The sequence below is a fragment of the Hibiscus syriacus genome, unplaced genomic scaffold, assembly GCF_006381635.1.
Source record: "Hibiscus syriacus cultivar Baekdansim isolate YM2019G1 unplaced genomic scaffold, ASM638163v2 tig00111772_pilon, whole genome shotgun sequence".
Lineage (NCBI taxonomy): Eukaryota > Viridiplantae > Streptophyta > Magnoliopsida > Malvales > Malvaceae > Hibiscus > Hibiscus syriacus.
This window is the reverse complement of record NW_024063173.1, coordinates 2032574-2088817: the sequence shown is the minus strand read 5'-3', so window position 1 is coordinate 2088817 and position 56244 is coordinate 2032574. Positions and strand designations below refer to the sequence as shown.

Here is a 56244-nt window from a genome sequence, read left to right as displayed (position 1 = left end):
GTAAAAGAAGTCACTCTACTGACACACTAATACTAAAGCTGGAAACCCAATACGCAAAGACAGGTTCCAACCACCCCATGCTTGCACCAGTGTCGAGAAGAGAGATGCCATCACTATGTGCACACTACACAACCAACGCATTACCTCAGAAATCAACACCCCCATTCCACCTCAATCCCACGTGCACCCTACAAGCCTGACTCCAAAGCACTCTCAACTCACTCCTTCAACAAAGACAATCATGATCAGTATCCCCATAAGGCCATAACTCACTATCTGGGAAACATCAAACAAAATGCCTGGCTCCAAGACATCAAGTACTAAAACCTTTAGAACAGCATCAAAAACTTCGAGCAGAAGAACCACCATAACATCACAGAAGCCAAGATGTCAAAACTAATAAACCATGCACATTCCAAAGCAAAAACTCTTCCACCGGCCATCACTTCAAATGAAACCTAAAAAACAAATCTTGACTCATACCTTAACAACCCCTACAGAAATCGAACTGCCCCCAACACCCTTCAAACGACAGTAACTCCTATATACCCTTATTTACAGGACTTCCAAACAGAAATCCAAGTTGCTTATCGAACGATGTTGCCTCCTGCGCCTCCAAATAAGCTTCAGCCCACCTTTGTTTTAATACAGTCAGAAATTGAAGTACCAGATAATTTAGAGAAGAGCAGATCCGACTGCTCCAAGTTAAAACTCTTCAGCACTCGATCTCTTATTCTCCTCTCAGCTTTTGAGAGTACTTTGCCCTGAATATCCAACATAGAGCCGAATTTCTTAATCCTAAAAGATTTGCTAAAAGACCTATATGGAACGACCTCCGTCTCCACGACATCACGCTCAACATATTCATTTCTTCCATTCAACGAAATAAAAGAAGTGCCTTTAGCACTTGAAGACACCGGACCTACAAGTAATTCCTTACTATTCCTTCCTGCTGGCATGAGAATATCTTTGTTAATAACCACCAACTCATCAGCCGAAGTGCCCAACCCTCGTGGAAGCCCACTATTCGAAGAATCTTCAACAACCCCTACAACCATACCACTAACCTCCTTCCTTGAAGCCTCTTCAAAAAGAAACTTTCCAATATTAATTCCTTCACCCTTTAACACGTCCCCATCAGCATCCAATCTATGAAGCCCCACGTGAAGAGAGTGTTTAGGAGTTTGAAAATCAACACGCTCACTATCTGCTACGACTCTACAACCACCCAAAGTCGGCTTCACGACAACATCTTTCAAACAGTCTCCAAGACTGTCACTAATGCACGCTTCCACGAGAGCACCGCCAGTGGAAAAGGGAAACCCATTCTTGTCGACAGAACTTTTCGACGAAGAAGATTTCTCCAATGGATCGACAGAACGCTTTGTCGATGGGACAACCTCATGAACAGACCCTACTCCATCCTTTACATCCGCAATCACTAATTTCTTAGGATCATTAAGGATGGACGAATGAACAAACAACTGATCTTTCATTCCTAACTCAAGAACTCGAAACCACTCCGTCAATCCGAGTAGCTATCGAAGTAGATATCAACAAACGAACTTTTTCACAATCTAATTGATGATTAACGTTTTCTCCAAAAGCCTCAAATCTACCCCACAATCCTGCTAATTTTTTTAACGTGATTGCATTCCAACACTGCAAAGGTAATCCATCGATTTCAATCCATACAACTCTATCTTTTTGACAAAACGACTCAGACCAAGGATACACCTCCACGAAAATCTCCTTCAAATAAGACCACTGGAGGTCTTCTAGCATGGAAAACAACTGTTCATCTTCAATGGAAAGAAGGAAGGAGGTACCACGAAGTCTTTGAACTTTAATATCCCCTAAGCCCCAGTTATGCAATCTATCTGCGATACTCCCAACACTACAAACCCCAGCCATTACTCCCACCAAACATCTCCTCAACTTGCTAACTTTGAGTTCATCAACATGACCCATAACGTCCTTTCTGGAAACTCCCTCATGACCAGCCTCCGAGCAATGAGGTTGACCAAGAGATGAAGAACTCCCCAGTTTTGGTTTCCATGACTTCATGTTTTGCTCACCTATAACTCTTGGAACCTCCAACATATACTTGGCTAAACTCACAGTAATATGACTACCATACACCCAGATACCGTTCAGGCGATCCCTAACTTTTACCGCTTCTGCCATATTACAAACTTTAACGAAACCAAACCTAGTGCCAGCTCGACTCCTTTTCTTTGGAATAAACACCCCAGTACCTCTCCATAACGACCCACAATCTGCCACAGACCTTTCCAGTGAATAGAGTTTGGAAGATAATCCACAAATAAAGAAATAAAGTCCGGCGTATCCATCCGATGAGACTATTGTCTCAGAATACATTACATAGATAATAACTAGAGGTTCTAAACAAAAGTACCTTGCAACTCCCCTATACTTGGATACACCTCTTGAAAACCCACTGCTCTTTCTTCTTAATGATGCCAAGTACTCTTCTTTTGTCACAGTCGGTGGATTATTATAGAATTAATTAATTACACTACAAAGTCTTGGAAGTTTCTATACGTTTCATTTTCCTGTATGTTGATTTTAGACAAATGACTGAACTTGCTTGTCTTTTAGGCTTTTTAAGTTTTTAGCAAACAAATTGGAACCATGTAAGAGGTTGTTGGGATCAAATAATGTAAGATGTTAAAATAACGTTTTCTTGATTTTAGGCGAATGATTGAACATGTTTTGAGGATGTTTGTGTTCACTCGATCGATCAGCTGAAACTGAAAAATTATTAAGAGGGAATAAATTAATTTTTAGAAAATTTGGTAAGAGTTTGAATAAAAAAGTAAAACTTTTGGCACAATAAATAATTTAGGGTCTATTTGTTTTTTTAAATTGGTTTTCCAAAAAATGTGACACAATAATTTAAGGTTTGTTTCTATTTTTGTAATTAGTTATTCGAAAAATATTTTCTTTATTTTTCAATATTTGGTCGGTGAAAAACAGATAATCAACATTATTTATTTTATTGGTCAACAGAATTCTTTACATTTTTTTGAAAAATGATTTACATATTGGTATTCTCAAAACTTCTGTCACTCGATCTCCGCAGGGACAGAGAACCCCTTACCGTCTCGACTGTGCTACCAGAGGCTCAGGGGAAGTTGGAATAGGAGAGACTCATCTTGGGGTGGGCTGAGGTTATCGACAAAAAAGATTTGTCTAAGCTACTTCATTTCTTTTGTCCAAGTTACTTCTCTTTTTGTTCACTTCAAAGTATAAATATTAAAAATAATATTATTTTAAAATTTTAATATTAATATACTATTTTAATACCATTTTAATAAAAATATTAATTATTAAAATATATTATTAATAATATAATATTATATTATATAGTATTATAATAATATATTAAATTATATTATAAAGGCTAGATTTCACTTACACAATAAAATGTAATACTCTTTACAAATTTAGGATCGTTATATGAATGAAAATAGATAATTGAGATTAATTACTTAATTTTCTTTTTCCAATAAAATATCTTCTCATTTCTATTGTTAATCTCAACCATTTATTTTAACTCATCCAACGATTTTGAATCTGTATAAAACTAAAAGAATATATTTAATAATATATAATATACTATTATATTTTTATTTTAATTATATATAATAAATTATTAATAAAATTAATTTTATTTATCAATATTATATTATAATATTATTAATTAAATGTAAATTACATTTATTAATAATTTTTAGAATATAATGTAATATTCTTACTTTAATAAATAATTAAAATAATTTATAAAACTTTTATTTTAATAAAAAATCTTATATTTGATATTTTTATTAATAAAATACAATATTTATAATATTTTAAATATAATAAAATATTATTTTTATTAATAAATATTATATTATTTTCAATAATTAAATAAATTATTTAAATAATTTAAAAATAATAAAGTTAATTATTTTTATGATAAATAGTATTCTCTATTGTACTTGATATTTATAATAAATAATTTCTAAAAAATTTATCAACCAATTAAAAATGATTTACATGTATCACCCAAACACCATAAAATGATTTTTAAAATTTTATTTTTGAAAAAATATAATTTATTTTACAAAATTTTTTTTTTAGAATTTGGTTTTCGTAAAACAACGAAACTGACCCCAAATGAAACATATTCTTTTTATGTTTCCACTTTCTACCTCTAATTTTTTATCCTTCCAATTTACTTTTTACTCAACCGAGAGAAAGGAAAACCTACGATAGACATGCAGCCACCCTGGTAACATGTCTCTCGGTCTTCAATCAATAACATACAAGATTTCCTTTTCATTATATCAATTTTTTTTGGTGAAAATAATCAAGAAATGGTCTCGGAAATTGATTGAAAGCATAAGATAAGTCTTGGTGGTAAGACTGGTATATTTCCACGACTCAAGAACAAGCTAGAATGGGTTATCCAAAGTCTTAATCCTCTCCCAGAATATCTTTACAATGACCATAGTCAAATTGTAAGTCTGCAATGAATGAGTGTGGTGCGCTCAATACCGTCATAGAAAGACGGAGATCATGGGCAACGCTCGCAGTTGAGCAAGGTGATGTCTAGAGGCTTTCGGAGACCAGAACTATAACCGAGTCGCTGACAGAGGTGGCGGAAGACAAGAAAACCAGCTACATTGTATTGTAAATGTAGGGCCAGAAACACAATCTAGAAACAATAAAAATCATGCGATCTGGTTGATGCTAGTAGTTTGGATAATCTTCAGTTCCCCCAATCACCAAGGTTGTAAACCTGAAAGAGGAAAGGATTTCAACTCAAACATCACAGCCATACAATAAATATACTCTACCACTAATTAAACACTAAGTCAAGATATTGTCTCAAACCTGAACTTGTTGAGAACTTGTCAGCCAGTGCTTTGATCACCTTGATAACATGGTTAGATTCCTCAAACAGTTTAAAAAGCAATTTCAGAACTAAATTAGAAATCTAGCATTTGGGAAATACAAGGACCAAAAAAGGATCATAACCAAAAAAGTAGCAATTGCAAGCAAAATGTAGGAAGACAAGCAAAACAATCACCATGAATTATGTTTATGCAAAGCACAATGAATGAGCATGGTCTGGATGAGCATTTTCTTATAATGAGCTCACTAATTAAGTGAACTATTGAGTACAAATTTCTTTGACAAACACCCAAAACATAATCCCATAATTAAGTTGATTCAACATTATGCAATCCTTTCATAGTCCTTTCTTCCAAGAGATGCTGGCGGAATATTTGAGAAAGGATGGTCGGCCCTACGCCCTACATTAACAATGCCAGGATCAAGTAAAATGGAATCAGTTTACTAAATTATCCAATAATACTCACATAGTTAGTAGATAAAAGTAGCACTGACATTACTGAGGAATAGGAGGTAACTAAAAGTATGATGGCATAAAGTTAGGAAGTATACCCCATGGCATGCCATTACTTAATGAACTATTCCCAGGAGAACGTTGTCCCCCTGAATTAAAGCCAGGAGGAGGGAGCTGTAATTTCATCTGATTCCATTCGTTACCCCGAGGACCAGTGGATCTCCCATGATTGAATCGTGGAAGGGTTTGCTGCCCCAACCGGCTCGGAGAATTTTGTGTCATATGTGGCATGAAGTGAGATTGCTTTGAAATAAAACGAGGATATCCAGTGTGCCAATCATTAGCTGAAGGAGGACTACCCATTTCTACATGTGAAAATCCTATAGGACCATTTTGTCTGCACTCAAACAATATAGAAGTCAAGGACAGTGAAGAAACATTCCAGCAAAAAACCAAATCTCTGCTCTTGTATGTTTGACATATTTGAACATTATGGTACATATCATTCTCTATGATGAACAAAATCATCTTGGGCTCAATTATACGGAACAGAAATGCAAACCACAACCTTCAATAAGTAAATAAAAAAATGGTATAAGCACAAGAAGACATGATATTGAAAGCTAAACAAAATATTGCAATAAAATATTAATTTAACAGATTATTGCAACTAAGTCAACTGAGGAAAAGGATATCTGTTTCCTATGTCAACATTGCCCCACCCCCTTTCTCCCAAAGCATAACCAAAAGGACTAAACCTCCATAAGCCATTCACTAAGAAGGATTTGCAGTAATTACCTTTGAATTGGTAAATTTGAGCTTGTGGCTAAGGCAGGGTTGAATCTTCCAACTCCAACAAATGAATCAGCCGAACCAATATGCATTCCTCTGTTAAAGTCAGCCGAACCAATACGCATTCCTCTTGCAGAAGTAGTTCATCACTGGTGACGGCAAATGCAAGCAATATAAGCAGCTAAAAGATAGTAGAATAAAAATCACAGAAATAATTCTCAGGTTTATGAGCATTCTCAATTCCTGATGCAGCACATATGGTTTTTGGGGGACAACAAACCTAACAGGAGCCAGCCACCCCAGAGGATAAAGAACTGTAACGACAATTAGTTGTGGTTGTCTCCATGTCCAAAACACAATTATATATATTTATATTAACAGAAATAAAATAACAAATACACCAAAGCGAAGACATAAATATATCTTAAATATTTGATAGGTATGAATTTGGTTGCAATCAAGTTTTTTAGCCACCTATAATTTGGATCCCAATCTCCAGGATCAGGTAATGGCATGCTGGCCTCCGACTTATCTTGAGTTGCTCTTGAGCTATACTGGAGTTGCACATTAGAACCAAGTCCTATGGAGTTCGGTATATTCTGAACAGCGGGGTAACTCGTAGCCATTCCAATGCCACCTCGCTGTTGCTTCCGGTTGGCTGTGTTAGAATTTTATTGTACATTCAAGGATAGACCACCAACTACTTGAGATTTCCCTCAGCCTGGCTAGAAATGGTGCCATCAGTTACTTGTAATTGCCAATTTGAAGATGATGAATTCTCTTGAGACTGGGAATTTCCAGAATATCCCCAACCTTTTCTTCTATTAAACTGCCCAGCTGCAGCCATCTTACTTAAAGGTGATCCTTGACAACTGTTTCTTGCGGGAGAAGTAGGACCATAGTGTCCAGGAGAGCCACCTGAAACTTGACCATAGGAGCTTGGCGAGTGAATTGCGAGGGACTAGTGCCAAGGGGAAGTGCTGCAAAGTTTCCACCTGATGGACTCGCACCAAGTCCATTCCCATGAGAGTACGTCATAATTCTCCGTCTAGCATCAGGGCTACTTCCAAGCATTGATGCGCTGCTCTGTGGATGCATGTTCATTGCTGATGGACCAACAGGTGAATAATATGCAAACATATTACTACTATCTCCAAACTCCCGTAGCTTCTCCCAAGCCCGGTATTGTCATTGTAGCTACCATGACTTCCTATACTGCCATATCTATTAGCATGACCGTATGACAGCATTGAGAAGTGTGGGCTATTATGAAAGGAAACTCTGTTCCTGTTTGGAATCTACACAATGGAAAATATACATCAGTATAACACTGATACTAAAAAATATTGCTTCAACTCTATATCAGCTTACATTAGGAGAAAGACCAGCTGCAAACCAATGTCCTCCACCAGGGTGATGATCCACCTTTATTTTTAGAGCAACAGGCTATCAAAAAACGACCACCACCAGATGTTAGGTGTATCATTTATTTTATTTCTCATCCAGAAAATAACAGATAAGTATTATCTTAAATAAATCTTGCAATCAAACAAATACATACTGCTCTGACAGAAAACAAGCTCAACCCAAGAGAAGATCAATAAAGCCAAAATTTTCACAACAGCCAAAAGAATTTCATGCTAGCAGAAATGCCATAAAGAGAAATACCATAAAAGGGAAATTGAATCTCCATCAAAACATTGCTTACTTCCATGTTTCAGATAAGTACAGAACTCCAGTATAAGATTTCATGTGAGAAATTATTTTCAACAACCTCGAACTTTCATTACAACTTTCTATAATAAGAGAAAACTGATAATATAGCATATGATTATACCAATGTTTAGAAAAATAAATAAATCACCAATCATCTAAGAACAAATAGCAATCACTATGGAAATCAGGAGAGGACTAGGAAATCCTCCGTATGCATGGTTTCAAGCCAATCTCTGCCTTTCTTTCTTTTTTTGGGTCGTACTAAATTTATGATTTAGACATCTATATTTGTACTGGAAAATTAAAATAAAACCCAAATAGTTGATATAAATTCATGACATAAGGTTCAAGCTTCTTCAATTGCACATTTACTTGCACAGTTCCCTTACCAAGCGAGGTGTCTCAGGGGGAGGTCTGTACGGGCAAGTGAAAGGTTCCAACAGTAACAAAAGGGTGTTTTGAAGCCTGCACAACCCAGTTGAATCTCTAAATATTGCTTCATATAAATTGGAATAGAACGATAAAGAAGCATCCAAGGGAAACTTTAACTACCTGGAGGGGTGACCACCGTTTTGCAGGATCAAACTCAACCAAACCCCTCAAGAAATCAATCAAAGCTAATCGTATTTGACTATGTTGGAAATGTCTCTAGTGGCCGCAACTTATCCTAGTTTTTAGGAGTTTGTTATACATTTTACTTAATCAAGTTTATTTGCTGTTTTTTATCTAAGTAGTTACCATGTTTTATGTTAGTGGCAGTATATGGAAACATGGGTAGAAGTTTCAACTTATTAGTTATTTGTGATGTATTTAAGCAGGTTTTTACTTGAATGAAAATTATGGTCTTTCATCTCTTTCGGTTTTTTATTACAGACTCTCTGTGATAGGTTCATTATGAAAAAAACATTAGTAGGTCCTTAACAGATGGTAGTCAAACACAACATTTTCCCACCATGCCGAGCTGTAAATTCAATGACGAACTTAGATGCTAACCTTTAATGATATCTTCTTTAGGCAAGTTCTTTCTGTAAGGATAGTTTGTAACAATTGCTTCCAGGTTCTTATGACTGAAATACTCTTTTCCAATCAACGGTTTCTTTAGTTCCCTCTGAACAGAGACTACCATCAAACCCAACTTGTTAGGAAATATAATATTCACAAAATGCAATCTGAAATTTCTTTTTCAGCTGTAGCACCTCCAGTGTTTGAAGGTGAAAACTACTAAGTTTGGGCAATTAAAATGGAGTCTTATTTAGAACCAAACGACCTTTGGGAAGTTGTTGAGGAGGATTATGAAATTACTCCTCTTCCAACAAATCCAATGGTTGCTCAAATAAAGAACCACAAGGAGAAGAGGCAAAGAAAATCAAAGGCTAAGTTCTACTTGTTCAACGCTGTTTCTGCAAAAGTTTTTACCATAATTATGACCTTGAAATCAGCCAAGGAAATCTTGGATTTTCTCAAGAAGGAGTACGAAGGCAATGAGAAGATCAAAGGGATGTGTGTGTTGAATCTAATAAGGGAATATGAAATGCAAAGAATGAAGGAATCAAAGACTATCAAAGAATACTCCGATAGACTTCTGAGCATTGTAAATCAGGTAAGATTGCTTGGCAAAGAGTTTTCTGATTCTAGGATTGTTCAAAAGATTTTGGTTACTATTCCAGAAAGATTTGAATCCACAGTTTCTTTGTTGGAAAACTCTAAGGATGTGTCAAGCATTACGTTGGCAGAATTATTAAATGCTTTGCAAGCTCAAGAGCAAATAAGGCTGATGAGACTTGAAGGCACTGTTGAAGGAGCTCTTGTTGCAAAGTTGCACATCAACCACAATAATAAGGGGAAGAAGAGAAATGGAAAAAAGAGTGCAGACGATCAAGCTTACAACAAGGGGAAGGAAGTGATAAGCCAGACTATCCATCATGTCAACGCTGTGGAAAGAAGGGTCACCCACCTCACAAATGTTGGAGGAGGCGAAATGTTAGATGCAACAAGTGCAAACTCTTGGGGTATATTGCAAAGATATGCAAGTCCAAAGAGCAATATCAGCAAAGTGAGGCTCAGGTTGTCGAGCAAAAGGAGGATCAACTATTTGTTGCTTCTTGTTTTGCAACTAGCATTGCAAATGAGAGTTGGTTGATTGATAGAGGCTGCACCAATCATATGACACATGATATTGAGCTTTTCAAATAGCTTAATAAGGCAGTTGTGTCACAAGTCAGAATTGGAAATGGAGATTTCATTGCTATTAAAGGTAAATGTAGTATTGTCATTGAAAGTAGTCTTGGTACTAAGTTAATTCAAGATGTTCTTTATGTTCCTGAAATTAATCAGAACTGTTAAGTGTGGGTTAGCTGCTTGAAAAAGGCTACAAAGTTATGTTTGAAGACAGGATGTGTTCGATAAAAGATTCAAGTGGGTCTGACATGTTCAAGGTCAAGATGAAGGGAAAACGTTTCTCTTTAAATATGATGGAGACAGAGCGGGTTGCTATGATGAGTTCGGTTACTACAACTGAGCTTTGGTACAAGAGGATGGGACATTTCAACCACGTTGCTCTATTGTATATGAGGAGAAAGGATTTTGCAAGAAGAATTCCTCCTCTGGATGATCACTTAATAAGTTGTAAAGCATGCAGATTTGGAAAGCAAACTAGGCTCCCGTTTTTTAATGCAACGAGCAGGGCTAGAACAAAGCTACAACTAATACACACAGATATTGGAGGGGCTCTACCTGAATTATCTTTAAAGGGAAGTAAATATTATATTCTCTTTATTGATGATTTTAGTAGAATGTGTTGGATTTATTTCTTGAAAATCAAGTCTGAAGTGGCAGGAGTTTGTTATGATCCTAGGTGATTAGAGAAGGAAATTAGACGAAGAATTAAGAGAATAAAGATTAAGGAGAGAAAAGAAGAGATTCAAAGAAGTTTAGAATTCATTCATTCAAAGCATGCTTTCTCCTCCTTTAGTACATGGTTTTATATAATTACAATGTACTCATAGTTACCCTACAGCTAACAGTCCTTGTTGTACTGAGTATAACAACCTGCACAAATAAGAAAGTTGTTTCCTATCCTTAGTGGGTTGTAGAACATGTCAGATCCATTCCCAATTCCAATTCCAAATCCCTAACACTTTCTCTGATTTCCCCAATTCTTTTGCTCCGAGTCTTATCTCTTCTCCTCTGTGCATGACAATACCCTCTCCACGAAAGGATCCTTGTCCCCAAGGATCAAAACTTGGGATTAGTGCTTTAAGCACAATATAGTTTTCCCCAGTGATGTTTTCTGGCCTTAAGTTCGTCCATTGCAGCAACAATTGAGTGATAGCCTGATTGTGCTTCTTGAGGTTAATTACACCTTCATCCAGAAAACTCAAGTTGCCAAACACCTTTCACCCAAAAACTATAGATAGCAGTACCATAGACCCTTGCTGCCAGCCTTAATCCTTTTCGAAGAGCAAGTGAGGTTTGATGGTAAGACCGAAACTTCAGGTAAATTTTGTCCCTTGCTTGAGTCTTCTAAAAAAATTTCAGATTCAAAAGTTGTTTTAGTAACTGATTCCTGCTGCTTTCTTTGTTGACTTCTCATATAGTTATGACATTCCCCTTCCCTTGAAATGATCCTTGTCCCCAATGATCAAACAATTTCTTCCTTACAATGATGTGCATCCCATTTTGTTCAGTCTTTGTGAAAAAAATGTGCATACAAAACTCACCTTTCTCGAGCAATGCCCTTGCCAGTGTAAGCACCCACTTGGTAACAATTTGATTTACTGCCCCGGATTCTAAAGATAAACCACTTGGCTCTTTGAAACCATTATTGTCAGTATCAATATTCACAGTCCCAAATCTTCATTAATAACTTGTTCGAGAAGATTCCCTAAACTCACTTTTGTAAGTCCAAAAACTCGTTCTGCCTCAAGTAATTGCTCAGAAAAAGAGGCAAGAGAAAGCAAGGTAGTCTCCCTTAGATTCCACCAAAGTACATAACCACCAACATTTTCTTGTTAAAATTCACTAGATCTTTTCCTCGCAACACTAATAGCATTAATACATTCTTCCTCACAACAAATAACCACCTCTTTTAGTAAAAATGCACCAGCCACATGGTATCTATTATTGACTTCGTCCTCATCCATTACCATTTGGTTTGCATCCGTCGACCACATATGGACCTGTAGTTCTGTAACTTGCGGGAAAGCAATAGTGTAGTATACTAATTCCACAATATTATTTGCAACGATTTTTATTGTAAGTGGTAGGGCTGTAAATGAGATGAGATAGATCGCGAGCTACTCGAGATCGACTCGATCAAGGCTCGATAAATACTCGGATCGAATGGACTCGACTCGATTTCTTAACGAGACAAAACGAGCTACTCGATATTCGACTCGAAAAGCTCGTGAGCAGCTCGAAAAAAATGTTATATTATAATTTTAGATTTTTTAAAATTACATTATTAAAAATACATTATTGATAATTATAAAATTTTAAAAATATATTAAAAATTCTATAATACAACTAAGATCCCTTATAATTATGTGATAGGGTTTATGGTTTATGCTTTAGGGTTTATGCTTTAGGGTTTAGGATTTAGTGTTTATGGTTTTAGTGTTTATGGTTTATGGTTTAGGGTTTTAGTTATACACATGAAGGTAACATACAAATTATGCAAAATGATATTATGTGACTCCTAAACTATTACCTAAACTAAAATGTACTTACACGATACATGCATGCATATGAATGAAATGCAAATGCACATACATTAAGATGAAACAATATAAGATTAAACCTACTATTAATAACTTAAACTCATATTTTAAAAATTCCATGAAGGACCAAAACAATATAAAACTGAAAATAGGCATATAAAGTAGAAATTACTCATTAAATTAAACAAGCCAACTAAGGGATTATAATGTCAAATAATTAAAATTACAAGAAATAATTAAAAACAAGCACAAATTGAAGGAACACATAAAGTAGAATATCTAGGGTAAAAACTCTTACCCTAATTCATTTCCCCTCAAACTTTCCCTGGCTAAAACTTTCCCTCGCCGTTCTCCTCTCAAACCTCGTCCACTCGTAGCCCCAGAAGAAACCCACAATTATTGTGGCTTAAACGCTCCCCCAAGACTCCGGGCGACAAAGGCAAGCTCCTATCGGGGAAGAATAGAAATGTGTCAGTTCGGCTGGAGGGTTATTGGCGATGCTTAACGAGAGCAATCCTCAGTTGAAATATCACGCACTTTCTAATTTAATTAGTTTCGTTGATCAATTTTGGCCTGAGATCTCCACTAGCGTTCCTATCATGTAAGCATGAGTTTTTTTCTTTGGCATTTTTCTTTTATTTAGTTTGGGTTTAGGTGTCGGTTGTTTTGATCTGATTCGTAGGTGAGGAAATTGGATGAAACGAAGTGAAGAAAGTTATTCTTGATGTTTTGATTTAGTTACACTAGAAAAATGACAATTTAGTTTGACATTCATTACGTTAAGTGGGTAAATTTCAAATTTTGGTAAGCTTGGGCTGTTTTACTTGTTCTTGGAGATTTATCATGGTTCAACTTTTCCGTTTTTGATTTTTTATTTGGCTGGAAGAGGGTGAAAATTTGGATTCAACAGTTATATTGTGTCTATTTTTGGCTTGTGATAATTGATTACTTTAGTTAAACTATATGTACTGCATAAGTTTCAGATTGGAAAGAACTAAAAGCAATTATTTTGTAATGTAGTTAATAGTTTGTTCACTTAGGAAATTGAACTTTACAGTGAATAAAAACAATGGGGATTGGAGTGAAATAGGGATGGGGATATTAGGTTTATCTTCACTTATCTGCTTTCAGCTTATTTAAATTTATTATGGCCAGATCTGTTTCTTTCATGGATAGTTTGTATAGGTTAGTGGGCCTATAAATGGGAGCGATTCTAATTCAAAGTAGAGTACTTAATGAGTTTTGGGTGGGTATATTGATCTTATGCTTGCTTTTTTCAGAGAAAGCTTGTATGAAGATGAGGAGTTTGGCCAGCATCAGAGACAACTTGCTGCTTTGCTTGTCTCGAAGGTCATTCTCTCTTGTTCACCTCAGCCTGCATTCATGTGCATATGCATGTTCATAACCAAATGCTTGTAACTTGCATAGTTTCTGGAAAGTGGAAACTGAACCAATGTGTTTCTTTAGTAAAGGGAAAAAATCTGCACTCCTTGATCTGCATCTTTTGATTTTTCTGGACAAGTTTTCCTAATTGAAGTTACCGATTTAGCAAATGTTTGTAACCCAACAAAGTAGTCCACTTCCGGAAGACTAACGAAAAAAACCCAGGTTTAGTATAATTTATTATAGATCATATATATCTATGTATGTATATATGTTGGTAAACATATGTATGTAATATTTATAATTGTTATCAGATTCCATCACGTTAAAAGATTCTTATGTGTTTAGAACCTGTTCTACATCCATAACTACTCTTGTATGCATCCTATAAAGTTTCTGAAATGAGTTCATGTTATCATAAAAAAATGTATCGTGATGGTTGATTAAAGGGAAAATTATTTATATATTTTAAATGTAATATAAGATTTTTGTAGGTTCAAATTCGAGTTTGAGTTCGAGTTTGAATTCGAGTTTGAGTTCGAGCTTGAATCGAGTTCGAGCTTGAATCGAGCTCAAATTCGAGTTTGAGTTCGAGCTTGAATCGAGATCAAAATCGAGCTTCAATCGAGCTCGAGTCTCGAGCTTCAATCGAGCTCCTGAATTTTTTTGAGTTCGAGCCTTTTCCAGTTCGAGTCGAGTTTCAATATTATATTTCGAGTTCGAGTCGAGCTTGAAAATTTTAGGCTCGCGAGTTTTCGAGTCGAGTCGAGCCTACATTTAAAGTTTTTGAGTTCGAGTCGAGCTCGGTAATACTTGAGCTCGACTCGACTCATTTACACTCCTAGTAAGTGGTCCATAAAATTCAGATGCAACAACATTCATTCCAATAATAATTTTGTATGTGTAACCTGTTTTAGCAAAGGCATTTCGTAACAACTCAAGCCCTTCCTTGTTTTCCTGAATATTAGGAGCAGCAAAATCACCCTTATTGCAGACATTTGTTGCATTTTGACCATACTTCTTCTCGATAACAGTCTGCAAGTGATGGTAGACTTCCACATCCCTCTTCTTGACCCCCTTAAAGGATGATGCTCCAACAGGGAGAATCATGAACTCCAACATAGCAAGTTTGTTTCTTGGATGTGAACCACCCTTGATGACATTGAAAGCAGGGACTGACAGGATCAACTTCTGGTTACTAGCAAAGTTAGTAATGTGTTTATAAGGAGTAATGTTCTTGAATTTAGCTCCAACTTGGTAAATAATAAGGGAAACCACAAAAATAACATTTACGCCAAGCTTTTGTTTACACCAACCCCAGTCATTTTGAGTTTCATCTAGTTGTTGAAGCATGAAATTGTCAAAGACAGTCTGTTCGATTAGGTCATTTTCGATCAATGCGGGGCCTATGATTTTGTTAACATTAGCAACAACATTCTTCAACTGATAATGGTTCATCCTCCATCCGGACTCATAATAAGTGAATGTTCTCCGTATAAACTCTTATGGAAACTTCATTTGATTTTGAAGAGGTCTCTATTTCATATTAAACTCCTCCCAAATTTTTGTTCTATTCATGTAGAGGTAAGACTTCGGACTTTGGTATTGATTTAACCATTGGATGCGTACCCCTTTAGACTCAATTTGCTAAATTTTTCATCACAACGACTGAGAAGTTTGTCACCACTGCTATGGTTTACGCAATGCTGAACCCCTAATGTTTTCTCAAACATTTTATGCCCTCTGCAGTGAAGTATCATAACACCATTGTTGGGGCTACTCTTTGTAGTTTCAGCATAACATTTAAGTGGTGGTTCAGTGCTTTCTAGCTTAGTTTTGGGCATAAAGCAAGCTTCTTCAAGTGTATAGACAGGGTAAATGTTCTTACCATAAGCATCATCCATTATAGTAGCCTTTATATCGTTTTCCATTGCATATTTTTTGCTCAGCTTCTGTTTCTGCAGGATCTTGACCATCAAAGAGGCTGGATGATTCAATGATGAATGGCTCAGCTTCTTTTGCTTGCATTTTGTCGAACACCTGTGATACATTACCACATCCCCTCCGCTTTTGTTTTTGCTCACTCATTGTACTAGCTAGAATCTGGAAGATCTGCTCACCGATCTCTGGTTGTGTCCATTTTCATCTCCAAATCAGTTATGCGAGCATTATGTGCTTCCCACCATTTTGGAGGAGTTGATTTAGCCGTTGTATGCTTTATCATCTTGGTGAGATCGTCAAGCTGCCTCTGAATCGCAGAAAGATTAATGGAGTCTGCCATGCCTTGGTTCTTTGCTTCAAGCTGCCAGGAAATGATTGCTCTGAATACCAATTGTTATGTGATTAGAGAAGGAAATTAGACAAATAATTAAGAGAATAAAGATTAAGGAAAGAAAAGAAGAGATTCAAAGAAGTTTAGAATTCATTCAATCAAAGCATGCTTTCTCCTCCTCTAGTACATGGTTTTATATAGTTACAATGTACCCATAGTTACCCTACAGCTGACAGTCCTTGTTGTACTGAGTATAACAACCTGCACAAATAAGCAAGCTGTTTCCTATCCTTAGTGGGCTGTAGAACATGTCAGGTCCATTCCCAATTCTAAATCCCTAACCCTTTCTCTGATTTCCCCAATTCTCTTGCTCCGAGTCTTATTTCATCTCCTCTGTGCATGAGAGAGTTTTTTGGAAAATTTAAAGTTTGGGTTGAGAATCAAGGTGGCTGCAAAATTCAGGTTATAAGATCTGATAACGGCAAGGAATACACCTCAGAACAATTCAATATGTTTTGCGAAGATGCTGGAATTGAGCACCAACTCATTGCTCCGTATACTCCGCAACAAAATGGAGTGAGAGGAAGAACAGAACTGTAATGGAGATGGTACGGTGTATGCTACATGAGAAATGGTTGTCGAAGAAGTTTTGGGCAGAAGCTGCAAATACAGCTGTGTTCCTATTGAATAGGCTTCCTACGAAGGCAGTGCAAGGGAAAACTCCATTTGAAGCATGGTATAGTTATAAACCTTTTATCCAGAATCTTAAAGTTTTTGGTTGTGTTTGTTTCACTGATGTACCTAGTGTGAAATGAGATAAATTGGATAAAAAGGCAAATTTTGGAATTTTTATTGGTTATAGCATAGCTTCAAAGGCTTATAGAGTCTACCAGCCCGAAACTGGTAATATTCTAATAAGTCGAGATGTTCATTTTGTTGAAGATCAACAATGGAATTGGGAAGATGAAGAAGTGAATCTAGTTCCTAATACCGAATCATTTGAGGATGAGAATATTGATGATCCTCCAGTTAGGGGAACTAGATTGCTTTCTGACATCTATGAAAGGTGTAATGTTGGTGTTTTAGAACCGACAGATTTTTATATAGCTAAGGATGATCCAAGATGGATATAAAAAATGCAAGAGGAGCTCCGTATGATTGAAGGGAATCAAACATGGGAGTTGGTTCCTAGACCTTGTCACAAGAAGGTCATTGGAGTAAAGTGGGTGTTTAGAACCAAGTTAAATGCAGATGGTTCTATTAACAAGCACAAAGCCAGACTTGTGGTGAAAGGATTTGCTCAAGTGTTTGGAGTAGATTTTTCAGAGACTTTTGCTCCTGTTGCTCGACTTGATACAGTCAGATTGCTTCTTGCATTGGCCGCACAAAAGGGATGGAAGGTATTTCAACTAGATGTGAAATTTGCCTTTCTTAATGGCTATTTGCAGGAGGAAATTTACGTTGAACAGTCTGAAGGTTTTGTGGTGGATGGAGAGGAGAATAAGGTGTACTTGCTTAAAAAGGCCTTGTATGGCTTAATGCAGGCTCTACGGACATGGTACGCTAGAATCGATGAGCATCTCCTTTCTCTTGGTTTCGGAAAAAGTCCAAGTGAGCCAACACTATATGTCAAGCATTCAACTGTTGATATTTTAATCGTTTCCGTTTATGTAGATGATATCTTAGTGACTGGAAATAATGATGTGCTGGTTCGAAACTTTAAGGAAGAGATGATGAAAGTATTTGAAATGATAGACTTGGGGACCATGGCATACTTTCTTGGAATAGAGGTAAGACAAGATCATCAAGGAGTCTTTATTTGTCAAAGAAAGTATGCTAAAGAGATCTTGAAGAAGTTTCACATGGAGAATTGCAAGTCAGTAAGTACTCCAATGAATCAAAAAGAGAGACTTTACAAAGAAGATGGTGCAAAAAAGGTTGAAGAGGTTGTCTATCGGAGTCTTATAGGCTGTCTAGTGTATCTCACAACAACAAGACCTGACATTTTGCAAGCTGTAAGTGTCCTCGCCAGATTCTCCCAAGCTGCTAGTGAAAAACATTTTATTGCTGCTAAACGACTGCTGAGATATGTCAAAGGAACTATTGACTATGGAGTCCTGTTCAAACATGGTCAAGAATTCAATTTTCATGGATTCTCTGATAGTGATTGGGGAGGATCCTTAGATGACATGAAAAGCACTTCAGGATATTGTTTCACGATTGGTTCATGAATGTTCTCTTGGAGTTCAAAGAAGCAAGCTATAATGGCTCAATCCACGGCTGAAGCGGAGTTTATAGCTGCTAAGCAGCTATAAATCAAGCCCTATGGTTGAGGAAGATTTTGAATGATTTATGCTTGGAGCAAAGGAGGAGCACAAAAGTGTTTGTGGATAACCAAGCTGCCATTGCAATCTCCAATAATCCAATCTTTCAAGGAAAGACCAGACACTTCAACATTAAACTTTATTTTCTTAGAGAAGTCCAGAAGAATGGTGAAGTTTCTTTGCTCTACTGCAGCACAAATGACCAGCTGGCTGATATATTTACTAAGGCTCTTCCAAGGAGCAGGTTTGAATCATTGAGAAAAGCTTTAGGAGTTTGCAACTACTGATTCAAGGAGGAGTGTTGGAAATGTCTCTAGTGGCTGCAACTTATCCTAGTTTTTAGGAGTTTGTTATGCATTTTACTTAATCAAGTTTAGTTGTTGTTTTTTAGCTAAGTAGTTGCCATGTTTTATGTTAGTGGCAGTACATGGAAACATGGGTAGAAGTTTCAACTTATTAGTTATTTGTGATGTATTTAAGCAGGTTTTTACTTAAATGAAAATTATGGTCTTTCATCTCTTTCTGTTTTTTACTACAGACTCTCTGTGATAGGTTCATTATGAAAAAAACATTAGTAGGTCCTTAACAGATGGTAGTCAAACACAACATTTTCCCACCATGCCGAGCTGTAAATTCAATGACGAACTTAGATGCTAACCTTTAATGATATCTTCTTTAGGCAAGTTCTTTCTGTAAGGATAGTTTGTAACAATTGCTTCCAGGTTCTTATGACTGAAATACTCTTTTCCAATCAACGGTTTCTTTAGCTCCCTCTGAACAGGGACAAGCAATAATGACTATCGGATGAATAAAATTACACTGGCAAGTAAATGCATAGAATTCCTATTCTTATACTATTTTTCAAGAAGCTTTCCTCAAAAAAGCAAATATGAACACCTACAGCTTCATATTCTTCCTCTGTTAATGCTTGGTAAGCAGTTCTTCCACCACTGGAGATCTCACCATTCTCTATATTGTGGATACTTCCAATGCACGAACTTGTATTTTTTGTCTCCTTTAAAACATAATCAGGGGGCTGCCTTCTACAAAATGACAACCATATATAAAAAGGTGTTCACATTAAGCGCAAAAATACAATTGAATAGGTAATGAGTGAAAAAAAAACTTTTCAATTTAAAGCTATCTGGTTGTAACCATGTTTATCTGGGAAAAGGAGAAATAAGTTGGAAACAGGAGACTGAAAACAATCAGAAAACGATAAGCAGCAAATGGCTTTTACTGAATGAAAGAAAAAAAAATAACAGAATGACTATGAACATCAACTGATTAAAAATAGTTCAAGGAAAATCAAGTAGGAAGTGTTCTAAAATTCTAAAGATGGAACACACAATATCATGTAATATTCTGAATTTCAATGAATTAAGTCGGCTAGATGACCAAGTTCTTGTACAAAGTTCTTATGTAACTTAAGTGCAGGGTGTTCAAGGGGTACTTACAATTACTTGTTTTAGGGTTCAAGAACTAATTATTTAGACTGATCTCATAGGCCAATCAAATTATAACACCAAATCACTGAACGGGAGTGCTACAACACATGCATGTGTCTTCCTCTTTTCACTTTTGACATATACATAAACCAGGTATTAAAGTCAGTTAAATAAGCAGAAAATATAGTATGAACCATTTTTTTTATGTGATCACAAGTAGTCAATCTTAGAACCACCAAAAGGGGACTCATAGAATACAATCCAAGATGCAGAGTTCCAGAGCATCCTTCAGAGGCTCTTATATGACAAGTCAAATTAATCACATTGATGAGAAAGTTATGAATATCCTAAACTGCAAGATTAGCTCATCTCTTATGAAGCACATACATCTCCCTCAGAAGTATTGGCTATGGTGCAAGTGTAAAAGGTGAATGGCCATAGGGATCTGCTTTTCATGATGATACTTTAAGATTAAATAAAAGGAATCAGAGAAAGAGAGGAACGTGGCACTTCAAATTTGCAATGTTCAAAACATATTTGCAATTAAGAAATATTAGATCAAAACTTTGCTCTCATTCCTTGTACGGTATTTTTTAATCAAGGAAAACTACAAATTTCTGTAAACTTCTTCCATTTAGATCAAAAACCTACCTGCTTGATTATACTCTCTTATTAATCAACATAAGAAAAGCTATTCCTAAATCTGTTAGATGAAACTGATGCCTTGAATAGAGAGTAGAGAGTAATTGTTAGCAAGATGTAACCACCAAAGCAGGAGGCATACCCAAGTATTCCAATCATTCGCCTTAGAAGATCAAATTCTGAAGCACCTGGGAATAACGGCAGCCCTAAAAAGAGTTCGGCAACTATGCAGCCAAAGGACCACATGTCTATATCTGTCATATATCTGAACAAGGATCAAGGTTAAAACTAGAATAATCATATGACAGAAGCCATGGAAATAAGACCATTTTTTTCTATATCATTATTACTTCCAAAGACTAATCATACTGTGATAAGTACAAAAGATATATAGGTTGAAACATGCTAAAGAAAATAGAAGATAAAATAACACCATTTTTTTCTATATCATTATTTCAAAGAGATCTTATAGAAATAGAAAGATCTTAGTTATATTGCAGCAAGATTTAGATAGAGTTCCATACATTATATTTTGATTATTATCTTCAAGGAGATAGAGTTGAATACCTTAAAGGTGATATGAGATGTTACAATGAATGCAAACCTACCTTTACATCATTCCTTTCCAGTTCATGTATTGTTGCTCAGTAATAAATGAAATAACTCAATGTGTAAAATAAGAACAAAGGAAGTCGAGCCAAAATCATTTTGAACAATCTATTTGAGGTTTAATATTTTGTATGTTATGCCCTTCCTATAGCAGATCATGTAAATACGTTAGATGAAAGAAAAAAGGATCTCATTATGGTCAGTAGTAATAAAATATTTATTATTTAATGTGGTCATTAAACACAAATTGCAACAGTACGATGTTATATCAGCAGGGAACAAGTTCAAAAAATTCACAACCATATGAAGTAAAGATCAATTTTAGCACCAATAATGAACCTAAGCACCAAGGGCGCAAGTTGGGTTCAGCTTCTTTGCTTGATAAAACCTGAACTCCGATGATTATTTCGGACCTGAAGATTGGTAAGGCCAAATAAGTTCTGCTGAAGTTTATTCCACCAAAGTCCGAGTTCAGCAAGTCATTGAAGATGAGAAGAGACATTACAGTGAAAGAAACAACACCATGACCCACCAAAATACAGAAGCAGTATGCAAGAAGAAGAGATAGAAAAGAATAAGCCTATAAAACTATATCAAAAGGATACTGATACCCAAGAAGAACTTTGGGAGACCTATAATACCGACTCTGCAGAAGAAAAGAAGAAAACACAAGCATAAGACCATACTGAACATGATGACAATGATCAGTATAACAAGTTGTAGCTATGGATGTAACAACCCGGAAATTTCAAAATAATAGTTAATTGAAATTTGAGTTTTTAATTGTGAAAATTGATAAATTTTGGGGACTAAATTGAAAGATTTTAAAACTTGTAGCTTGTTTTAGAGTTAAAGAATATTCAGGGGCCAAACCTTGAATTTACCCAAGAAAAGTTTTGAAACCACCATTGTGTTCGTTATCGAGTCATGAACAATTCCCTTAAATTAATTGACGTGAAACGCTGCTAAACGCCGGGAATTTCCAGTCAAAGTCTCGACTTTTTTTAGCACAATCGCCGAGAAAATCTTAAATTTATCGCCGATCGTTGCTCCGTTTACGACACCTCCTGCACCATCGTGTTCCTTGTGCCGTTCCGAGTCCGCCGGTGTCATCCTTGGTCTCCGTAGACGGCAGCGCGTGGGGAGGTGAAGCGGTCAAAGTTTCCGATTCGTTGAAATCGAGCTCTCCGCCGTTCAAAAATTTGAACCAAGCTTTGTAAGTATCTCGAAATCGCTCAAAATAATTTTTAGAAATTTTACCGTGAATTATAGGACACCGTAGGACGTCACACGCGCCCCCACACGCCGCCACTGCACGTGGGGAAGCTTCGGCAGCAGCTTGAAATCGGTTTGACGGGTCCGAACTGGTTCGACCCGACCCGACCCGTTGACCCTTGACCTCCTTTGACCAGAACTTTGACCGGGCATTAAACGACCTTTGATTTTGGCCGAGTATACCTATCCTGACATTTTTCGATGTTCCAAATCCGAATCCGAAGTCCGTTTTACCAAATTTGAACCCGAAAGTCTCCAAATTGTCAGTCAAACCCTTTGACTTTGACCAAGAATTTAAATATCTGGAAGGTCATACTTTATGTTTTTCGACGTCCTGAATCTGATTCCGAAGTCCGTTTTGTCAAATTCTGACCCGAAATTTCCAAATCGAGCATGTGAACCCAGAAAGGCTTAGTATTTTAATATTTTGATTATTTAATTGAGTTTTGGTTAAGGAATTGATTAAATAAAATATTGTATGAAGGTACTGGTGTTTCAACTGAGAGAATATCAGTTAGGTTCGGAATTGTTCGTTCGTCAGATCAGCCCGAACCACGTACTACTAGACTTACCTGAAAGTTTCCGTATATTATTTAAATAAAGATTAAGATTATTTATATTAGGATTCCAATATGGATTTTTTTCAATTCGTAGGATCTAGCGCTGCAGCAGAGCGTGATCGACAAAACCAGTAATAGACTTCCCTATCTGATTTCTCAGACTGTTACAGGTGTGTTTCCTGATAGTGTTATATTATTGTTTTAAAGTATATAAATATCTGAATACTGTGTATCTGATTTCTGATTTACTGCATATTTCTGATATGATTTCTGGTTACGGTATTTTATACCGTTTTCTGAATACTGATTACCTAACATCTGAATTACCATACATTACTGATTTGATTTTTGATTTCTGTATTTCCTGTTTATGGTTTTCAAGCTTGAAACATTCTTATGTTTTTAAAGAATTATTCATCGTTTTACGCGAATACATTCATATTCATTACTATCATTGGGGGGAATATTATTGGAGGAAGATTATCTGCAGGCTCCTCGGCTGTGTGCTCAGGGTCTTACCGGTTGTGCGGGGTGTATGGTTCTGGGGAACCTACACAAACAAATTGTGAAAGGGTGGGGGTAGTGTTCATGTTTTCAAAACATGTTGCATAAACAAATTTTATTAAAATATTTTGTTAATATGTTTTTATACATTGTATGGAGCACACTGAGCTTTTTAGCTCATTCTGTAGTTTTTACCTTTTTCAGAGAACAGCAGACCGTAAGCTAGCAGATTTGGCATCAGAAGAGATCAACTACTTATTTTGTACGAACATATATCTCTATATGTTTTTCGGTTATATTTGGTGACATGTATTTGCTATCGTTTTGGATATATATCTGTATTATTAATATTTTATTCTATATTATATTTAATGTTCTATAAGTTGTTAAGAAAAAAAAAATTTCTGAATGAGACATGTGACCACTTATGTTTTGGTCTAACTTACAGACCGGGTCTGGGGGTTACAATGGATGGAAACCTGAATGTAGGAATAAACGGTCCGGCCCTCCATGCAAGCGGGTTCAAAGTCGATTATTTTAATTTCTGCTGGCTTCACACTGTTATTTCCAGTACAGAAATATAAACTTCACGGAGAAATATGAAAATTCTATTATAAGTTTGTAATCCATACCAACACTGAAAAAGTAACTCACCTCGTACACAGAAGAATATTTTCTGGTTTTAGATCACAATGAATTATTCCAGCATCTTTTAATAAAGCAAGTCCACGTAAAATCTATACAGAATAAAAGAGGAGCAAGTCAAAAGACAATTGGAAAGTGATGTCTACAGCTTATTTTAGAGTTAAAGAAAATTCAGGGACCAAACTCTGAATTTACCCAAGAAAAATTGGTGAGGTTTAGTATTGTATACGGTAATCTCCTAAATTCCCTTCTCCCAACGTCAACTTCCGACAACGATCCCGACGCCGTCCGAATTCCGATCGTCGTTTTGAAACCACCATCGTGTTCGTTATCGAGTCAGTAACAATTCCCTTAAATTAATTGAGGTGAAATGCTGCCAAATGCCAGGAATTTCAAGTCAAAGTCTCGACGTTTTTTTAGCACAATTGCCGAGAAAATCTTAAATTCATCGCCGATCGTTGCTCCGTTTACGACACCTCCTGCACCATCGTGTTCCTTGTGCCGTTCCGAGTCCGTCGGTATCATCATTGGTCTCCGTAGACGGCGGCGCGTGGGGAGGTGAAGCGGTCAAAGTTTCCGATTCGTTGAAATCGAGCTCTCCGCCGTTCAAAAATTTGAACCGAGCTTTGTAAGTATCTTGAAATCGCTCAAAATAATTTTTAGGAAATTTTTCGTGAATTATAGGACACCGTTGTACGTCACACGCGCCCCCACACGCCGCCACTGCACGTGGGGAAGCTTCGGCAGCAGCTTGAAATCGGTTTGACCAGTCTGAATCGGGTTGACAGGTCCGAACCGGTTCGACCCGACCCAACCCGACCCGTTGGTCGTTAACCGTTGACCTCCTTTGACCAGAACTTTGACCGGGCATTAAATGACCTTTGATTTTGACCGAGTATACCTATCTTGACATTTTTCGACGTTCCAAATCCGAATCTGAAGTCCGTTTCACCAAATTCGAACATGAAACTCTCCAAATTGTCAGTCAAACCCTTTGACTTTGACCAAGAATTTAAATATCTGGAAGGTCATACTTTATGTTTTTCGACGTCCTGAATCTGATTCCGAAGTCCGTTTTGCCAAATTCTGACCCGAAATTTCCAAATCGAGCATGTGAACCCAGAAAGGCTTAGTATTTTAATATTTTGATTATTTAATTGAGTTTTGGTTATGGAATTGATTCAATAAAATATTGTATGAAGGTACTGGTGTTTCAACTGAGAGAATATCAGTTAGGTCCGGAATTGTTCGTTCGTCAGATCAGCCCGAACCACGTACTACTAGACTTACCCGTAGGTTTCCGTATATTATTTAAATAAAGATTAAGATTATTTATATTAGGATTCCAATATGGATTTTTTTCAATTCGTAGGATCTAGCGCTGCAGCAGAGCGTGATCGACAAAACCAGTAATAGACTTCCCTATCTGATTTCTCAGACTGTTACAGGTGTGTTTCCTGATAGTGTTATATTATTGTTTTAAAGTATATAAATATCTGAATACTGTGTATCTGATTTCTGATTTACTGCATATTTCTGATATGATTTCTGGTTACGGTATTTTATACCGTTTTCTGAATACTGATTACCTAACATCTGAATTACCATACATTACTGATTTGATTTTTGATTTCTGTATTTCTGTTTATGGTTTTCAAGCTTGAAACATTCTTATGTTTTTAAAGAATTATTCATCGTTTTACGCGAATACATTCATATTCATTACTATCAATGGGGGGAATATTATTGGAGGAAGATTATCTGCAGGCTCCTCGGCTGTGTGCTCAGGGTCTTACCGGTTGTGCGGGGTGTATGGTTCTGGGGAACCTACACAAACAAATTGTGAAAGGGTGGGGGTAGTGTTCATGTTTTCAAAACATGTTGCATAAACAAATTTTATTAAAATATTTTGTTAATATGTTTTTATACATTGTATGGAGCACACTGAGCTTTTTAGCTCATTCTGTAGTTTTTACCTTTTTCAGATAACAGCAGACCGTAAGCTAGCAGATTTGGCATCAGAAGAGATCAACTACTTATTTTGTACGAACATATATCTCTATATGTTTTTCGGTTATATTTGGTGACATATATTTGCTATCGTTTTGGATATATATCTGTATTATTAATATTTTATTCTATATTATATTTAATGTTCTATAAGTTGTTAAGAAAAAAAAAACTTCTGAATGGGACATGTGACCACTTATGTTTGGGTCTAACTTACAGACCGGGTCTGGGGGTTACAATGGATGGAAACCTGAATGTAGGAATAAACGGTCCGGCCCTCCATGCAAGCGGGTTCAAAGTCGATTATTTTAATTTCTGCTGGCTTCACACTGTTATTTCCAGTACAGAAATATAAACTTCACGGAGAAATATGAAAATTCTATTATAAGTTTGTAATCCATACCAACACTGAAAAAGTAACTCACCTCGTACACAGAAGAATATTTTCTGGTTTTAGATCACAATGAATTATTCCAGCATCTTTTAATAAAGCAAGTCCACGTAAAATCTATACAGAATAAAAGAGGAGCAAGTCAAAAGACAATTGGAAAGTGATGTCTACAGCTTATTTTAGAGTTAAAGAAAATTGAGGGACCAAGCTCTGAATTTACCCATGAAAAATTGGTGAGGTTTAGTATTGTATACGGTAATCTCCTAAATTCCCTTCCCCCAACGTCAACTTCCGACAACGATCCCGACGCCGTCCGAATTCCGATCGTCGTTTTGAAACCACCATCGTGTTCGTTATCGAGTCAGTAACAATTCCCTTAAATTAATTGAGGTGAAATGCTGCCAAATGCCGGGAATTTCAAGTCAAAGTCTCGACGTTTTTTTAGCACAATTGCCGAGAAAATCTTAAATTCATCGCCGATCGTTGCTCCGTTTACGACACCTCCTGCACCATCGTGTTCCTTGTGCCGTTCCGAGTCCGTCGGTATCATCATCGGTCTCCGTAGACGGCGGTGTGTGGGGAGGTGAAGCGGTCAAAGTTTCCGATTCGTTGAAATCGAGCTCTCCGCCGTTCAAAAATTTGAACCGAGCTTTGTAAGTATCTTGAAATCGCTCAAAATAATTTTTAGGAAATTTTTCGTGAATTATAGGACACCGTTGTACGTCACACGCGCCCCCACACGCTGTCACTGCACGTGGGGAAGCTTCGACAGCAGCTTGAAACCAGTTTGACCAGTCTGAATCGGGTTGACAGGTCCGAACCGGTTCGACCCGACCCAACCCGACCCGTTGGCCGTTAACCGTTGACCTCCTTTGACCAGAACTTTGACCGGGCATTAAATGACCTTTGATTTTGACCGAGTATACCTATCTTGACATTTTTCGACGTTCCAAATCCGAATCTGAAGTCCGTTTCACCAAATTCGAACATGAAACTCTCCAAATTGTCAGTCAAACCCTTTGACTTTGACCAAGAATTTAAATATCTGGAAGGTCATACTTTATGTTTTTCGACGTCCTGAATCTGATTCCGAAGTCCGTTTTGCCAAATTCTGACCCGAAATTTCCAAATCGAGCATGTGAACCCAGAAAGGCTTAGTATTTTAATATTTTGATTATTTAATTGAGTTTTGGTTATGGAATTGATTCAATAAAATATTGTATGAAGGTACTGGTGTTTCAACTGAGAGAATATCAGTTAGGTCCGGAATTGTTCGTTCGTCAGATCAGCCGAACCACGTACTACTAGACTTACCCGTAGGTTTCCGTATATTATTTAAATAAAGATTAAGATTATTTATATTAGGATTCCAATATGGATTTTTTTCAATTCGTAGGATCTAGCGCTGCAGCAGAGCGTGATCGACAAAACCAGTAATAGACTTCCCTATCTGATTTCTCAGACTGTTACAGGTGTGTTTCCTGATAGTGTTATATTATTGTTTTAAAGTATATAAATATCTGAATACTGTGTATCTGATTTCTGATTTACTGCATATTTCTGATATGATTTCTGGTTACGGTATTTTATACCGTTTTCTGAATACTGATTACCTAACATCTGAATTACCATACATTACTGATTTGATTTTTGATTTCTGTATTTCTGTTTATGGTTTTCAAGCTTGAAACATTCTTATGTTTTTAAAGAATTATTCATCGTTTTACGCGAATACATTCATATTCATTACTATCATTGGGGGGAATATTATTGGAGGAAGATTATCTGCAGGCTCCTCGGCTGTGTGCTCAGGGCCTTACCGGTTGTGCGGGGTGTATGGTTCTGGGGAACCTACACAAACAAATTGTGAAAGGATGGGGGTAGTGTTCATGTTTTCAAAACATGTTGCATAAACAAATTTTATTAAAATATTTTGTTAATATGTTTTTATACATTGTATGGAGCACACTGAGCTTTTTAGCTCATTCTGTAGTTTTTACCTTTTTCAGATAACAGCAGACCGTAAGCTAGCAGATTTGGCATCAGAAGAGATCAACTACTTATTTTGTACGAACATATATCTCTATATGTTTTTCGGTTATATTTGGTGACATGTATTTGCTATCGTTTTGGATATATATCTGTATTATTAATATTTTATTCTATATTATATTTAATGTTCTATAAGTTGTTAAGAAAAAAAAAAACTTCTGAATGGGACATGTGACCACTTATGTTTTGGTCTAACTTACAGACCGGGTCTGGGGGTTACAATGGATGGAAACCTGAATGTAGGAATAAACGGTCCGGCCCTCCATGCAAGCGGGTTCAAAGTCGATTATTTTAATTTCTGCTGGCTTCACACTGTTATTTCCAGTACAGAAATATAAACTTCACGGAGAAATATGAAAATTCTATTATAAGTTTGTAATCCATACCAACACTGAAAAAGTAACTCACCTCGTACACAGAAGAATATTTTCTGGTTTTAGATCACAATGAATTATTCCAGCATCTTTTAATAAAGCAAGTCCACGTAAAATCTATACAGAATAAAAGAGGAGCAAGTCAAAAGACAATTGGAAAGTTATGTCTACAGCTTATTTTAGAGTTAAAGAAAATTCAGGGACCAAGCTCTGAATTTACCCAAGAAAAATTGGTGAGGTTTAGTATTGTATACGGTAATCTCCTAAATTCCCTTCCCCCAACGTCAACTTCCGACAACGATCCCGACGCCGTCCGAATTCCGATCGTCGTTTTGAAACCACCATCGTGTTCGTTATCGAGTCAGTAACAATTCCCTTAAATTAATTGAGGTGAAATGCTGCCAAATGCCGGGAATTTCAAGTCAAAGTCTCGACGTTTTTTTAGCACAATTGCCGAGAAAATCTTAAATTCATCGCCGATCGTTGCTCCGTTTACGACACCTCCTGCACCATCGTGTTCCTTGTGCCGTTCCGAGTCCGTCGGTATCATCATTGGTCTCCGTAGACGGCGGCGTGTGGGGAGGTGAAGCGGTCAAAGTTTCCGATTCCTTGAAATCGAGCTCTCCGCCGTTCAAAAATTTGAACCGAGCTTTGAAAGTATCTTGAAATCGCTCAAAATAATTTTTAGGAAATTTTTCGTGAATTATAGGACACCGTTGTACGTCACACGCGCCCCCACACGCCGTCACTGCACGTGGGGAAGCTTCGACAGCAGCTTGAAACCAGTTTGACCAGTCTGAATCGGGTTGACAGGTCCGAACCGGTTCGACCCGACCCAACCCGACCCGTTGGCCGTTAACCGTTGACCTCCTTTGACCAGAACTTTGACCAGGCATTAAATGACCTTTGATTTTGACCGAGTATACCTATCTTGACATTTTTCGACGTTCCAAATCCGAATCTGAAGTCCGTTTCACCAAATTCGAACATGAAACTCTCCAAATTGTCAGTCAAACCCTTTGACTTTGACCAAGAATTTAAATATCTGGAAGGTCATACTTTATGTTTTTCGACGTCCTGAATCTGATTCCGAAGTCCGTTTTGCCAAATTCTGACCCGAAATTTCCAAATCGAGCATGTGAACCCAGAAAGGCTTAGTATTTTAATATTTTGATTATTTAATTGAGTTTTGGTTATGGAATTGATTCAATAAAATATTGTATGAAGGTACTGGTGTTTCAACTGAGAGAATATCAGTTAGGTCCGGAATTGTTCGTTCGTCAGATCAGCCCGAACCACGTACTACTAGACTTACCCGTAGGTTTCCGTATATTATTTAAATAAAGATTAAGATTATTTATATTAGGATTCCAATATGGATTTTTTTCAATTCGTAGGATCTAGCGCTGCAGCAGAGCGTGATCGACAAAACCAGTAATAGACTTCCCTATCTGATTTCTCAGACTGTTACAGGTGTGTTTCCTGATAGTGTTATATTATTGTTTTAAAGTATATAAATATCTGAATACTGTGTATCTGATTTCTGATTTACTGCATATTTCTGATATGATTTCTGGTTACGGTATTTTATACCGTTTTCTGAATACTGATTACCTAACATCTAAATTACCATACATTACTGATTTGATTTTTGATTTCTGTATTTCTGTTTATGGTTTTCAAGCTTGAAACATTCTTATGTTTTTAAAGAATTATTCATCGTTTTACGCGAATACATTCATATTCATTACTATCATTGGGGGGAATATTATTGGAGGAAGATTATCTGCAGGCTCCTCGGCTGTGTGCTCAGGGCCTTACCGGTTGTGCGGGGTGTATGGTTCTGGGGAACCTACACAAACAAATTGTGAAAGGATGGGGGTAGTGTTCATGTTTTCAAAACATGTTGCATAAACAAATTTTATTAAAATATTTTGTTAATATGTTTTTATACATTGTATGGAGCACACTGAGCTTTTTAGCTCATTCTGTAGTTTTTACCTTTTTCAGATAACAGCAGATCGTAAGCTAGCAGATTTGGCATCAGAAGAGATCAACTACTTATTTTGTACGAACATATATCTCTATATGTTTTTCGGTTATATTTGGTGACATGTATTTGCTATCGTTTGGATATATATCTGTATTATTAATATTTATTCTATATTATATTTAATGTTCTATATGTGTTAAGAAAAAAAAACTTCTGAATGGGACATGTGACCACTTATGTTTAGGTCTAACTTACAGACCGGGTCTGGGGGTTACAATGGATGGAAACCTGAATGTAGGAATAAACGGTCCGGCCCTCCATGCAAGCGGGTTCAAAGTCGATTATTTTAATTTCTGCTGGCTTCACACTGTTATTTCCAGTACAGAAATATAAACTTCACGGAGAAATATGAAAATTCTATTATAAGTTTGTAATCCATACCAACACTGAAAAAGTAACTCACCTCGTACACAGAAGAATATTTTCTGGTTTTAGATCACAATGAATTATTCCAGCATCTTTTAATAAAGCAAGTCCACGTAAAATCTATACAGAATAAAAGAGGAGCAAGTCAAAAGACAATTGGAAAGTGATGTCTACAGCTTATTTTAGAGTTAAAGAAAATTGAGGGACCAAGCTCTGAATTTATCCAAGAAAAATTGGTGAGGTTTAGTATTGTATACGGTAATCTCCTAAATTCCCTTCCCCCAACGTCAACTTCCGACAACGATCCCGACGCCGTCCGAATTCCGATCGTCGTTTTGAAACCACCATCGTGTTCGTTATCGAGTCAGTAACAATTCCCTTAAATTAATTGAGGTGAAATGCTGCCAAATGCCGGGAATTTCAAGTCAAAGTCTCGACGTTTTTTTAGCACAATTGCCGAGAAAATCTTAAATTCATCGCCGATCGTTGCTCCGTTTACGACACCTCCTGCACCATCGTGTTCCTTGTGCCGTTCCGAGTCCGTCGGTATCATCATTGGTCTCCGTAGACGGCGGCGTGTGGGGAGGTGAAGCGGTCAAAGTTTCCGATTCGTTGAAATCGAGCTCTCCGCCGTTCAAAAATTTGAACCGAGCTTTGTAAGTATCTTGAAATCGCTCAAAATAATTTTTAGGAAATTTTTCGTGAATTATAGGACACCGTTGTACGTCACACGCGCCCCCACACGCCGTCACTGCACGTGGGGAAGCTTCGACAGCAGCTTGAAACCAGTTTGACCAGTCTGAATCGGGTTGACAGGTCCGAACCGGTTCGACCCGACCCAACCCGACCCGTTGGCCGTTAACCGTTGACCTCCTTTGACCAGAACTTTGACCGGGCATTAAATGACCTTTGATTTTGACCGAGTATACCTATCTTGACATTTTTCGACGTTCCAAATCCGAATCTGAAGTCCGTTTCACCAAATTCGAACATGAAACTCTCCAAATTGTCAGTCAAACCCTTTGACTTTGACCAAGAATTTAAATATCTGGAAGGTCATACTTTATGTTTTTCGACGTCCTGAATCTGATTCCGAAGTCCGTTTTGCCAAATTCTGACCCGAAATTTCCAAATCGAGCATGTGAACCCAGAAAGGCTTAGTATTTTAATATTTTGATTATTTAATTGAGTTTTGGTTATGGAATTGATTCAATAAAATATTGTATGAAGGTACTGGTGTTTCAACTGAGAGAATATCAGTTAGGTCCGGAATTGTTCGTTCGTCAGATCAGCCCGAACCACGTACTACTAGACTTACCCGTAGGTTTCCGTATATTATTTAAATAAAGATTAAGATTATTTATATTAGGATTCCAATATGGATTTTTTTCAATTCGTAGGATCTAGCGCTGCAGCAGAGCGTGATCGACAAAACCAGTAATAGACTTCCCTATCTGATTTCTCAGACTGTTACAGTGTGTTTCCTGATAGTGTATATTATTGTTTTAAAGTATATAAATATCTGAATACTGTGTATCTGATTTCTGATTTACTGCATATTTCTGATATGATTTCTGGTTACGGTATTTTATACCGTTTTCTGAATACTGATTACCTAACATCTGAATTACCATACATTATGATTTGATTTTGATTTCTGTATTTCTGTTTATGGTTTTCAAGCTTGAAACATTCTTATGTTTTTAAAGAATTATTCATCGTTTTCCGAATACATTCATATTCATTACTATCATTGGGGGGAATATTATTGGAGGAAGATTATCTGCAGGCTCCTCGGCTGTGTGCTCAGGGCCTTACCGGTTGTGCGGGGTGTATGGTTCTGGGGAACCTACACAAACAAATTGTGAAAGGATGGGGGTAGTGTTCATGTTTTCAAAACATGTTGCATAAACAAATTTTATTAAATATTTTGTTAATATGTTTTTATACATTGTATGGAGCACACTGAGCTTTTAGCTCATTCTGTAGTTTTTACCTTTTTCAGGATAACAGCAGACCGTAAGCTAGCAGATTTGGCATCAGAAGAGATCAACTACTTATTTTGTACGAACAATATATCTCTATATGTTTTCGGTTATATTTGGTGACATGTATTGCTATCGTTTTGGATATATATCTGTATTATTAATATTTATTCTATATATTAATGTTTTATAAGTTGTTAAGAAAAAAAAAAAAACTTCTGAATGGGACATGTGACCACTTATGTTTGGGTCTAACTTACAGACCGGGTCTAGGGGTTACAATGGATGGAAACCTGAATGTAGGAATAAAACGGTCCGGCCCTCCATGCAAGCGGGTTCAAAGTCGATTATTTAATTCTGCTGGCTTCACACTGTTATTTCCAGTACAGAAATATAAACTTCACGGAGAAATATGAAAATTCTATTATAAGTTGTAATCCATACCAACACTGAAAAAAACTCACCTCGTACACAGAAGAATATTTTCTGGTTTTAGATCACATGAATATTCCAGCATTTTAATAAGCAAGTCCACGTAAAATCTATACAGAATAAAAGAGGAGCAAGTCAAAAGACAATTGGAAAGTGATGTTACAGTAATCTCCTAAATTCTCTTCCCCCAACGTCAACTTCCGACAACGATCCCGACGCCGTCCGAATTCCGATCGTCGTTTTGAAACCACCATCGTGTTCGTTATCGAGTCAGTAACAATTCCCTTAAATTAATTGAGGTGAAATGCTGCCAAATGCCGGGAATTTCAAGTCAAAGTCTCGACGTTTTTTAGCACAATTGCCGAGAAAATCTTAAATTCATCGCCGATCGTTGCTCCGTTTACGACACCCCTGCACTCGTGTTCCTTGTGCCGTTCCGAGTCCGTCGGTATCATCATTGGTCTCCGTAGACGGCGGCGTGTGGGGAGGTGAAGCGGTCAAAGTTTCCGATTCGTTGAAATCGAGCTCTCCGCCGTTCAAAAATTGAACCGAGCTTTGTAAGTATTTGAAATCGCTCAAAATAATTTTTAGGAAATTTTTCGTGAATTATAGGACACCGTTGTACGTCACACGCCCCCCACACGCCGTCACTGCACGTGGGGAAGCTTCGAGCAGCTTGAAACCAGTTTGACCAGTCTGAATCGGGTTGACAGGTCCGAACCGGTTCGACCCGACCCAACCCGACCCGGGCCGTTAACCGTTGACCTCCTTTGACCAGAACTTTGACCGGGCATTAAATGACCTTTGATTTTGACCGAGTATACCTATCTTGACATTTTTCGACGTTCCAAATCCGAATCTGAAGTCCGTTTCACCAAATTCGAACAAACTCTCCAAATTGTCAGTCAAACCCTTGACTTTGACCAAGAATTTAAATATCTGGAAGGTCATACTTTATGTTTTTCGACGTCCTGAATCTGATTCCGAAGTCCGTTTTGCCAAATTCTGACCCGAAATTTCCAAATCGAGCATGTGAACCCAGAAAGGCTTAGTATTTTAATATTTGATTATTTAATTGAGTTTTGGTTATGGAATTGATTCAATAAAATATTGTATGAAGGTACTGGTGTTTCAACTGAGAGAAGTTAGGTCCGGAATTGTTCGTTCGTCAGATCAGCCCAAACCACGTACTACTAGACTTACCCGTAGGTTTCCGTATATTATTTAAATAAAGATTAAGATTATTTATATTAGGATTCCAATATGGATTTTTTTCAATTCGTAGGATCTAGCGCTGCAGCAGAGCGTGATCGACAAAACCAGTAATAGACTTCCCTATCTGATTTCTCAGACTGTTACAGGTGTGTTTCCTGATAGTGTTATATTGTTTTAAAGTATATAATATCTGAATACTGTGTATCTGATTTCTGATTTACTGCATATTTCTGATATTTTCTGGTTACGGTATTTTATACCGTTTTCTGAATACTGATTACCTAACATCTGAATTACCATACATTACTGATTTGATTTTTGATTTCTGTATTTCTGTTTATGGTTTTCAAGCTTGAAACATTCTTATGTTTTTAAAGAATTATTCATCGTTTTACGCGAATACATTCATATTCATTACTATCATTGGGGGAATATTATTGGAGGAAGATTATCTGCAGGCTCCTCGGCTGTGTGCTCAGGGCCTTACCGGTGTGCGGGTGTATGGTTCTGGGGAACCTACACAAACAAATTGTGAAAGGATGGGGGTAGTGTTCATGTTTTCAAAACATGTGAGCACACTGAGCTTTTTAGCTCATTCTGTAGTTTTTACCTTTTTCAGATAACAGCAGACCGTAAGCTAGCAGATTTGGCATCAGAAGAGATCAACTACTTCTTGTACGAACATATCTCTATATGTTTTTTTCGGTTATATTTGGTGACATGTATTGCTATCGTTTTGGATATATATCGTATTATTAATATTTTATTCTATATTATATTTAATGTTCTATAAGTTGTTAAGAAAAAAAAAACTTCTGAATGGACATGTGACCACTTATGTTTGGGTCTAACTTACAGACTACTTTGTGTACGAACATATATCTCTATATGTTTTCGGTTATATTTGGTGACATGTATTTGCTATCGTTTTGGATATTATCGTATTAATATTTTATTCTATATTATATTTAATGTTCTATAAGTTGTTAAGAAAAAAAAAAACTTCTGAATGGACATGTGACCACTTATGTTTGGGTCTAACTTACAGACCGGATCTGGGGTTACATGGATGGAAACCTGATGTAGGAATAAACGGTCCGGCCCTCCATGCAAGCGGGTTCAAGTCGATTATTTTAATTTCTGCTGGCTTCACACTGTTATTTCCAGTACAGAAATATAACTTCACGGGAAATATGAAATTCTATTATAAGTTTGTAATCCATACCAACACTGAAAAGTAACTCACCTCGTACACAGAAGAATATTTTCTGTTTTAGATCACAATGAATTATTCCAGCATCTTTTAATAAAGCAAGTCCACGTAAAATCTATACAGAATAAAAGAGGAGCAAGTCAAAAGACAATTGGAAAGTGATGTCTACAGCTAATCTAATCATTATTCAGTTCAGAATCAAATTCAGCTATAAGACAAACTGCCACCACCTGTTTTGAGAATAGCTGAACAATGCTCAGTGAAAAACCCCTAAAATGATTTATCTTGATAAGCTCATGCCTAGATCAGGGGGAATAGGTTAATAACATGCTGCCAAAAAATCAATATAAGAAATGTATCTTTATAAAGGGTAAAGGAAATTGAGGAAATCATGAAACTTGTTTCATTGTATGCATATAAATAAAATTGCTTACAGATTGGTGTCAAGAAGTTCAAAACAAATGCACAAATGACATTGATAAACAAAGAAATCATAAAAACGGACAATGTGATGCTTGTCTTCCGGATCATACTTTTTGTTTAACTGCGTAAGGCAAACAATGAAGACAATGATGTTACACTACTGGTATTCCAAGAAGAAGGATATAAATATATAAATCTGTAAGAAATTTAATTACCGTTGTCAAAATAGAAACTTCAACCAGAGCCTGCTGATAGTAAGCAGGTTGGTTTTTAGTTATCTTCACAGCAACAAAACTGTTTGTTTCCGGAACCCAGCATTTCGCAACCTGACCGAAAGTCCCATGACCAAGAACATCTTTGACAATATATCTACAGAAAATCATTGAAACATAAGTAAAAGATTCCTCCAATAAAGTTAGTTTTAAAGGATAATAGACCACCAGAAATAATTTTGAAATTTACATCAGGCATATTCATAAATCTACCTAATACCTGATCCTTCATGACTAATATCAATTCAAATTCTTTCTTTATATTTTGTCTTGTTTTGAATGGTCGGTTAACCTTTGTTTCTCATAATGGATAATATCTTTTGAATTGCATTAACTAGCTAGTTTGCTGCCTCATTAAGGAGAAAAGCAAATCATACTTGGGGTAAAGTAAGTAATATTAGCATATAGCATAAAATATAGAAATCATCAACAATATGCCAGATCTTGATATTGCATATAACATGAAATGAATTATACTTATACAGAAAACCCATAAAATTCAATTATGTACATAAAACCGAGAACGTCAACCAAAGCTCCATATTTAGACTAACATGCAACTAATCCAGAATGCAATGGTTGGAGTTCATAAAACAACGCAACTGTCTGTGATAGCCAAGAGAAACTAAAGGTGACATGAATGAGAAACAAATATGCACTTCAAGATTATCACTGTTTCTGACACTTCAAAATCAAGAAATAGTCTATTTTAGTTTAGGATTAACTAGTTATCAGTAGCACAAATGAAAATTTTACCGAAAGGAAAAGAAACATCTTTATTCCACCATTAGGAAAATACGCAATAACCATGTGAAGTTAATCTGAAATGAAAGCTACATGAAATGCTTCAGATATTAATAGCTCCATGTCATGAGGAAAATTATGAAAAGCGGTAACAAACCTTCGCTGTGTTTCTGAATTGATCAAGACAAAGTTCACTGATAGAATAAGATCTGAATTCACATTGTCATATCCATCATTGAAGATGCCAACAGATGGACTAGTCAAAAACCGCTTTGGTTCAATTCTTCCAAATATTTAAATTGTGGATTGCATATTTGGTATGTTTCAGTTATGTCCTTAGTCAGCCTTGCCACCAACTGCACAGTTAAAGCTGCCTGTCAGCATAAAGATGTGCCTTATATTTGGGGGAAAATAATTTTCGGTCTGACCACCATATTGTAGTCTTTGTAACCAAATAGAGTGTTGAAAACCAGAAATTTCAATTATACAATTTTTCGATGCAATTGGATGCAAACACTTAATAAAATATTTTTACGAGAAAAAGTGTTGAACCTCTTAAAATACTAGGATCTAGTTAAGGCATTTTTTCAAAATGTTTTTCTTTTTTCAGTATCTTAACAACATTAAAATACATACCACTGTAAGTGATACATTTAGCATAGAGGATGATAAACGGCATATGATGAGAATCATCCTATCCAATGTTCAATGTTCCCTTTATGTGGAGGATAGGATGAAAAATAGGACGAGTATATCAATGGAAAACAGAATGATTATTTTAAACCTATAAGCTAAAGCCAAGTGCAGGAGATCATATTTTTCATAACTCCAGAATTCCTCCTATATTTGCAGTCTTCTTTGCATATTTGTATTAAGACAGTATGGTACTGCAAGGGCAATTTTAACTAAGGAAAACAATCACCTATCCCTTCCAAGAACCAAAATGAAACAAGATAAGAATTGAGTCAAGCCTACTCTTAATCGGGCATGCATACATATAATGTGAGATAGGATGACATAATACAATCTTGTACCCATGTTTACTTCAGCTTATCTTTGTCTCTCCATTATTTTGCACATCAAATGCACCCTGAAAGATTTTATCCTTTGCCATATTTTTTGGTTTACTCTTTTACTTTTCTAGGACATAAAAGATGTAAAATCATATGTATAACCCAAGCAAGATCTATTTAATTTCTAATTTGAAGAAATATGCCAGTATAATTTTACAGTAAAAAACAGTGACAATTATTGAGTGCTAAAGCTGCTCAAAAAAATCCTATACTTAGACAATAAATCGTAAATGCCAATTCAAATGTGTTCCTGCACTAAGACATGAAGAGGGTACATCAGCACAAGAGGTCAATTTACAACAGATCATCCAAAGAATAGTGGGAGATCCATATTGTGATTTTCAGGACAGACTTTGCTGATCCAGAGGGTGAATCCAGAACAAATCACACTCCATCGAAACTAATTTTCACAGTTTCTTCTCCCTAGTTTAGCTTTCTTACAGACATCATAGATTGGCATGAGTTGTAGTGCCTGATGGATTGTCAGGGCAGATAGAACACGGGATCTAAACTAAAAGATTGCGGTCGATTCACTAATATTTGCATGGACGAATTGCATTCTTCCGGGACAAATCTGATCCCATACTCTGCTTAAACATACTAACGAGGTACATTTTACAAACTGAAAGTATTACAGTAGACAGCTTTCTACTTTATATTTGCAGCTAGTGAAACATTTAAGATTTAACCCCCAAGTTTATGCTTAATTGATAGAAAATTGAGCCTAAATAACAATAAAAAAAAAGGGATTTTTGAATTACGAGCTAAAGAGGAGACAAATAAAGTAATTAGACCCTTGAGTATGTAGAAAGTTGATTTTCATTCAATTTTGGTAAGGTCACCGGGCATGCTTCAAGGGAGAAAGCTGACTCCTTGTTTCCTCCAAACTTATTCCTTCGTCTTCTTCTTCTTCTCTTCTACTCATCTCTTTTCTCTCTAGAAAATCGAACAACCAAAGGTAGAAATTTTCTTAAGCTGCAAACCTTCGACGAATTTGAAGAGGTAAGAGTTTCAATATATACCTTTAAAGATTTGATTCAAGCTACATTTCTTCATAGTTTGTAATTGTAGCTATAAATGGGTTTTTCTTGAAGGGTTTTGGAAATCTTGAGCAAACAAACTCACTTTAGTATGATTTCTAGCATTTAGATGCATCTTTGGCTACTTTTAAAGTCTCAAGAGAGTTAATTATTCTACTTATATTTTGATATAATGAATATTTATAAAATTGATTTTAGATTTAATTAAATATTTTAAAATAATTCAAAGTCAAAATAAACTTGAAAAATATATTTTAAATGTGTTGCAATTTAGTCAAACATTTTCAAACATTTACTCGATCATTTTTACACTTTAAAAAGAGTCAAAATGATTTTTAAACTTTGAAGTATTGATACTATATGAACATTACCAATATTGTTCATATAATATCGATACTACTCAAGGTGGTACCAATTCTACCTTATGATTTCGAAAAAATGGTATTGATAATCCTTTATAGTTCCATACTACTCATATAATTTATAAGGATAGTACAAACACTACTATGTAGAGTACCGATACTCTACCTTCCCAACGACTATATTCTTATATTTAATGTAGGTAGTACCGATACTCTAACATATAATATCGATATTACAAGTGTCTGGGCAACTTATAATGTAGAAACTAAAGTCTCCCATGGCTATAATTTAATCTCAACGGCTCCAAATGACTAGAAATTCATTCCAACTTATAAAAACAATCCAAGGACACTTGAAGATGTTACTACACCTATCCAAGCTTAAAGATCAAGAGAAAATAGTTCCAATCTTCATTATTTCATTTTTCTCTTGTACATAGTGTATAATGCTTCATTGAATATATTTTGTATTCATTATTTGCTCAATTTTGTAAATATCCACCTAGAGAGGTATTGTAACCCCCAGACCCGGTCTGTAAGTTAGACCCAAACCTAAGTGGTCACATATCCCATTCAGAGGTTTTTTTTAAACAACTTATAATACATTAGATATAATACAAAACAAAATATTAATAATACAAATATATCCAAAACGATAACAAATACATGTCACCAGATACAACGGAAAACATGTAAAGATATATGTTCGTACAAAATAAGTAGTTGATCTCCCCTGATGCCAAATCTGCTAGCTTACGGTCTGCTGTTATCTGAAAAAGGGTAAAAACTATATAATGAGCTAAAAAGCCCAGTGTGCTTCAACCAGTGTATAAAAACAATTTAATAAAATATTTCAGTAAAATCATTTCATCAAACATGTTTGTTTTATTTAAAATATGAACACTACCCCCATCCGTCACGAACAAAATGTGTAGGTTCCCCAGAACCATACACCGCGTCACGTCCAGTAAGGCCCTGAGCACAAAGCCGAGGAGCATGCAAGTATTCTTCCTCCAACAATTCCCCCCCCCCAATGTCAGTAATAAACAAGTATGTATTCAAGTAAAATTGGTGAATAATTTATGCATTAAAAAAACCATATACCGAAATACAGAAATCAGATATCAGGAAATCAATATTCAGGAATCACGTATCATGTCATAACAGTATTATGAATTATCACCAATCTAAAACAATTCAAACAATATTTTTAAAACAGTAAAATAACACTGTCATGAAACACACCTGTAACAATATGAGAAATCAAATAGGGAAGCTTATTACTGGTTTTGTCGATCATGCTCTGCTACAGCGCTAGCTCCTACGAATTGGAAAAATCCATATTGGAAACCTAATATAAATAATCTAAATATTATTTAAATAATATACGAAAACCTACGGGTAATTCTCGTAGTGCGCGGTTCAGGCTGATCTAACGAACGGACAACACCAGACCTAATTGATCATTGCTCAGGTGAAACACGAGTACCTTCATAAAATATTTTTATTGAATCAATTCCTTAACCAAATCTCAATTAAATAATCAAAATATTAAAATATTAAGCCTTTTGGGTTTACAAGCTCGATTCGGGAATTTCGGGTCAGAATTTGGCAAAACGGACTTCGGAATCAGATTCAGGACGTTGAAAAACATAAAGTATGACTTTCCGAAAATTTGAATTCTTGGTCAAAATCAAAGTCAACGGGTTTGACTGACGATTCGGAGACTTTTGGGTTTGAATTTTGTGAAACCGACCCCAAAAACGGATTCGAGACGTCAGAAAATATTAGGATAGGTATTCTCGGAAAAGATTAACGGTTGTTTAATGGCCAGTCAAAGTTTTGGTCAAAGTAGGTCAACAAACTGTCAATCATTTTACAGAAATAACACCCTTTTTAAAATAATTACTAAAATAGCACTTTTTTGAATTAAATTCCCAAAATAGCACCTTTTCGAATTAAACCGGTCAAACCGGTCATTTGACCTTCCCCAAGTGCAGTGGGGGGGCCTGAGGTGTCTTCTGGCTCCGTAAAATTCACGGAAAAATTTCTAAAAATTATTTTGAGAAATTTCGAGATACTTACAAATATCGATTCAAATTTTTGAACGGCGGAGAGCTCGATTTCATCAAATCGGAAACTTTGACCGCTTCACCTCCCCACGCGTCGCCGTCGACGGAGACCGAGGATAGCACCGGCGGACTCGGAACGGCACAAGAAACACGATGGTGCGGGAGGTGTCGTAAACAGAGCAACGATCGGCGATGAATTTAAGATTTTCTCGGCGATTGAGCTAAAAAAACGTCGAGACTTTGACTGGAAATTCACGGCGTTTGGCAGCGTTTCACTTCAATTAATTTAAGGAAATTGTTCCTCACTAGATAACGAACACGATGGTGGTTTCAAAACGACGATCGGAATTCGGACGACGTTGGGATCGTCGTCGGAAGTTAAGGTTGGGGGAAGAGAATTTAGGAGCAATTTGTTTCTGATTTTTCAGAAACCAATTGCCATATATAATACCAAACTTCACCAACCTTTCTTGGGTAAATTCAGGGCTTGGTCCCTGAATTTTTTTTAACTCTAAAAAAATTTACAAGTTTTAGAATCTTTCAATTTAGTCCCCAAAATTTATCAATTTTCACAATTAAAAACTCAAATTTCAATTAACTGTTATTTTCAAATTTCCGGGTTGTTACAATTCTCCCCCTCTATAAGAAATTTCGTCCTCAAAATTTACCTTATGAAAATAGATGCGGAAATTGAACATCCATTGACTCCAACGTCTCTCAAGTAGCTTCTGAGGGGCTACGATTACTCCATTAAACTTTGACCATTGGAATACGCGTATTCTGAAGAACTCGTTCATCCCTCTCTAAAACCTGAACAGGCTCCTCCTCATATGACAAATCAGGTCTCAGCTCTACCTCGTCAACCTGAATGATGTGATACTGGTCTGTACGATATCGCCTCAACATAGACACATGAAAAACATCATGAATACAACTGAGCTGGGGAGGCAACTCAAGCTGATAAGCAACAGGTCCAACTTTCTTCAAAATACGATACGACCCAATAAATCGCGGACTCAGTTTACCCTTACGTCCAAATCTCAATACCTTCTTCCATGGGGATACCTTGAGAAAAACCTGATCTCCAACCTCAAACTCGATATCCTTACGTCGGTTATCTGCGTATTATTTCTGCCTATCAAATGCCTCTTTTAAGCGATCACGGATCAATCTGACAGTATCTTCAGTCTCTCGAATCAAGTCTGGACCCAAAGTTTTTCTATCATGCAACTCTGTCCAACATATAGGAGTACGACATCTACGTCCATACAGAGCCTCGTACGGTGCCATGCGAATACTTGCCTGGTAACTATTATTGTAAGCAAACTCAGCTAATGGCAAGAAATCTTCCCAACTACTACGAAAATCAATCACACAACCCCGTAACATATCCTCCAACACCTGAATTACTCGCTCTGACTGTCCATCAGTCTGAGGATGAAAAGATGTACTGAAATTCAAACGGGTACCCAGAGCCTCGTGCAAAGCCTTCCAGAACCTGGAAGTGAACCTTGGATCTCGATCAGATATGATAGACAACGAAACACCATGAAGTCTAATGATCTCAGAAATGTACAACTTAGCCAGTTTACCCAGGGGATAATTAATCCGGATAGGGATAAAGTGCGCTGATTTAGTGAGTCGATCAACAATCACCCAAATAGAATCCTTTTTAGAAGGAGACAAAGGAAGACCAGTAACGAAGTCCATCGTAATGCGCTCCCATTTCCACTCAGGAATCTTAATTGATTGTAACAATCCAGATGGATGCTGGTGCTCTGCCTTAACCTGCTGACAAGTCAAACACCTCGCCACAAAATCTAAATTATTTTTCTTCATACCAGTCCAAAAGTAGCGTTCTTTAAGATTATTGTACATTTTGTCCCCACCAGGATGCATAGCATAAGGACTACTATGAGCCTCCTGAAGAATAATCCGTCTCAACTCATCATCTTTAGGGACGCAGTAACGACCGTGAAAATACAAAATACCATCCTGATCCACAGTATACTCTGAACTCGATCCTTGTTTAACTTGCTCAATAATGGAAAGCAATGAGCTATCCAGAAGTTGTTTGGTCTTAATCTCCTCGGCCAAAGTAGGCTTAACCTGCAACTCTGCTAACAAACTATTATCATCAAATAAACTCAAGTTGGCGAATAAGGCTCTGAGATCTGATATCGCCTTACGGCTCAAGGCGTCTGCCACTACATTAGTGTTCCCTGGATGATATTCTATCTCCAAATCATAGTCCTTTAGAAGCTCCAACTAGCGACGCTGTCTCAAATTCAATTCTTTCTGAGTAAGAAGATATTTCAGACTCTTATGATCAGTATAAATATAACACTTTTCTCCGTATAGGTAGTGTCTCCAGATCTTTAAAGCAAAAACTACGGCAGCTAACTCCAAATCGTGAATAGGATAGTTACGCTCATGCGGCTTTAATTGACGCGAAGCATAAGCGACAACCTTCCCATCTTGCATCAAAACACAGCCTAATCCAGAGTAAACTCCGAACTCAATCCCTGCTTAACTTGTTCAATAATGGGTAGCAATGAGCTATCCAGAAGTTGTTTGGTCTTAATCTCCTCGGCCAAAGTAGGTTTAACCTGCAACTCTGCTAACAAACTGTTATCGTCAAATAAACTCAAGTTGGCGAATAAGGCTCTGAGATCTGATATAGCCTTACGGCTCAAAGCGTCCGCCACTACATTAGCCTTCCCTGGATGATATTCTATCTCTAAATCATAGTCCTTTAGAAGCTCCAACCAGCGACGCTGTCTCAAATTCAATTCTTTCTGAGTAAGCAGATACTTTAGACTCTTATGATCAGTATAAATATAACATTTTTCTCCATATAGGTAGTGACTCCAGATCTTTAAAGCAAAAATCACGGCAGTTAACTCCATATCGTGAATAGGATAGTTACGCTCATACGGCTTTAAATGGCGTGAAGCATAAACGACAACCTTCCCATCTTGCATCAAAACACATCCTAATCCAGAGTGAGAAGCATCATTGTAGACAGAAAAATCTTTTCCAGAGTCAGGCTGAATCAGCACTGAGGCTTGAGTTAGAACAGTCTTCAATTTCTCAAAGCTAGCTTGTTGGTTCTCAGACCAGACAAATGAAACATCTTTCCTCAATAGTTTCATTAGAGGAGCTGCAATAAGGGAGAACCCCTCAACGAAATGACGGTAGTAACCAGCTAAGCCCAAGAAACTACGAATCTCAGAAACGTTCCTGGGTTGCTTCCAGTTCAGAATAGCCTCCACTTTGCTTGGATCCACCCGAATACCATCAGCAGAAACGATATGTCCAAGAAAAGTCACTTCGCTGAGCCAAAACTCACACTTGCTCAACTTAACGTATAACTTATTCTCCCTTAAAGTCTGTAGAACATTCCTTAAATGCTCCTCATGTTCTGCTTCACTTCTAGAATACACCAGTATGTCATCGATGAACACAACTACAAACTAGTCCAAATAAGGTCAAAACACCCTATGCATCAGATCCATAAAAGCAACAAGGGCATTTGTTAACCCAAATGACATCACTAAAAACTCATAATGCCCATACCGAGTTCAAAAAGCAGTCTTCGGAATATCCAAATCTTTCACTTTGAGTTGATAATACCCAGACCTCAAGTCTATTTTTGAGAAGATAGAAGCCCCTCGAAATTGGTCAAATAGATCATCGATTCTAGGCAAGGGATATTTGTTTTTAACCGTGAGCTTGTTCAGTTTCCTATAATCAATACAAAGTCTCAATGTCCCATCTTTCTTCTTGACAAAGAGAACTGGGGCTCCCCATGGTGATACACTGGGTCGGATAAATCCCCTGTCCAACAACTCCTGGAGTTGGACTTTCAGTTCTTTAAGCTCCTTTGGGGCCATACGATAAGGAGCCATTGAAACTAGAGTGGAACCAGAATAGATTTCAATCTCAAACTCAACTTCTCTATCCGGAGGTAATCCAGGCAACTCCTTGGGAAAAACATCGGAAAATTCCTTGACAATTCGGATACCTTCAATATCAGACTGAGAACTCCTAGTATCCAATATATAAGCAAGAAACACCTTGGAACCTTTCCTGATTATCTTCTCAGCTACCAAAGGAGACATAACATTCGTCAGAAATCCACGGCGTTCCCCAATCATTACAATCTTTCGATTATCCGGGGTCTTCAGAACAACTCTCTTAGTCTCAAAATCAATATTTACTCGATGTTTGTCCAACCAATCTACGCCGAGAATCAAATCAAACTCTTCCAAAGGTAACTCCATCAGGTCAGCCAGAAAAATCTCCCCATTGATCTCTATAGGACATTTTCTAAAAATACGATCCAACACAATGGACTTGCCTAAGGGACTTTGAACTATCACCGAATGCTCAGTATTCTCAACAGGAATATTTAGACCCTCAGAAACATAACGCGATACATAGGAATTGGTAGAGCCACTATCAAACAATGCAAAGTATGGAACTGAATGAATAGTAACACTACCTGCAGTCACATTAGGCCCATCACGATCTTGTCGAAGTCTGGCAGTGTAAACCAATGCAGGCTGTTTGGCATCAGATCTGACTGGACCCCTACTCTGAGATGCTCGGCCTCTACTAGCCGATCCTGGTACTCTGCCCTGACTATGACTCACTGCTGGAGTCTGAACAGTACTCTGAGTACGAGCGGGAGTACGAGCTGGTGTCTGAACAGAACGAAGTATCTCTGGAAAATCCTTCAAATGATGGTCACCAGACCCACATTTATAACAAGTGCTCAATTTCATCCTGCATTCCCCAAAATGATATTTCCCTCAGTAATCGCATGTTGGCAATGTTTGCGACCCAAAAGAACCATGTCTAGAAGATTGAACAGCTGAAGAACCAGATGCAACATGTCTGACACTCTTACCACCTCTCTGAAAGGACTCACCCCTGTCTCTCTTGCTAGGGTGTGTTGAAGAATCAAAAGAACCAGAAGGCCTCCTAAATCGGGTTTGAGCTCGATCACTATCTCTCTTGTGCTCCATACCAGTCGCTCTATTTCCTCAGCAGTCTTGGCTATCTCAACCAAAGCATCAAAATTCCTCTCTTGGTGGGTAGCAACTCGACTCTTGATCTCATACCTGAGTCCATTCTCAAACCTCAAGCATCGATCTGTCTCCGTGTCAACAAGTCCAGGAGCATAACGACTCAATCGGATGAACTCCACCTCGTAATCCATAACAGACATATTACCCTGCTCCAGATTCTGAAACTCCTGGCGTCGCTCCTATAGATATCTCTCTCCGATGTAGCGACTCCGGAAGCGCGTCTTGAAAAGATCCCATGTTAATTGGTTCCTCGGAATACTACCAGAAATGGATTGCCACCATCTGAAGCTTTCTTTCTTCAACATAGTTAGGGCCCCCTTTAACTTTTGCTCAGGTCTAAGGTCCATCTCATCCATAATCCTCTATGTGTTCTCCAGCCAATACTCAGCGCCTGTCGAAGGTCCACCAGTAATACCCTCGAATGGAACTACACCAGCAGCAACTAGAGAATTTGAAATCTCCACTGCAGTCATGTTACTAGGGGCTCTAGCAGCTCTCTGAAACATGCAGAAGATAGCTTTGTTAATGACGTCTTCATTCATCTCAGTATCCTCATCTTCAGTGACGGGAGGGTCTCTCACAGGAGTAAACTGATCATCATGAGAAAGAGTCAGATCTATTTGCGGAACAAGAGGATCACGTGGTGACATCGGATCGTCTATCGTAACAGAAGGTCGAGTGACTCACCGTCTACCACGTCCACGTCCTATCCTACGACCTCAAGCAGCATTCATCGTTGGATCTATAAGGTTCTATAGAAAGAATTTGAAACATATGTCAGATTAGCATCAGGGATCTCCAGAAAAATTTAAATCATAACATAAGGTGACATTTTTTTAAAAAACATTTCTTAAAAATCCAAAGTTTAGGACCCATATACAGTCCGAGTGTTTAAAACCGAAAGCTCTGATACCACCAAATGTAACCCCCAGACCCGGTCTGTAAGTTAGACCCAAACCTAAGTGGTCACATATCCCATTCAGAGGTTTTTTTAAAACAACTTATAATACATTAGATATAATACAAAACAAAATATTAATAATACAGATATATCCAAAACGATAACAAATACAGGTCACCAGATACCACGAAAAACATGTAAAGATATATGTTCGTACAAAATAAGTAGTTGATCTCCCCTGATGCCAAATCTGCTAGCTTATTGTCTGCTGTTATCTGAAAAAGGGTAAAAACTATAGAATGAGCTAAAAAACTCAGTGTGCTTCAACCAGTGTATAAAAACAATTTAATAAAATATTTCAGTAAAATCATTTCATCAAACATGTTTGTTTTATTTAAAATATGAATACTACCCCCATCTGTCATGAACAAAATGTGTAGGTTCCCCAGAACCATACACCCCGTCACGTCCAGTAAGGCCCTGAGCACAAAGCCGAGGAGCCTGCAAGTATTCTTCCTCCAACAATTCCCCCCCCAATGTCAGTAATAAACAAGTATGTATTCAAGTAAAATTGGTGAATAATTCATGCTTTAAAAAAAACCATATACCGAAATACAGAAATCAGATTTCAGGAAATCAATATTCAGGAATCACGTATCATGTCATAATAGTATTATGAATTATCACCAATCTAAAACAATTCAAACAATATTTTTAAAACAGTAAAATAACACTGTCATGAAACACACATGTAACAGTTTGAGAAATCAAATAGGGAAGCTTATTACTGGTTTTGTCGATCACGCTCTGCTGTAGCGCTAGATCCTACGAATTGGAAAAATCCATATTAGAAACCTAATATAAATAATCTAAATATTATTTAAATAATATACGGAAACCTACGGGTAATTCTCGTAGTACGCGGTTCAGGCTGATCTAACGAACGGACAACACCGGACCTAATTGATCATTGCTCAGGTGAAACACGAGTACCTTCATAAAATATTTTTATTGAATCAATTCCTTAACCAAATCTCAATTAAATAATCAAAATATTAAAATATTAAGCCTTTTGGGTTTACAAGCTTGATTTGGGAATTTCGGGTCAGAATTTGGCAAAACGGACTTCGGAATCAGATTCAGGACGTCGAAAAACATAAAGTATGACTTTCTGAAAATTTGAATTCTTGGTCAAAATCAAAGTCAACGGGTTTGACTAACGATTCAGAGACTTTCGGGTTTGAATTTTGTGAAACCGACCCCAAAAACAGATTTGGAACGTCGAAAAATGTCAGGATAGGTATTCTCGGAAAAGATTAACGGTTGTTTAATGGCCAGTCAAAGCCGGTCAAAGTTCTTGTCAAAGGAGGTTAACAAACTGTCAACCATTTTACAAAAATAGCACCCTTTTTAAAATAATTACTAAAATAGCACCTCTTCGAATTAAATTCTCAAAATTACACCTTTTTTGAATTAAATTCCCAATATAGCACCTTTTTGAATTAAATTCCCAAAATAGCACCCATTTTGAATTAATTTCCAAAATAGCACCCATTTCGAATTAATTTCCAAAATGTCACCCGATCAACGGGTCGTGTCGGTCAACGGGTCAGGTCGGAACCGGTTAAACCGATCATTTCGACCTTCCCCACGCGCAGTGGTGGCGCGTGGGGGCGCGTGAGGTGTCTTCTGGCTGCGTAAAATTCACGAAAAAATTTCTAAAAATATTTTGAGCGATTTCGAGATACTTACAAAGATCGGTTCAAATTTTTGAACGGCGAAGAGCTCGATTTCATCAAATCGGAAACTTTGACCGCTTTACCTCCCCACGCGCCGCCTTCGACGGAGACCGAGGATAGCACCAGCGGACTCAGAACGGCACAAGGAACACGATGGTGCGGGAGGTGTCGTAAACGGAGCAACGATCGTCGATGAATTTAAGATTTTCTCGGTGATTGAGCTAAAAAAACGTCGAGACTTTGACTGGAAATTCACGACGTTTGGCAGCGTTTCGCTTCAATTAATTTAAGGGAATTGTTCCTCACTCGATAACGAACACGATAGTGGTTTCAAAACGACGATCGGAATTCGGACGGTGTCGAGATCGTTGTCGGAAGTTGAGGTTGGGGGAAGGGAATTTAGGAGCAATACGACGTTTGGCAGCGTTTCGCTTCAATTAATTTAAGGGAATTGTTCCTCACTCGATAACGAACACGATAGTTGGTTTCAAAACGCGATCGGAATTCGGACGGTGTCGAGATCGTTGTCGGAAGTTGAGGTTGGGGGAAGGGAATTTAGGAGCAATTGGTTTCTGATTTTTCAGAAACCAATTGCCGTATATAATACCAAACTTCACCAACCTTTCTTGGGTAAATTCAGGGCTTGGTCCCTGAATTTTCTTTAACTCTAAAACAAAATACAAGTTTTAGAATCTTTTAATTTAGTCCCCAAAATTTATCAATTTTCATAATTAAAAACTCAAATTTCAATTAACTATTATTTTCAAATTTCCGGGTTGTTACAGGTATCCTTTGTTTACACAAATCAAACCTTATAAAAGGGAGAGGTTCTAATTTTGCCTTAGAAAAACTAGATTAATTTTATTTTATCCATTATAAAAGGCAGGGGAAGGTTTCTATCTAAGCTTTGAAAATATAGTTTTTTAAAGTTTAAATGTTGTCCTTAAAAGTTTCAATTCAAGCGAGTGAATTGGAAAATCTTTAGTTGTGGAAAACTAAGGTACGTTGGTTGAGAAAGTCGAACCGCTCTAATCGTTTGTGCCAAAAGTTTTAATTATTTGTTCAAGCTTCCACCAATTTATCTAAAAGTCAATTCATCCCCTCTTAGTGGTTTTCAGTTGATTGAAAGAGCTAACAATAACTCTTGCTTTACTTGTATGATTAGCTAAAGAAATGAGAGAGACCTCCAAAAGAAAGAACAATGAGAAACTTGTGCTTAGATAAGCTAAGTGGGTTTTATAACTACTTTGGAGAGAGGTAACACACTTCTCACTCACCTATAATACATGTAGCTTGTTATATGTTAGTTTCCTTGCTTGTATGAGTGCTTGGAGCATGCATTGGGTGTTATCTGCTTGTTGATGGGTTGGGACGGATTTGGTGTTAAACATGCATGAAAATGATGTATTATGACCTCATATGATTCTTATAAGCTTTAAATATCACCCTACCACTGAGGCATTTAGTTCTTTCCTTGTTGTAACGTTCAAACCCAGTCAATTTTACCACAATCTGATCCACCAAGTTGGCTAGATTTTGCATGATGCGATTTACATTGATCTTTTTTGTCTATTCCATTTTAGTTTCCCAGTCTTTCTGCATTTTCAATAGATTCTCTTATAATTCTTTCTCCAGTTGCTCAAACCTTTCTTCCATCTTTTTGTTCTTGCTTCGAGTGTTATGAGGATGTGTGGTTGTGGATAGATTTTTACATGTTTCTAGGATTTCTCTCTTCAATAAAAAGTAACCCACAAATTATTCTTCTTCTCATTATTCATTATGCATGTTAAATATTAATAATAAACATAAATGCAAAATTGTAAATGCTAAATGCATTATGCAAATGTAAAAGGCATTGATTCCAAAAAAGTGACCAAACTTCTAACAATTTTCATTAGAAAAAAAGTTTCATCGTTACAAGACAAATTCTTTTACAAATATTGATGTGATCCTAACCAACACTTAACTTCTTAGTACATTGCTCACACAAATAAAGATGTCAATAATTGATTTGGAGGGAGTTTTATTTAACTATATATTTATATTATGTTATAATCTCATATATGTCACACAATTAATAGCTTAACATCTTGGTCCAAAATTATATAAACATGACATTTATTTCATTTGCATTTCTTGTGATATTGTGATTACATTTCATTAGCATTTTAAACATATTTTATTATTCCGAATTATATGATTCACATGGTTAATTTCATTATATTATATGTTGCATGTTCACATGTTCGTTTCACTTATATCTAAGTCAAATTGATGCATGTATTTATGTTAGGAGTGACATACATATTCATATATATGATAATAATTTATATTATATATTATAATACTTTGAATTATCTTGCAAGGTTCATTTGATTATGGTTATATGATGGACGACTACAAGGTTATACTAGGAGGCATAATGAACGACTAAGAGAAGCAATGGATGGAAAGAAGACATGACTTTTCATTTAAGACCCTTCAAGGGACATGTCCTTCCTTACATATCTTCCTTTTGGGTGGCATATACGAAGCAAATGCAAGAATCATGAGCATTCAAGCACCAATGGCTACAAGGAAGAAAGGATGTAACCAAAAGATATGATTCTTCCATCCTTTCTTTTCACCATGGACGACTATATGAAAGGAATCATTTAAGAAGCATGTTCATTCATCCACATCTCTTCATGAAGGGTAAAGATGAAATGATACAATTCAAGGGACATATTTCTTCATTTATACCTCTTCACAAAGGTGTCATTTATGAACAGGCACAATTTAAATGAAAGGATCCATTCATTCAAGTGAGCGGAAACGTGAAGAACATGATTCAAGTTCTAAAGGCATGATTTTTCAAGGAGAATGGTTCACCAAAAGGTACCTTTCTCTTCACCATGGTTGGCTACCTCTTCTCCCTTTAGGAGTGTCTTTTCATTTATATTTGTAAACCTATGAATAGGGTATCTCATTGCCATTTTGTATCTCATTGCCATTTTGTATATCATCCAACTTTGATCAACTTTAAGTGAAATTAAGTGAGAATTCATTCTCTTTGTTCTTGTAAGAGCTCCTTAACTTATTAAGTTTATACTTATTGCGTACACCCTTCTTCTTGATAATGTGGGTTCCTAATTTTATGATTAGAGGGTCATAGTTGTAACATCTCCTTCCTGTATCTGTCACCGAACATGAGTCAAAGATGTCACATGAAACTTACGGAACTTTCTTTATTGAAAATTAGTAAAAATATTATTGCTTTAAAACTATTATTGCTGAACAATAAATCATAATTCATTAAATCGCATAAAACACATTTCCAATTGTTCGATACTAAGACTGTCCATTTTCCGGGAGCAACCTAGCAGTTCATAACTACAAAGTGTAACCAAAATAAATGCCTAAAAACTGCTTAAACTAAAATTTATTTGAATACCAATTTAATCTAGTTTTACTAGATTGTTAACATACAATCCATTTTTTTAATACTAAAAAAACATTAATAAGACTACTTATCTAAGACTATAACCAATATCCATCATCACCAACATAAACTAGCTTATAACTTATTACAAATTATATCTAAGCAAAGTTTATACCAATTCCTAATAACCTATACATGTCAACTAGTAAAATCAAATAAATTAGATGGATATCATTACTGATATTGTAGGTGTGCTTCTCGATAGGTAATATGTAAAAATCATCACTCTAGGTATACACTTAGTGAGACATAATCAATAATTCAAGTAAAACACATTTTAGATTAATGGTGCTAGTCTGATTTAATATGAATCAGGAAATTGATATGGCGTTCGTCAATTTTTATTTGAATCATTCTTGTTCCTCTGCAAATCAATACTGTTTTTGCTTAAATATGTGATATCCAAGGCTTTATTTCTTTAATATTTTAAACATCTTCCGCATTAACATTGTTTATTATACTATTTTTTAACATCTAATCGATTCTCAAAAGCACAGATCAAGAGGAATATTAACTCCGTGCAGCAGTCACTTTTGTAATGAAATTTTTATTAATCTAAGCCAACTGAACTCCCTCTCCTTGTCTCTCATATTGTGCTTTGAACATGAGTTTTTGTTCTCTGATTTGGCTTTTATATTCTATACGACAAAACTTTCAGAAACACAGTTTCTCAATTCAATGACAATGGTAAAGAACCATAATTTAGTTTGATTGTATTCATATTGTTTATCCATAGCAATTAACAAGTACAAATGACAGTAGTCATGGATGGATAGAGTATGATCTGTTCTTTCCTGCTGAAATAAATTCAATGGCGGATCCATGCTATATTTAGTGTGTATAAGTAATCACTTTAAAATTTAATGTTTTTCGATTAATTATTTATTCTATTAGTCCTATCTAGTTAGAATTTATTTACGTTTACCCATATAAATTTTTTGTGTTATTAATATATATATATATATGATCACCATAAAATATTACTAAATCCGATGCTAAACAATTGTTATTCTTTCTTGCTTTTCCCGTTAACATATGATTGCTTGTAAGAAGTAATAATTGAGCTCTTTGTAAGAAAATGGGAAGGACATGAGTCGTACGCGGGGCTGCCTTTTATTCAACCACTGTTGTATTTTTTTTTTATGTTTGCCATGAATGAATCCTTTGGTGCTTGTGTATAACTGTATATTGAGGTCTCTAGTGCAAATTTGTTGGATTGAAGCATCTGACATTTTTTTATTTAATTTAATAACTTAATAACATATATTTAAAAATTTTGTCCACCGCAATGCTCAAGTTAGGGTATGTGTGCCCACTGCCAAGCTAATATATATATATATATATATATATATTAATTTTAATGATTTTTTAAGATGGCTCCAGGCAAAGCATTTAGAAAAAGGATTCTAACCCTAAAACTTGAAATTCAACAAGTCTATGGTGAACTAAATCGAACCCAAGAATCTGAATCTCAACAAGTTTTTGTTTACCATGAATGAATCCTTTGGTGCTTGTGTATAACAGTATATTGAGGTATCTAGTGTAGATTTGTTGGACTGAAGCATCTGACTTTTTTATTTTATCTAATAATTTAATAACATGTATTTAAAAATTTTGCCCACCACAATGCTCAAGTTAGAGTATGTGTGCCTACTGCCAAGCTAATATATATATATATATATATATATATATATATATATATATATATTAATGTTTTTTTCTATGTTTTAGGATGGTACCATGCAAAGCATTTAGAAAAAGGATTCGAACCCTAGAACTTGAAATTCAACAAGTCTCTGGTGAATTAAATTGAACCCAAGAATTTGAACCTCAACAAGTTTTTGATGCTCCAAATCAAACACGAGAAAAAATTGATCCAGATACAACAATTGAAAATTCAAGTAAACATTATTTACTATTATTTATATAAATGAATAGAAAAGGAGGATTGAGTATTAACAGTAGCATAAAATAAAAATAAAAGAGCCAATACATACACACACATTTTTTGTAGGAAAGTCTTTGAGTTTAGCATATTAAAATTTATTTATTTATTATTATTCTAAAATTAATATTTTTGTTCTATAGAACCAATTAATATATCAGATAAATGGGTACGGGGACCAAGTTGAGGTAAAGGACTACAAAATCTAATTAAAGGTAAGAATAAGTTGATAGTAGAGATACCAGAGAGAAAGGGTTGATCTAGTGATGCAGTTCAATGAACTAAATTATCATATGAAATTGGAATCATTTCTCAACAATTCATATCGTTACCAACAAAATGGAAAGATATGACATATAATGATGAACTTCATGCCCTAGAGAGACTTAAAATGAGTTTACTTACTTTAATATTTCTTATTCTTTAGTATTAATGCATTTCATTTATCTAATTATTTATTATTTCATGTTTTAGTCAAAGTTTGAGATGAAATTTGATATTTATGTAAAGAGCTCTGTCATATCAATTATGTCAAAGTTGTCAAGAAACCATCGTCATAAGGTTCATTTTCACTTTAAAAATTTCTCAAATGCTATTTTTGCACGTCAAAACAAGTTGACACGATATAATTTGACACAGGAAAATTAGGAACAACTCTGTGATTTGTTTATTGATCTTAAATATCAAGGACGATTACTGCATTTTGATTTATGTGATTGGTAAATTATTACATTTTT

General features: G+C 36.3%; 2 protein-coding genes and 3 long non-coding RNA genes across 5 annotated transcripts; 1 reads left to right on the top strand and 4 right to left on the bottom strand.

Annotated features, from left to right (window-relative positions):
- Window positions 1-5077: 5077 nt before the first annotated feature.
- Window positions 5078-7313, bottom strand: LOC120170156 (dual specificity protein kinase YAK1 homolog). Its single transcript, XM_039178157.1, has 4 exons — window positions 6647-7313; window positions 6179-6321; window positions 5479-5777; window positions 5078-5327 (listed from the first exon to the last, which is right to left on the bottom strand). The coding sequence occupies exons 2-4, from the start codon at window positions 6295-6297 to the stop codon at window positions 5251-5253; spliced, it is 495 nt and encodes a 164-aa protein (XP_039034088.1). The 5' UTR covers window positions 6298-6321; window positions 6647-7313; the 3' UTR covers window positions 5078-5250.
- Window positions 7314-13971: 6658 nt separating this feature from the next.
- LOC120170091 (enolase-like) lies at window positions 13972-15447 on the bottom strand. Its single transcript, XM_039178111.1, has 2 exons — window positions 14803-15447; window positions 13972-14037 (listed from the first exon to the last, which is right to left on the bottom strand). The coding sequence occupies exons 1-2, from the start codon at window positions 15445-15447 to the stop codon at window positions 13972-13974; spliced, it is 711 nt and encodes a 236-aa protein (XP_039034042.1).
- Window positions 15448-18742: 3295 nt separating this feature from the next.
- Window positions 18743-37948, top strand: LOC120170159. Its single transcript, XR_005520737.1, has 3 exons — window positions 18743-18753; window positions 24072-24076; window positions 37577-37948. It is a non-coding gene; the product is annotated as an uncharacterized LOC120170159 (long non-coding RNA).
- On the bottom strand, window positions 19244-22013 carry LOC120170158. Its single transcript, XR_005520736.1, has 3 exons — window positions 21890-22013; window positions 20818-20940; window positions 19244-19358 (listed from the first exon to the last, which is right to left on the bottom strand). It is a non-coding gene; the product is annotated as an uncharacterized LOC120170158 (long non-coding RNA).
- Window positions 36635-38101, bottom strand: LOC120170157. Its single transcript, XR_005520735.1, has 3 exons — window positions 37956-38101; window positions 36998-37151; window positions 36635-36903 (listed from the first exon to the last, which is right to left on the bottom strand). It is a non-coding gene; the product is annotated as an uncharacterized LOC120170157 (long non-coding RNA).
- Window positions 38102-56244: the final 18143 nt, after the last annotated feature.

Excerpts from the sequence above, each read along its gene's own strand:
- LOC120170156 (XM_039178157.1), bottom strand. The coding sequence starts at position 6,297 with ATGCGTATTGGTTCGGCTGACTTTAACAGAGGAATGCATATTGGTTCG. Across the intron at positions 5,778-6,178 it reads TCAAATTTACCAATTCAAAG|ACAAAATGGTCCTATAGGAT; the intron begins GTAATTACTGCA and ends GTTTGAGTGCAG. Across the intron at positions 5,328-5,478 it reads AAGTAATGGCATGCCATGGG|GGCGTAGGGCCGACCATCCT; the intron begins GTATACTTCCTA and ends TTGTTAATGTAG.
- LOC120170091 (XM_039178111.1), bottom strand. The coding sequence starts at position 15,447 with ATGAACCATTATCAGTTGAAGAATGTTGTTGCTAATGTTAACAAAATC. Across the intron at positions 14,038-14,802 it reads ATGAGTCGAGTCGAGCTCAA|AAACTATGCAAGTTACAAGC; the intron begins GTATTACCGAGC and ends TCCACTTTCCAG.